Raw genomic sequence first — 72,089 nt, 5'->3', positions numbered from 1 at the left:
TCTTAGTAATTAATTTAAAATTAGCTCGATCTTAGTAGCTTATCATTTCATTCTAAACAAATCCTGTAATACCAGGAATGACCTATGTATGAATTGGTTTAGAATAAGTTTTTTTAATATAGAACATATTTATATGAAATTTTAATTTAATATGACTATTATAGCCAATTGTACAATTATACATATTGAGAATTTATGTATTTGTTATCATTTCTGTTTTCATTTTATTAATTTAAACATGAGAAATTTTTTGCAAACAAAAAAAAAGGAAGAGTTTGATTATATAAGTTAAAAAATGTGTTGCTACTGAAATTTGATTATATGAGTAAAAAAAAATAGTTTAATTTCAGTTTAATTAGTGTTCATCTTATTTAATTTTCATGTAGTTAAAAATTAATGGGTTGCTACTGAATTTGATTATATGAGTCAAAAAAGAGTTTAATGTCAATTTAATTAGCGTTCATAGAAAGATTATTGACCTGGGATTGACAGTGAAAAGCATTTGTTATAAGGCTGAAATGTGTTGTTTTGTTTTTGTTTTTTCAGCAATGGAGCAAGGGTATGGAAATTATGATGAGCAAACTATAGATTCTCAAGACATTGTTCAGAATCAAGATTCTTCTCAACAGCAAGTCACTACCACTAGTGGTAGTAAGCGTGGACGAACATGGTAGTAAGCGTGGACGAACATCAGATGTTTGGAGGCATTACACCTTTTTTGATAAGTTGGTTGGTCTTGCTCTGATAAGATATGCGCGATGTAATGTTTGCGGTAATAAATATAAAGCACCAGGTACGGCTGGTACCTCCACTTGTAAAGCTCATACTAACTCATGCATGAAAAAAAATCCACATCATCCTGCAAATAAAGAAAGTGGTGTTCAGCCTTTGTTTAATCAAACTCGTCATTTACAATTGCTTGCTAAAGCTATAATTTTGCATTCCTATCCTTTAAGTTTTGTGGAGCATCATGGCCTTAGGGAATTTTTTACGAATCTGAATCATAATGTGAAGCATGTGTGTAGAAACACTATTTTGAAATATTGTATTGCTGAGCATGATAAGTTTAAGTCCTTGTTGTTGCAAACTTTTTCTGGAATTGAAGGTAGAGTTAGCTTCACTTGTGACTTGTGGACAGCATGCACTAATCGAGGTTATCTCACTTTAACTACACATTATGTTTATAAAAACTGGTGTCTAAGGTCTAAAATTCTGAATTTTAGATATTGTGGTCCTCCTCATACTAGTGTTGAGATAGAAAAATTTGTGTTTAAACTTATTGGGGAGTGCAAGCTTCAGGGTAAAGCTTTTGCAATTACTGTTGATAATGCTCGATCCATGGATGTTATGGTTAAACTTTTGAAGAGAGATTTAATGTTCACTTCTCCTCTTCCTTGTAATGGTAAACTTTTTCATATTCGATGTTCAGCTCATGTCTTGAACATTATTGTTCAAAGAGGTTTGAAAGAAGTTGATAGTAGTGTTCAAAAATTACGTGAAGTTTGTAAATATATTGATTCTTCGGACTCTAGGCTTACTCAATTTGAGCATACTCTTTCTAAGGCTAACTGTGTGTTAAATGGTAAGTTACTTCTTGATGATGTGACTCGTTGGAATGCCACCTATACGATGCTCCGAAAAGCTTTAGAAGCAAAGAAAGCCTTGAAAGTGGTTATCGATAAGTTTATGGGTTATGAATTCAAATTTTCGGATGATGAATGGGATACCCTTGCAAAAATATGTAATTTCCTAAAGCCATTTTATAAAATCACTGTGTTATTTTCTGGTTCAGAATATCCTACTGCAAATTTGTATTTTGCTAGTGTCTTGAAAATTGAGCACAAAATAACTAAAGCCCATATAGACCCTAAACTTGCACCCATGGCAAAAGTTATGCTTGAAAAGTTTGAGGGCTATTGGGATGACTATAGTTTGATCCTTTCAATTGCTATTGTTCTTGATCCTTGCTATAAGCTTACTAAAGTGACAAAGATGTTGAAAGTGTTTTATGTTGAGGAGGCATGTGTTGAAAAGGCAAAGGTGATTAAAGATGCTCTTTTGGAGTTATACAACTTTTATTCTTCTATGTCTTCCGGTTTTAACTCAAGTACAATTATTCCCCCCTCCATCCCAATTGTGATCGATAAATCAAATGGTGACGATGATGACATATTCAAGGTAATTAATTTCTGTTTACTGTGGTTTAAAAAAATAATAATTGTATGTTTTAATTTTATAATTTAATAATAGCATTTTGTTTGAACTTTTCTAGAATATTGATGATGATGATGATGATGGCCCATTAAACCGACCATCGATGGAGATTGATAATTATTTGTCTACTCCTCGTCAACCATCTTATGAAGGGCATAATTATGATGTTCTCAAGTATTGGGAATCTCAAGTTAGTGTGTACCCTATATTAGCTGTTATAGCTAGCTAGGGATGTTTTGGCCATTCCTATAACATCGGTAGCCTCTGAGTCTTCTTTTAGCATGGGTGGTCGTATTTTAAACAAGTATAGGAGTGCGCTTTTGCCTAAGAATCTAGAGGCGTTGGTTACCTCACAAAATTGGTTACGTGATTATGATTGCGATATTAAAGAAGACGTCCTTGAAATTGATAAAGAGGTGATAGATGAAAGTTTTGCATCTAATTCGGAAGGTATTGACGTCCTTTAATCTTTTTGTTGTAATTATGTTGTTAAGTATAATCTGCTCACATATGGCATATGAGTGTTGTAGATTTTTTTCCTCCTGCCTCCTGAATTCAGCTCACATATTGATTTTCTTTTTCCTCAAGCCTAGGCGATGCTACATTGCGGTGAATGTCTGCTGACTGCTGATTGCTGTTCTGATGTCCGCTGCTGCTGCTCTTCCATTCTACTGACTGTTGATTGTTGTTCTGATGTTTTTTGACTGCTGCTCTTCTATTCTGCTGCTGATTGCTTCTGATTGTTGTTCAGATGCTTCTACTGACTGCTGTTCTTCTGTCTGCTGACTGCTATTTTGCTGAGTGCTGACTGCTCTTCTTCCATTCTGCTACTGTTCTGCTGAGTGTTGTGTCTGCTGTGTCTGCTAACTACTGTGTCTACTATGTCTGTTGAGTGTTATTGTTCTGCCATTCTGCTGCAGACTGTAGTGCTGCTGTTAATCCTGTTATAATTGCAGCTTAAAGAGTTCATGTTTACTTGTAGTTATTGATACTTTTATAAAGTGTAGTGGCATCATTTAAGAATACATATCCAAGTGTTTGAAAAACTATGGCTCGGGATTTAAGGTCTGGGGATTATACTTTAAAGAGTGGATAACATTATCTGATGTCTGTTTATGAGCATAATTAGTGTATATCCAATATGCGGCTGAATTCATGGCTAGCTGAAGTTTTTAAAGTGTGCAGCATGTTGGGATGTATTTTCTACCTATAGCAAAGTGTCAAGTATCTAGCTCAAGTACTTCAGAGATTGTGATGATGTACAGGGTTGGAGCAACTTAATTTCTGTTAAGCTGCTTGTTTCAATTTTCAGACTTGCACACTATGCTCCTGTGGGTATTGTCCAATACTCATTTTGAATTTTTATGAATATGATGTTAGGCTAATCATTTAAATTTCACACTTGCTTCCAATGCATTTGTGGAAATTTGGCCTGCTAGTAAAACATATGAGCATAACATGTGTCATATACAAAGTCTAGCCATCATATGTGTCATTAGCTATTCAAGTTCTAGTTTCTTTTGCTTGTAGCTCTTGATTATGTGGCTCTCAAGAAAAATTGATAAGTATGAAATACTTCCTCCGTTTCTATTTAGTTGACGCGTTTGATTTAGGCACACTTACTAAGAGGAGGAGAGAGTGTGAGAGAGAATGAAAAGGCAAGTAGGGTAGCTTGTAAATGCAAGGTAAAAAAGTTACCCCAAAAGGAAACGTGTCAACTTAAAAAAAAACTTCTTAAAAAGGCATACATGTCAACTAAAAAGATTCGGAGGAAGTATATGCTAAATATATTCTAAGATTTCTAATACTTAATCCATTTAATTATATAAAAAAGTACACCAAAAAAAATTTATTATTACATACAAAAAAAGTTTGTAAACGGTTCGATTTATAAGCAGTTTGGTTCATAAACGGTTCGGTTTATAACCAGTTCGGTTTACAATCAGTTCGGTTTTTAAATGCTTCGGTGCAAACGCGTAGCAGTTTGCTAATGGTTCGGTGCAAACGGATAGCAGTTTGCTAACAGTTCGGTGTAAGCGGTTTTTATGCCAGTTTAAACGGTTTTGGGTTAGATACGGTTTGGTTCTTTTTCGGTTTGGTTTTCTTTCAGTTCGGTTTATATTTGGTTCGGTTCGTTAACATGTTCGGTTCTTACACGGTTTAACATTACTCGGATTGGTTTGGTTTCGGGTTTACTAAAATGCATTTCGGGTCGGTTTTCGGTTTCAAAACAAATGGTTTTTAATCGGTTCGGTTTTCATTTGGGTCGGTTGGATTCGGACAGTTAAACGGTTTCGGTTTGAAATTTGACAGCACTAATAATTAATAATTTATTTCATGTAAATATTTTATAAAATAGTATAAAAGTATAATTTTGCTTTTAAAGATATATAGACATGGGTATGAGGTGGGGATGGGGCAGGTACAACTTAAAATCCACCCCCGCCCCATCACCCATCGCGGGTATGGTTTTTATCCCCATCCTCGCCCCACCACCCTTCAAACCAAGGCCCATCCCCGCCCCACTGGGGCGAGGATGGGGCGGGTCTCCTACTTGACCTGCCCCACTGACATCCCTAGTCCCACTCCCTCTCACACTTCTTTACTTTTTAATAAAATAATAACCTTATCTACCCCACTAACATCTTATTTTATTAAACCACCTAAAACGCCACATAATCTCATCTCTAGCCTATAAAAAACGGTGGGAGTACACTATTCCACCAATCTCTATTTCTACTTGTCAAGAATAGAGAGAATAGAGTTGTGTGTCTTATATTAGAGTATGCACAAGTATATATATACAACCTAATTAAACAGATTAGGGCTCATACCATCGGCCCATGAGCTATACACTATAGGCTTAACACCCCCTCAAGTTGGAGCATGCAAATCACGAATGCCCAACTTGCCAAGTAAATACAAAAATTGGTTTTTGCTTAAGCCTTAGTGAATATATAAGCTAGTTGATTAGTAGTCTTCACATATGACAGACTAATAATGCCGTCCTGAATCGCATCCTTGACATAATGACAATCAACCATAATACGCTTAGTACGTTCGTGGAACACCGGATTCCGCGCAATGTATAACGCCGATTGACTATTACATATCAAACTCATCGCAAGTGGATGTGAAACTCCCAAACTAAGAAGTAATGCCTTCAACCATTTTAACTCGTCAGTGATTTTAGACATCGAACGGTACTCTACCTCTACCGAAGACTTAGCAGCACTATGTTACTTTTTAGTCTTCCAAGAAATAGAAGAAATACCAACCAACCAGAAATGGACCGTCTCATCAAAGGGAAACTAGCCTAATCCGAGTCACACCAACCTGTCAAATGTAAATCACAATTTGAACTCAATAGAATACCTTGACTCGGACAACCTTTCAAGTAACGGACCTTACGTAGTGCGGCTTCCCAATGATCTATCTTGACGAGGTTGTTGCATAAATTGAGATAGAATATGGACTGTATATGTCAAATCAGGCCTAGTGAAAAACAAATAGATGAGACGACCTACAAGACGCCCATACATTTCAGGATCAGAAAGAAGAAGTGTCTTTGATTTTGCCAGAGTATTATTCTGCTCAATGGGAGTACTTGTCGGGCGTGCCCCAAGTAAACCAGACTCTGAAATAAAATCAAGGGTATATATCCGTTGACATAAAAATATGCCCTCTGGACTCCGTGCAACCTCAATACCAAGAAAATACTTCAAAACACCCAAATCTTTTATATGAAAGCAGTCACTCTAATATGACTTGAATGATGAAAATATAGAGGAATCATTACTAGAAATTATTGAGCATCAACATATACCAGAACACTTAGATGAATAGCCTCATGCCTCAGAGTAAATAGAGAGTAATCAGAATACGACTGTTTAAAACTGTACCTTTTCAGAGATGTAGCCAATTTTGAAAACCAACAACGAGGTGCTTGCCGTGGTCCATACGAAGATTTATGAAGTTGACACACCAAGCCCGATTGCGTACCATGAAAGCCAGGTGGGGATGTCATGTAGACCTCCTCTTCAAGGTCACCGTGTAGGAAAGCATTATGTACATCCATTTGGTGCAATTCCAATTTTTTGCAGCAGAGACAACAAGAAAAGAACTAACAGTGACAAGTTTAGCAATGGGAGCGAATGTCTCGTTATAATAGATACCCTCAACTTGATGATTACCAAATATAACTAGACGAGCCTTCAGCCTTTCAATTGTGCCATCTCAATTGAGCCTAACCTTGTAAACCCATCTGCACCCAAGGGCTTTCTTACCCGGATTTGATTTTTCCATCACCCATGTTTGATTAATTTCCAACCCGAGATTTCTTTTTGCGTGGCCTCTCTCCACCCTTCATCTTTCATAGCCTCCTACAAATTTTGTGGCTCTACCACAGTATCCACAGCTGTAATAAAGAAACGATGTCATTACAGAAAATTTATCACAATTCACAAAATGTGTTAAAGGATAGGGAGTACCTGTGAAGCATGGAGTAGATGATGAATGTGAGGAGATAGATGGGCTAGAGATAGTATGTGCAACATAATCTTTGTGCCAATTCGGAGGATGTCTAGGACGTTGTCCATGCCCCAAATCAAGTAAAAGAGTCCATAGTAGTCAGTGTACTACCAACCGGACTGCCAGCAGTGGGAGTGGCACGAGAGGCCGCGGGTGAGCTGCGGTCAGCACTGGAAGCCACGAATGAACTGCGGTCCATGCTACCAGCAGCAGCCTCACCCGAGGAAGTAGAAGAATCGGAGGGAGCAGCGATAGCGGCAAGTGTGGGGGCTGGCCTGGGGGATGCTTTCACGTGAACCGTGCCCAGTAGAAGTTTCACCAATTGCAAGCACATGTTCAAGATCGTTTAAAAATCAACATCGATCCCACTATCAACACTTGACACCCTTTTGGTACCAACATGAGATTCATCTGTATTTCACTATGCATATATGGGAATTCATTGTCATGAAACTTAACATCACGTGTGACAAAAATATCATTTGTCTCTAAGTCATACACCTTCATTCCAACCTTTCTTCCCATGAGAATATCCCAAAAACACACATTTTCTACTCTTAGGAGCAAATTTGTCACCCTTAGCTTTTTTATTGTGAGCAAAACAAAGACAACCAAACATCCGTAAATCATCAAAATTAGATGCTTTGCCAAAAAGAAGTTCATATGGGGTTTTATTGTCTAATAGACGAGATGGAGTGTGGTTAATTAAATAAACCGCCCCAAGAACATATTCTCCCCAAAACATCAATAGGCAAATTTCCTTGAAACATCAAGGCACGACTAACATTTAAAATATGTTGGTGTTTATGCTCAACCCTCTGATTTTGTTGTGGTGTTCCAACACAAGAAGTTTGAAAAAGAATGCCATGTTTATCAAAAAAGGGAGCGTGGATTTGAATTTTGTACCATTATCAGTCCGCACACATTTCATAGAGACATCAAATTGATTTTTAATCATAGCAAAGAAAGAGCAAAAAGAAGAATAAACTTCAGATTTGTCATTCAATAAATAAACCCAAACACCTCTCAAATAGTCCTCAACAATATTTAGAAAATAATGTGCACCACAATTAGAAGGTGTCTTATATGACCCCCATAAATCACAATGTATCATTTCAAAATTACAACTAGCTCTACTATCGCAAATAGGAAAACTATCCCGTGATTGTTTAGTGTGCGGGCTGATAACTTGTTATTTGATATGATTTTAGGGTACTTTTGAACCTTGTTTTCGTTATTATTCGGCATTAAAGTTCATTAATTATCCTATTTTTATGCAAATTTTGTACCATTCATGCTTCATGGGTTGTTTGTGTTTTTTATGTAATGTAGCTATTCTTATCACTATGGATATGATCAAGCATGAGTGAGCAAGGAGAAGGGAAATATTGGTTGATAGAGCAATAAAGGAAGAAGGATGAGTGCCTTAAAGAGAAATGAAAAGCTTTTGGAAAGCCTTGAAGGGTTGTTTGCACAAGGGTACGTAAACTTCAAATGACCATAACTTTTGATCTACTTAACTTTTAAAAGTGATTCAAATTGGAGATTAAAGTTCATCTCAAGATCTTTCCAACCCTTAGTCACAAGTCCAGTTCTGGCAAGAAACAAAGAAGTTACAGCCTCCCGAAGTTAAGCTTTCTAGGCAGGGTATTCTGCATGGGCGTGAAAAAAAATGGCACGTCCGTGCAAGGCTGCATGTCCATGCAGACCTACTCGATCTATGAAGTTGCTACTACCTAGGTTTGTACTGTCGTGCATCGTCCAGCACATCCGTGTTGAAGTAGGCACGTCCGTGCCAGAAACCTACATGTCTGTGCAGGGTGCCAGGTCCCAAAATAGTAGCTACTAGTCTAGTTTCTCAGGTTCTGCATGGCCATGCATATGGTGGCATGTCCGTGCAAACCTGCAGTCGAGCCCGCCTCTAATTTTCTCTGTCCTTTTTATTTGAGGGTCTTATAAATACCCCCTTAAGCTCATTTGTACAGGGATCCAAGTTTTTAGAGCTTTCCTTTTAGTTTGTAATCTTAGAAACATCAAAACTCTCAAATTATTAGTTAGATCTTAATTATTAGCTTGGAAATTTCAATTCAATCATTGTAGAAGACAAGTTCCACCATTGTTGTTCAAAGTTTGAAGCTTCTAGTAAATATTTCTTACTCTTCTCTTCCATTTCATTTGCTTTGATTCTTAATTACTTGCTTAATTCTTGTATGCTTAGATTGTTATTTAGCTTAATCCTTAGTTTAAAGATATTCATGTATTGCTTGAAATCTTTGATTGCTTTGTCTTTCATGGATTGTGAGTAGTCTAATTTTCTAGGGTTTGGGTAAAACACTACCACAAAAAAGGTCTAAGGAATCATTTATAAAGAACCACATAACTCACTTATCCGGTTTCTTAGATAAAGAAACCAAAAATATGAGAAGTGTGGTTTCTTAGATTAAATATAAGAAACCACTCACTAACTATGTATGGTTTCTTATTTTAAATGACTATTCCTAACTAAAAGATGAAAATAAAAGATACCATGATTGTATGTGTTAAAAAAAATAAAGAAAACAAATTGCACATGCTCCCCACGTTTAATCTAGGCCACAACTTCTACCCATTTGTTTTCCATCTAAAATATTGCAAACTCCCAAAAAAAAAAAAAAAAAATCTTATTTTTACAGTAGTACTCGCACTCCATTGAAAACCCATTAGTGTTGCCGCCATTAACATCGCGCGCTTTCCCACCACCACGAATTCCGATCATCAGCCAATCTCAACCGGCCAGTGCTATTTATTCATCTCCATTTTCTAATTTGTTCAATTTCTGTGGGTTTTATTGGAGAATTTCTGTGTATTAACCCTAACAATCGTCCATCGAACCGCTCAGAAACACCACTTAGCCACTTCACTGCCGCTCTTCCACCCAGCCCGCATCTACTCGTCAAGTGTACGGAGTCAAATTGTGTTAGGCAATGTGTCGTCTTCTTTATTTATTTTTTTAGTTTTAATTATACAAATCAATTATGAATTTCGTACAAAATTGAATTTCGTATACAAAATTGAATTTCGTATATAATTGTGTTGTTAATTTTCTTGTAAAATTATATAATTATATATGATTAATGTTTGTATGTGTGCTAGATTATGAAGTTTAACTAGTATGCATCAATTACCTAAGTTGTCAAGTTATACTGAAGTTTTTCCTCTAATCAAGGTTTAGATAATAATCTCATAAATGATAATATACCCATTTAAAAAAATTCACTTAAAATAACACATTAAAGTAAATAAAATAAACAAGTTGTGAGTATAAGAAGAATGAAGCAGAAAAAAATAGTTCGACTTTGTTTATTGATGTTGCTCTGCTTATAACTCATAAATAGGAAGATTGCAATTACTTTTAAAAAAATAATTTGTATATTGAAACTAATGGATTGATGCACTTAGTTTTCTAGAGTAGTTAATAAGAGTGCCCTGTAAAGTGTTAATAAATGGCTATTCCTCTAAGTTACTTCTAATTGCTTGCATATTTTCAAATATATTTATATGTATTGTTATTTTATTTTACTTTATCTTGATTACATTAATTCGTAGAAATGGATCAAAGTTGGATATCAAATTCAAAACCGGGTGACCCACGTTATGAAGCTGGAATAAGGGATTTCATTAATTTTGTTGTTCAGAATGCTGGAAATCATTCTAAGTTACCATGCCCTTGTTTCAAATGCCATAATTTTTTGTATAGATCAATAGATGATATTCTTGGTCATTTGTCTAAGAATTCTTTTGATAGAACATATACTCGTTGGACGTGGCATGGAGAGAGTTTGGAGGAAAATCCTACTAGTGATTTTAGAAATAATATTAATGAAGGGTTAAATTTTGATGAGGGTGATAGGTTAGGGGACATGATACGTGCAGCTCAAAATAAGTTTGATGACAATCCTGCCACATTTGAAGGGTTGTTAAAAGATTCTGAATTGCCCTTATACCCAGGTTGCAATAAGTACACAAAATTATCAGCTTTACTTAGATTATATAATTTGAAGGCTGGCCATGGATTAACTGATAAGAGTTTTACTGCAGTACTTGAATTAGTGAAAGACATGCTTCTGGATGAGAATGTCTTGCCAAGTGGTACCTGTCAAGCTAAAAAAATATTGACTACGATGGGCTTGCCTTACGAGAAAATCCATGCTTGCCCTAATGAATGCATACTATATCGAAAAGAGCAGGAATCCTTAAAGAATTGTCCGGTATGTAATGCCTCACGATATAAGAAGAAAGAAGGCATCCCAGCCAAGATATTGTGGTATTTTCCTATAATTCCACAATCCAGACGTCTTTTTTCGAATGCAGAAGATGCTAAAAGATTAACATGGCATTGCAATGGTCGAAAGAAAGATGGGTTACTTAGACACCCAGCTGACTCCCCACAGTGGAAGTTTATAGATGGAAAATTTCCAGAATTTCGTAAAGAAAATCGAAACTTACGCCTTGCATTGTCTACCGATGGTATGAATCCTTTTGGCTCCCTTAGTAGCATGCACAGTACATGGCCAGTAATTTTGGTTACTTATAACCTACCTCCTTCATCAATTATGAAAAGGAAGTACATGATGCTTTCTTTGCTAATTTCGGGGCCAAAGCAACCGGGAAATGATATTGATGTCTACTTGGCTCCCCTCATTGATGATTTGAAATTGTTATGGGATAAAGGTGTAGAAGTATTTGATGCATATCGAAATGAAACGTTTAAACTAAAAGCTATGTTGTTTTGCACCATACAAGATTATCCTGCATACGGTAATCTTTCAGGGTATACAGTAAAGGGGGAAACACCTTGTCCCATATGTGAGGATAATTTGAAGGGAACATGGCTATCAGCATCTAAAAAGATGGTCTACCCAAAAAATCAAAAATGGTTACCTACTGATCATCCATACCGCAAAAAGAGAAAAGCTTTTGATGGTGAACAAGAATTGGAAAGAAGGCCGATAGTATTAAGTGGCATGGAGGTATTTGAAAAGGTTAAAGACATTCAGATTACTTTTGGGAAGAAGCATAAATCTACACTTGTTAAGAAGGGATATAAGAAATGTTCTGAATTTTGGCGCTTGTCTTATTGGAAATTCTTATTTGTGAGGCATTGCTTAGATGTGATGCATATTGAGAAAAATGTATGTGATAGCTTGATTGGAACTCTTTTGGATGTCCGTAAGAAGACCAAAGATGGTGTTAATGCCAGAAATGACTTGAAAGAAATGGGGATTAGAAGTGAACTTCATGTTGTCGACCGAAATTCTAAAACTTATCTTCCTCCCGCAGTTTATACACTTTCACGGAACGAGAAAAAATTGTTTGTGAGTGTTTAGCTTCAGTGAAAGTGACAGAGGGTTTTTCTTCTAATTTCAGCAACCTTGTTTCGATGGAGAATCTGAAACTTATAGGGTTGAAGTCTCATGATTGCCATGTTCTGATGCAATATTTGTTACCCATTGTTATTCGATCAATTTTACCAAAAAATGTTCGAAATGCCATTATTCGATTGTGTTCTTTCTTCAATGCCATGTATGATAAAGTCATCAACCCTAAGGACTTAGATGATTGGGAAAATGAAATTGCAATCATTATTTGTCAATTAGAGATGTTCTTCCCCCCTTCGTTTTTTGATATTATGAAATTGCAATCATTATTTGTCAAGACTAAGAAAAAAATGGATGTACCATAAACAATCTGGAAGGTTAAGGAGAGGGGCACCTAGTTGGAAATATCCTTGGATAACACAAACAATTTGGGACAGATTTGTTACATGGAGTACTTCTGATGACTTCAAGGTATTTCTTTGTTGCCTTTTTTTTATTATTTTTATATAATCTATTTGCATACAAGAAAAAGTTGTGAGCATATTCCTTTTTTTTTTATTATTTTTATACAATCTATTTACATACAAGAAAAAGATGCGTGCATATGCCTTTTTTTTATTATTTTTATACAATCTATTTACATACAAGAAAAAGATGTGTGCATATGCCTTTTTTTATTATTTTTATACAATCTATTTACATACAAGAAAAAGATGTGTGCATATTTTAACCATGAGCCATTATCATCCAAAGGTTCTGAGTGAAAATGGTCGAAAACGGTCAAAGCATAAGACATCAAGCTATCGAGGTGGCCGACTTGGGTATCAATATTACAGAGACGAGATAGTAAGTTTCAATATACACTTTTATTTTTTTTCAATTGGTAAAGGTTGTGTGAGACTTAGTTAGGCAAAATAATTTTTGAATGTCATAACATTATTTATTAAACTGTTAGGCTAAAGAATTTTTGAGAAAAGGGATCCATGTCGATGAGGTGCCTCGACATGAAACCTGGTTGAGAGCTCATGCACATGTGAAAGATGGAATATACACTTTTAGTAATCCAATAGATGAAGTTACATCAAATGCAATTGTAAGTGTTGTGTTGATTACTTGATAATTAGTTGGCTCTAAACTAGTCAGTTCATAACTGGTTGGCTTTGTTGAAGTCAGAATGAATTGAAAGGTCAGGCTGAAAGAGGTGAAGTGGTTTTTCACAGTCGTCGTGATGATATTTTGGCAAGAGCACTAAAAAAGCCGGAGCGTGGTGGACATGTCAGAGGTGTTGGGTCTGGAATCACAAACAAGCAATACTTTGGGTACAGCAAACCTACACCACCTAGCCATATGCATGCACAACTCACATCTATGCAGTCGCATATAGCGATGATTCAAAACCAACAAAATGTCTTTATGTCTTGTATGATGTCAATCCTAAACCCCGAGCAATTAAAGCAAATGAATCAATTTCAAACTACTATAGGTGGAGGTGGGTTTCTTGGCATTCCTAATGGACAACATGGACAATTCAATGATCACGTGAATGGTAACTTCGGTGGTATCAACTACCAATCACAGATAATGAGAGTTGGTAGTCAGAGTACTGCCCAAGGTACTAGTTTGGCTATGGCTAATTTGGAGCATAAAAATGGTTTCTTTACCCAATTACTATCAGGTGATATTAATGGTCAGGTTAGACAAGTTATTTCAAGTCCTGAATTACCTTCATTTGAACATGAAGAGCAAGAAAAGGAGCCAGAACAAGCTGACCCTTATCATGTGTCTTGGCCCACTAAAGACAATGTCCCCGTACAATGAACAACTAGATCAATCTCCACAACACAAGAACTCTGCTATTTCTTGGTCTGAAATAGACAATAATTTGCATATTAGTGACCTTCCCGGGGTATTATTGTTACTATTATTTCCACTTCTTTTCGTCAAATTGCAATTACATAAATCTGTTTTTGTAAATGAATATAACTTTTATATGCCCGCTTTTTTATTCTTTGACTAAGTGTATGCCTTATTGCCTAAATGACAAGGGTATGCATGATTGTTGCTTGGCCATTGAAGATAACAAAGAAATCAAGATTGTGGCCACTGGACAAGTGTATATACCAGGGAAAAACCTAGCAGTCAAGAATCATTTTTTTGATGTGTCCACTGAAAATCGGCGAGTCTCCATAATTAATGACATTGAACCGACTGCACTACTTCCATGTCCTATTCAAGATTTCCTTTACATTTATGAAGCAAAGGAAACATTTGTTCCATTGCCGGCTCACTTGATTTTTCCAAAAAAAAAGGTATGAATATTTATGTGACTAATTATTTTAATTTGTCTTAATATCATTATATTTAACGTCATTACATGTATTGTGTATATAAATAGCTAGAACAAGAAAAAGAGGATACCTCTATCTTGCAATCTTCACCAAAACAAGCATCATCCGAAAAAGAGTATATCATTGATGATGCGGATCGAGCAAAGGTGAACTCAGGTTTGTTAGAATTGTTTATGGGTAAAGCTATGGAATTGAGAAAGAAAGATGAAAAGATCATAGTAACAATTCCAAATAGTGTGTTCAATAATGAGATGGATGTTAGACTTGATTTTTCTAAAATGCTTGATTGGTGCTTCCAAAAAGAAGTTGGAGCATCTCACATGTTGATTTTCATGAAGTAAGTGTATATAATTTTCAAATGTTTTTTTTTCTTTCTATTTTTTATGTCTTAAGTAAATTACCTTTATTATTCAAGAAAAAAAATGATAACTTTTATTACTGTCATGTATAAAATAATTTTTTATATACTTATGTGTAGGTACTTAAGTGAAGTCTGTCAAAAGGAGAGTGTGGCAGGGATGTATGGATTTTGCGATGTTAATTTTGTTTCTCCGTTATCCCCAACAGTAGAAGAGGAGGTTCGCTCTGACTACTTGTGTAACATTTTTGGGTGCAATGGAGGCAAGAATATCAATCAACTATTTTTTGCACCGTTTTATGAAAAGTAGGTGATTTACCTATGTTTTTATCATTCAAGAGAAAGTTTTTTAAATTAATTGCTAATATTTCCTACTGTTGTTTGTATGGAATCATATGAAAATGAATGAATATGCAGTTTTCATTGGACATTAGCTGCGATAAGTCCGTGGAAAGGTACAGTGTTTTGGCTTGATTTAGCAGGACAAGATGACATTAGTGAATTTGCACAAAAGACCATAGCAGCGTATGTACATTTTATTATCTATTTTAGTTGTATTTTTATTTTATAACATTATCATTCTACGTATGCCTAATATATATTTATGATTTAATAGGGGACTTACAAAATTTAGCATAATTCATCGGAAGGATATCAAGAAACTAAAGAAGAATCCTGGAATTGCTTGGATTACCCCACAGGTATGTAATTAACCACTTGTTGCTAATTGTGAATACCTTAAACTATGTGTTCAAAAGTGAATCTTAATTAATCACTAGAGAAACGCGGATATAAGTTAGAACCTAGATTTTTATCTTCTTGTTGTAGTGATACATTACATATCCTATGTAAAATATATTAGCTTTTTTAATTTTCCTAGCACTCAAACCATGAGTAAAATGAAACGTAGTACACACCCAAACAATGAAAAATGTGTAAACTTAGGACCTTGTTGTATGATTACAATCGTTTACGTAACAATGAACAATTACATTTAACTTATTTGTATATTTATTTTTTTTCTGTATTGTAGTGTCCTCGTCAACCTATAGGATCCAAAGTATGTGGATATTATGTATGTCGTTACATACTAGAGACTATTGAAAGTAGAGGACAAGTAGTTCCACCGAAGGTAAATCCTTTCATACATTTAAAGGCAACACTCTTAATTTACGCTTTGCTGATATAAATTCTAATCCTTGTTTTTTTGTAGTATTTTCCTCGAGTTCCTACCACTTACTATGAAGAAATGATTGATGAGATACGAGACACTTGGGTTACTTATGTTTTGAAGCAAAAACAAGTCAACAATTACAAGTCTGGAGAAAATGGATCTTGATCACTATTATCTTTGTTTTTAATTTGTGATTGAGAAAACATGATTATTTTGTTGCTTGATATAACAGTTAGTACATACAATGCGTTTTTTAGTGGATAGTTTTGGTGGTTTGAATTTTTGAAGTTAGGTACTTATTAGATAAATGCTGTTAGTTTGGATGAATTGTAAAGCCACTGCATTGTTTTTATATTAAATGATTATATAATGCTTATTATTATGCCTACAGTACACTTTTGATGTATATACATTTTTTAGAAAATAAAGCATGCGTGGCAGGTTCATTTTATAATGAAGATATTTAATATTATTAATATATATATATATATATATATATAATATTATTTGAAAAAATATTAATTAAAAAAAAGAACAAAGAAACCGTACATCTAATATTAAAGGTTTCCAACAACGACCTGAATCACCAGATAATAAGAAATAAGAAACCAAATTAGTGAGAAATATGGTATCTTATCTCTTAATGTTAGACACCATAAATCTCAAAAATATGGTTTCTTATCATTTAATATTCACGAATCAAGAGCTCATTTAAGAAACCATATCTCTTAAAAGTATGGTTTCTTACCTCAATCTAACTAACCACACAAAAATTATGGTTTCTTATGCTAAGAGACCACTGAGATATAAACCATACATTTATTGGTCTCTTAGGCATATTTAGAATGGTTTCTTTGCCCTTTTTTGTAGTAGTGAAACCCTCAATGTAGTCACAAATTACTTGTTACATGTACAAATTTGGCAATTGTTGAGTGTTAATTAGTTGAGCTTAAGTGGTTTTATTGCTTAGTTCTTGTATATGACCATTGCTAGAATTATTTATCCAAACTTTCTCAACTAAGGATCGAGAGATGAACTTAAGTTAGCTCCCTTATGCTTAATTATTGATTTGAAATGCCATAAGAATAGGAATTTCTAGTCAAGGGAATGTTTATGTCATCGTGATTATGCTTTAACACTTGCTTTTTTCTTTGTAACCACGAGAGTAGGTTGTATTCATGATTCAAGTAATCCCTCTAACTTGAGAGAGTAGTTGGGGTGCTTTAGATGACTTCCCCTATTTTATCCCCTTAATTTACCTTGATTGTTACATGCTAATGGTGATTTGTGATGAAGTTGAGTGGTATAACCCAAGCCCTAGAATCCTCTAATTATTGTTAATCTCCCCTTAGCTTTAGTTGATTTGAACTAGTGCATGTTATTTAAAACCAACCCAATTTCGAGTTCATTTAGCTTATTCAAACGGTAGTATCTCGCTGGTTGATTCAACGCCTCGCTTAGGTTAGACCCTTTCTTACCCTTTCTATTCGTTAGTGAGACCAATATAGGATATATATTATCTTTGGAAGGCTCGACGACAGCCTATCATGGGCAAACAGTACAAGCTTTATTCAAAGTTTTACTACTAGAACTACCACTAATAGTAGGCACTAACTTGGCAATGTTTTTCGACTGATGTTCCATACGACGATGCCACAAATCAAATGTAGAAACTTTTGGATTTGTCACCATTCATACTTTAGGAAGTTGCCGGAAGTAGCATAGTCCATTATCCGTTCACCGGCTCTAATCAGGCCTCCCTGAGTGTTGGTCTAGTATATGTAGCACATAAAGAGTCAGGAATCAGACAAAACAATGTGAATCATCAATCATTTTAGGCACCGATATTAAATTTCAATTTAATTTGGGGACAAATAAAACATTCTCAAGTATAATTCTATCCGCCAAATACACTTGCCCCTCCTTATAGCCATAGCGTGGGCACCATCTGGGAGACCCACGAGACAGGGAGAAATAGTTTGCACATCCATTAAACAAGATTTGTCACTGGTAACATGATGTGAAGCTCCGATATCCACTATCCAAGACAAAGAGAGAGGGCTCACCGGTCATCTTATCTTGTTGTTGAGTATTAACCATATTCATCAGGTTGTAATTATGATAAAGCCACAAGAGTGTCATGGGAAGGCAAAGGAGAACCATCGATAGGGCTGCCCACGACATTAGCTCATGCCGTAGGCCTATTAGAATCCGCGGCAATAGCAGTAGTTATGGACGAGGCAGAGGCTGCAGCAATAGAGGACCTGCTGCTAGGAGTGGAAGCTTGCGGACCCGAGGCATTTCCCTTCTTACCATATTTCTTTAACCACAAAAGGGGGTAGCCTGTAGTATATAACAGTCGAAGTTGTCACTGAAAGGAATGATGTCCTTCGAACAAGTGTACTATTTCGTTAGCGGGTTCAGAATTATTAGAAAGCTAATATATTCAGTAAGGTCAAGTGATCGGAATGCCTGGGTGGAGGCCGCTTCCGATCAGTAATATTAATGGATAATTAATGTTACAGCTTAATCTTGACTGAACCCTTCGGGTCACACCCAAGCATTCAACAAACCGAAACGACGAATTAATTCGGAAGGAATTAATGAGTCGACCGAGTAATATTTATTTAGACGTCGAAAATTCGAGCTTAGAGCGTCGAAACCGAGCGTCGGAAGTCGAGTCGAAAAATAGTGAAAGACGAGACGAGAAATAGTAATAAATCAACAAAATACCAAAATACCCCTAGCATCGGAATGCCCAAGCAAACAGAGTGCTAAGGGCGTATAGCCTAGCATGGTGGCTAGCATGCGCACCAAGCCGAGCCTAGGCTGGCTGGTGCGTGCTAGCACACTCATGCTAGCATCGCAAGGCTAGGCGCTGCCTAGTGCGTGCTAGCATGCTAGGCGCAGCCTTGTGCGCGCAATGGCTAGCAAGCCATGCCGCAACAAGCTGCTGGAGCTAGCACGCTAGGCGCGCCAGCTTGCCACAGCTAGCAGCAGCATGGCTAGGCCATTGCTTGCTGCCTAGCAGCGCTGGCCAAAGCACAAGGCCAGCAGCAGCAGCCCGCACAAGCATGCTGGGCGTGCTGGCCAGCAGCGGCTGGCAGCCCGCATGCGAGTGCTAGGCTTGCTGGGCTTGCTGGGCGTGGCTGCCACGGACAGCAGCACATGGCAGCCCACCTTGGCTGCCTTGGTGCCCAAGGGTGGGTGCCATGTGGCTTGTGGTCCTTGAGTGTGTGGGGAGTGAGGTGGCCGGTTATGGGAGAGGGAGTGGGGAGCAAATTTGGTCCCCCCCTTCTCCAAGTGGTCCTCACCTAACCACTCACATGAGCTTGCCACTTGTTGATTTATTACTAGCTTGATTATTGATTTTATTTTAGCTTTAAAATAAATTGGAACAATCATACTATCCCACATTGATGGGAGAGTAAATGATACTCCCATCATTTCCTATAAATACCCAAGTATGGGCATTGGGAAAGATGCTTGAGTAAGAGTTGGAAAAGGCATCACAATTAGTGAAAACCTTTGAACTCAATATAATTACTCGGGTTTTGTTGGTCGGGTCTTGCTAACCCCAAGACATTGGACTTAGTCGGTTTTGTTGGTGCGGGTGGACTTCGTTGGAGGTCTCCGTGCGAGCGGGACTTGAAGCTTTCAAGTAAGAGCTCATTTGGAGCGAAGCACGCATCAAAGGTAATTAGCTTATCTTAGTCTTGTGATTAATTTAATTATGTTTATGGTTTTATTTATTGCGAGTGCGGTCTTGGTTTTGGGTTTGTTTCCGCGGTGAGTCGGACTCACCAAACCCCAACAGCGGTATCGGAGCCTCGCTCGTTTATTTTAAAATCATAATTTTTTTTCAAGGTGTCTTTATTGCTTATTTTTTCTGGTTTTAAGTTGCTAATTAGATTAGTAACTCGTTTTTCAAATTTTACCTCGTATTAGAGCTATCTTCAGCTCCCGAACCCAGATTTCGACCCAAAAATAGTGAATTTTGGGTGGAAAAGGTGTTCTGGAAATGGTTTTCCCCTTGTAGGACTCGGTTTTTAGCCAGAAAACGACCAGAAATGCATTTTTCGAGGGATTTTTCGTTTTGACGAAAAATTTTAAGTCTTTCTAACCTTGAAAATTAATTGCATATTTATGGTGGTTATGTAAATGGTTCTTTCCTTATTTTATATGCAATTTTAGACCACTTTAAGCATGATTACTTGGTAGTAATTGGTGCTTGAAAGTTTGGTTTTATTTTTCACATAATTGCAAATTAATTGCATTAAGTGTGAAATAGTTGTTCTTTGTTGCTTCCAAGTATTAAAGATTCAATCTTTACTTATGATAAGTGATTGAAACTTTGAGTTACTAAATTCCATGACTTTTGGTTAAACTTTGTTGATTTAATCATTTTTAGTTGATTGGAATCATAAAGTTTAAAACTTGTGATAGAAATTGGTTTATCTTCATATTGGAAGATATAATTTTTCATGGAGTCACAAGTATTAAAGTTGGAGTCTTTATTGAACTTATGTTCATTTTTCCAACTCCCTTTTATTTTGTCAAAATCTCAAGATTAATTTAAAGTGATTAAATTAATAGTGAGAATTGCCCTAATTTATTTTGTTACACCAAGTTAAACCAATTTTATTAAAGAATGATTCTTGGTAATAAATTTGGTTAATTGCTTTGGATGAATTATTTAAGTTGGACTTGTTATTTTTCATTTTTCCTCAAAATTGATTCTAAAATTAATTTAGAATTGATTTATAATATCACACACACAAAATTCGATAATTTTCGAAGCATTAGCACGCAACACGAGGCCTAAGAACCCCGAGCTAGCTCTCGGCCAGCTGGGCTGCTCACGCAACCCATATGTGGCTGCCGAGGCTGCTGGGTGCTTCGTTCTTAGGTGCGTGGTGCTGTGCGTCTGTGTGTGCGAGGAAGGGCGTGGGCTGCTGCTCGCTGCCAGCAACATAGCGCACCAGCCAGCAGCAAGCAGCAGCATGGCGCAGCAGCAGCATAGTGCTGTGCGTGCTGCTACGCTTGGCTCGGCTGGGCGTGGCGTGTGCGAGCACAAGCAGCCCATGGGCATGCTTGGTGTTGCGGGGGTGCGAATGGGTATGTTACGAGCTTGTTGTTCGGTACGTACGATCCCATAATTGGCACAATAACCCCGTGTTATTAAGGCGATGCTATTTTAAAGTTAATTTTAGCGTTGCTTAATATGTAAATAAGGGTAATTTTGGGTTCCAAGTCTTAGTGCTAGGCACTTAGACATTATGGAATACGTAATTTTGCTTAGATTGTCGTTTTAATTATTTTAATTATTTTGTTTATTTAATTAAAATTTTGGAGGCTAGGCCTCGGGTTTTTGAGCGACATTTGCAAAATTAATTTTGACAAATATTTGGGTTCACCGACTTAATTAATTGGATTAGTTAAGATTGGATGCGGAATTTAGTGGGAGCGTCTCTTAGTTATTACCATAACCGGTTAAAACAACTTTGACTAGTTTAATTAGGCGTGTTAATTGGATTAACCACCTAGATTAATTACTAGTTCTCGCGCGGTTTTATGCATTGTTACTTGTTTGATCGTTGTAAAATGCATGGGCCATTCACAGATAGTGAATGGATGAATGGAATGTAAAATTCTCTCACAGGTTTTATGAAATGGCAACTAGTGGGGCCCAATTAGGATAGAAAATACGGACTGTGATCCGTGATGTATTTTTGTAAATCTAAATACGGTCTGCGAACCGTTGAGTATTTTTGTACCTTAATATTTAGATTAGTCCTAATCGTAGATACTAGCAATTATATTATTTGGTCAAGTCTTGAAGACGGGGTTCTTAGAAGACGAAGCCATGAAGTTGCAAATGAAGACCTTTTGAAGACTTGAAGATCTCAAGGGGTCATGCTAGTTTCCAAATGCATCTCTATTTATGTTTTCGATATATATTTATGTTTATATATTAGAATTATATGTTAGATGCATGGTTAGGATTTCGAATGTTGAGATGATTAATTAAGTTCACTTAAATCAACCAACATAGAAACCCTAGGTCCCTTAAAATTGAGTAAAACTTGCCATTCCAAAACACACTTACCAACCGAACGAGGGTAGTGGTGGGCTACGCCAAAGCGAGGCATCACTACTTCTCCAAGGAACGTAAGGCATACTGGGTATGCAAGTGGTTTTGGTTATACTCAACGATATGAGTGATGGAGTCCTAACATGTCGTGGCAAAGTGAATAAATTGTTTAGAGAGCATTGGATGCGACGATTTATTCAACCAAGAATGGCTTGGAGCCATTAGCAAAGCGTTGCTTACCTTAGGAGATTGAGTGTTAAGACAAGCCAAAGCATGCTTAACCACTCTTTGTTTCTTTGGATCTTGGAATCGACTTATTCTCACCAAAATTGGGGACAATCTTTAATGTGTGAATAAGACGTTTTAAATAAGTTTGATTAAAATGCATGATTTCAATCTTATTTAAGTATAATGAATGGTTTTTCATTGCAAATTCTTTCAATTGTAGAATCATGTCTTCAAATAACTCAAACAACCAATTCTCGTTACGCTCAATTCTCGACAAGGAGAAACTGAGTGGGCCAAATTTTCTTGATTGGCAAAGGAATTTGCGAATTGTTCTCATGCAAGAGCAAAAGGAATATGTCCTTGATGAGGAAATGCCCGAGACACCTAATGAGGAGGTAACTCAAGCTGCCCTAAATCGATGGCAAAGTGCCAATCGAGATGTCAAATGTATCATGTTGTCCACAATGTCTCCTGAGCTTCAAAAGACTTTCTTTGAAAAGGAGACGGCTTTTGAGATCATTTCTGAATTTGCAGAATATGTTCCAAGAGCAGGCCCGAACTGAAAGGTTTGAAACCCACAGGCAGATCCTTGAGAGCAAGCTCAAGAAAGGAGAGCCAGTCAGCCCACATGTACTCAAAATGATTGGATTGTTTGAAAACATGGGAAGGCTTGATGCGGGGTATTCAACCGAGATGGAAATTGACATCATTCTCCACTCGCTGCACAAAGGCTATGATCAGTTCAAGATGAACTATAATATGCATAGCATGGAGAAAACCCTAACCGAGCTTCATGGTATGTTGAAGCAAGCTGAGCAAACGCTCAAGGATGAGGGAAAGCATGATATGCTCATGATTAAAAAGGGCAAGCCGTTCAAATTTTCGGGCAAGAAGAAGAAAGGCTTTAAGGGGAAAGGTAAGAAGAAAACTTTTCCGCCTAAGTCTAAAGCTACCAAGGATAAGAGGGTAGCGTCTTCTAAATCTGATTCCGAATGTTTCTACTGTAAGAAGAAGGGACATTGGAAGAGAGATTGCCTCAAGTTCAAGGAAGATAAGAAGAACGGAACCGTTGCTTCTGAATCAGGTATATTCGTTATAGACTTTCACTTGACTAGCTTAACATCATGGGTATTAGATACCGGATGTGGCTCACACCTTTGTTCCAATTCTCAGGGACTAAGGAACGCTAGAAGGCTAGAGAAGGGAGAGATTGAACTCCGGGTCGGCAATGGAGCCAGAATTGGTGCCGTATCCGTAGGAACTCTCAGTTTGTCTTTGCCCACCGGGCTAGTTTTGGAACTCGATAATGTTTATTATGTTCCTAACATTACCAAAAACATTATTTCAATTTCGGCGTTGGACGCCAAAGGTTTTGAATTTCGAGTAAAGAACAAAGAATGTTCATTTTATCTCGATAATGTTTTATATGGTATTGCACATTCTGAAAATGGTCTTTATGTGCTTTCATTAGACAAACAAGTTTATAATGTGAATAATGATACCAAAAGAGCTAAGACCATGGAGTCAAATCAGACTTACTTGTGGCATTGTCGTCTTGGCCACATTAACATCAAACGCATCAAGAAAACTTCTACAAGAAGGTGTTCTTGACTCTTTCGATTTAGAATCGTTTGAGAATTGCGAAGGATGTCTATTAGGCAAGATGATTAAACAGCCATTCTCCAAGTTGGGAGAAAGGGCAAGTGACTTATTGGGTCTTATACATACCGATGTATGTGGACCAATGAGCTCAACCACAAGAAATGGACATCGATATTTCATCACTTTCACAGACGACTATAGTAGATATGGCTATGTCTACCTCATGTCGCACAAATCTGAATCATTTGAAAAGTTCAAAGAATTTCAGAGTGAAGTTGAAAATCAGCTTGGCAAGAAAATCAAAGCCCTTCGATCGGATCGAGGTGGTGAATACTTGAGCCAAGAATTCGATGACCATCTGAAAGAAAAGGGTATACTTTCAGAATTGACACCTCCAGGAACTCCACAATGGAACAGAGTATCCGAAAGGAGAAATCGGACCTTGTTAGACATGGTACGATCAACAATGGGTCTTAGTGATCTTCCTATCTCTTTCTGGGGACACGCACTTCTAACTGCGGCACTAACACTGAACCGTGCTCCATCAAAAGCTGTAGAAAAGACTCCATATGAATTATGGACGAAGAAACCTCCTAGGTTATCTTTTCTAAAGATATGGGGATGCGAAGCATATGTCAAGAAATTGATCTCTGACAAACTTCATCCCAAATCTGACAAGGTTTACTTTGTGGGCTACCCAAAAGAAACCAAAGGGTATTACTTCTACAACAAATCGGAGAACAAAGTGTTTGTTGCTCGCGATGGTGTCTTTTTGGAGAAGGAGCACCTTTCCAAAATGACAAGTGGGAGGAAAATCGAACTCAACGAAGTTCGTAAGGATGAGCAACAAAATCATAATGACAGTCAAAGTGCTCAAACAGCATCTGTTGACGCAGGTCAAAATGATCAAAATGTGCAAAGTCGAACCGACAATGCAAATGCTCAATCCATTACCCTACGTAGGTCTCTGAGGCCGAGATCTCAACCTGATAGATATCTTGGTTTAGTATTAACCGAGAATCAGGACATCCTGATTATGGATGGAGATGAACCAGCAACCTACAAGCAAGCGATGGCAAGCACCGACTCTGCTAAATGGCAAGAGGCCATGAGATCTGAAATGGATTCCATGTTTGAAAATCAAGTCTGGGACTTGGTTGACTTACCCGAAGGTTATACACCGATCGGATGTAAGTGGATTTTCAAGTTGAAAACCGACAAAGATGGAAATGTATTCATTTACAAAGCTAGATTGGTGGCAAAAGGTTACAGACAAGTTCATGGTATTGATTACGATGAAACCTTTTCACCAGTCGCAATGCTTAAATCCGTTCGGATCCTCCTAGCGATTGCTGCATATTACGACTATGAAATATGGCAGATGGACGTCAAAACCGCCTTCCTTAATGGTTATTTGGAAGAAACTGTGTATATGACACAGCCTGAAGGTTTTGTCGACCAAAACAATGCTAGGAAAGTTTGTAAGCTTAAGAAGTCCATTTATGGATTAAAGCAAGCAAGCAGAAGTTGGAATCTGCGTTTCGATGAAGCCATCAGTAAGTTTGGTTTTATCAAGAATCCAGATGAATCTTGTGTTTACAAGAAGGTCAGTGGGAGTGACATCGCCTTCCTAGTCTTATATGTCGATGACATATTGCTCATTGGAAACAGCATTCCGTTGTTAGAGTCTGTAAAGGCCTGGCTTGGAAAGTGCTTCTCAATGAAAGACTTGGGAGAGGCTCAGTACATACTAGGCATCAAGATCTATAGGGATAGATCGAAAAGGATGAGTGGATTGAGTCAAAGTACTTATATTGATAAGGTACTAGCTCGATTTGGCATGGAGGAGGCCAAAAGAGGTCACCTGCCAATGTCACATGGCATAACCCTAAGCAAGAAGCAGTGTCCACAGACACCTGATGAGCGGGTAAGAATGAATTTGATTCCATATGCTTCGCTTATTGGATCTATCATGTATGCCACGATATGTACTAGGCCAGATGTGTCGTATGCCTTGAGTGCTACGAGCCGTTACCAATCAGACCCAGGAGAGGCGCATTGGACTGCGGCCAAAAATATCCTAAAGTACCTGAAAAGGAACAAGGATAAATTCCTGGTGTATGGTGGTACAAAGGATTTAGTTGTGGAAGGTTATACCGACGCAAGCTTCCAGACAGACAGAGACGATTTCAAATCGCAATCTGGATATGTGTTCTGTCTGAATGGAGGGGCGTTTAGTTGGAAGAGCGCAAAGCAGAGTACAACTGCAGATTCTACAACTGAAGCCGAATACTTGGCAGCTGCTGAAGCAGCTAAGGAGGCTGTTTGGATTCGTAAGTTCGTTGGCGAACTTGATGTTGTACCCTCTATAAAGGGTCCAATAGCCCTCTATTGTGACAACAATGGAGCTATTGCTCAGGCCAGAGAGCCTAGGGAACATCAGAAGGTCAAACATGTCAAGCGGCGATTTCACATGATTCGAGAATGGAAATCAGAGGGTGAAATCAGAATTTGCAAAGTTGGAACGGATGACAATGTAGCCGATCCACTTACTAAACCTTTGCCTCAAGTGAAGCACAACAAGTACGTTGAGGCAATGGGAATCAAGCATGTAGGAGACTGGCTTTGATTTCCTTGTTTAGTGTTTTAGTTAATTTTGAGAAAAGTTAATGTAAGACACTAAGGAAAACCATTCATGTTTTGGAGTAATATAAAATTTCATGCAAAATTTTATTACTCCGTTATGCTATTTAATTGTGGTTTAGGATTAAATAATGAGTCCATTCGATTCTGAGAATATTCAAAATAGGGTATCAAGACCAGTCTTGGTAAGGAAACACCTATTAAGTGAACATTGAATATTATAATCGAAAATTATCCCTAATCAAGGTCATTTAAACGATAGACGATTAATGACCAATTGAGATTAGTGTGTAGTCTGATTTATAGCACCGTTTCATGTGCTACGAGGACATGATTGTCATAAATCATTTGCACAGGTATTGGTTTAGAACCATACTGGATCGACCTATGAGAATACTTTAAGAAATTAAAAATTTGTCATAAGTATACTTCTCATTATGGCTATCGGAACCTATTTCCTCGACCATGAGTAGTGTGAGTTCTCTTGTTTGAGTACTAGTTCGCTTTGATGTTGTCAAACGTCTGCCGTAATAGGGGATTATAACGGCAACACTCGGGCGGCTAGGTCCTCTCAGTAAGAGGAGCTACATTACAAGACTGGGAATGTCCCCCTAGTAAAATAGGGAAGATGTCTTTGTTGTATACAAGGCCTCTCGTAGAGCGAGACTGTAAAATGCATGGCCGTGCTCGGATGGATTTTAGAAATCATCTGTTTATTGACAGTCGGACTCGGAATCGGGAAACACTTCTGGACGTAATAAGGATGACAAAAAAACAAATCTTACCTTATAGTTCATGAAGAGACATTAAGCGACATAGGAAAAGGCTGTACACAAAATGAGCACTTGTCCGGAAGGACAAGTGGGAGATTGAAAGGAATGGTGTCCTTCGAACAAGTGTACTATTCCGTTAGCGGGTTCAGAATTATTAGAAAGCTAATATATTCAGTAAGGTCAAGTGATCGGAATGCCTGGGTGGAGGCCGCTTCCGATCAGTAATATTAATGGATAATTAATGTTACAGCTTAATCTTGACTAAACCCTTCGGGTCACACCCAAGCATTCAACAAACCGAAACGACGAATTAATTCGGAAGGAATTAATGAGTCGACCGAGTAATATTTATTTAGACGTCGGAAATTCGAGCTTAGAGCGTCGAAACCGAGCGTCGGAAGTCGAGTCGAAAAATAGTGAAAGACGAGACGAGAAATAGTAATAAATCAACAAAAGACCAAAATACCCCTAGCATCGGAATGCCTAAGCAAACCGAGTGCTAAGGGCGTATAGCCTAGCATGGTGGCTAGCATGCGCACCAAGCCGAGCCTAGGCTGGCTGGTGCGTGCTAGCGCACTCATGCTAGCATCGCAAGGCTAGGCGCTGCCTAGTGCGTGCTAGCATGCTAGGCGCAGCCTTGTGCGCGCAATGGCTAGCAAGCCATGCCGCAACAAGCTGCTGGAGCTAGCACGCTAGGCGCGCCAGCTCGCCACAACTAGCAGCAGCATGGCTAGGCCATTGCTTGCTGCCTAGCAGCGCTGGCCAAAGCACAAGGCCAGCAGCAGCAGCCCGCACAAGCATGCTGGGCGTGCTGGCCAGCAGCGGCTGGCAGCCCGCATGCGAGTGCTGGGCTTGCTGGGCTTGCTGCCACGGACAGCAGCACATGGCAGCCCACCTTGGCTGCCTTGGTGCCCAAGGGTGGGTGCCATGTGGCTTGTGGTCCTTGAGTGTGTGGGGAGTGAGGTGGCCGGTTATGGGAGAGGGAGTGGGGAGCAAGTTTGGTCCCCCCCTTCTCCAAGTGGTCCTCACCTAACCACTCACATGAGCTTGCCACTTGTTGATTTATTACTAGCTTGATTATTGATTTTATTTTAGCTTTAAAATAAAATGGAAAAATCATACTATCCCACATTGATGGGAGAGATGATACTCCCATCATTTCCTATAAATACCCAAGTATGGGCATTGGGAAAGATGCTTGAGTAAGAGTTGGAAAAGGCATCACAATTAGTGAAAACCTTTGAACTCAATATAATTACTCGGGTTTTGTTGGTCGGGTCTTGCTAACCCCAAGACATTGGACCTAGTCGGTTTTGTTGGTGCGGGTGGACTTCGTTGGAGGTCTCCGTGCGAGCGGGACTTGAAGCTTTCAAGTAAGAGCTCATTTGGAGCGAAGCACGCATCAAAGGTAATTAGCTTATCTTAGTCTTGTGATTAATTTAATTATGTTTATGGTTTTATTTATTGCGAGTGCGGTCTTGGTTTTGGGTTTGTTTCCGCGGTGAGTCGGACTCACCAAACCCCAACAGTCACGCCCCGAGCGTTTACAGCGAGAGAAAAAGAGTTTTGATTTATCAATACGAGGGGTAGATTGAAAGGACCTTTGATCAGATGAAAGGGCAAACACATGTGCCTCAGCCTTCTCCGTTTGGGCCTTGGAGAAAGGCTTGGTAGGCACGATCAAGGGTGGCCGGAGGTTGTTGGGAGAGGAGGTTTGTGCGCACAACCGCAAACTTGTCATCATCAATTTCAATTAAAAATTAGTGTAATTTCTCCTCTTGTCTGTCTAACTCATACTTCTCAGCAACCTTGCAAGAACAATTTCCACATTCACACCCATGAGGAGGTTTAAGACGGGCTAGATCACCAAAAAATCCCATTAAAGTAGTAAAATATTCCTCCACTGTCATCGTCTACGATTGTTTGCAATTGGTAATCGCAGCTCGCAATTGTTGGAGATGAGGACCACTAGCCTAGCAAAAACGTTGCTCCAAATAATCCCAAAGCTTCTTAGCATCCTTAAAGTAGGGTATGGACGTTGCGACCTTTGAAATAATAGCACGCAAAATCCATGAAACTAACATGTAATTCACCATATCCCAATCAAGCAACTTCATCTTCTCAGAGGGTTGAGAGATAGTTCCATCAATGAAACCATATTTTCTTCTAGATTTCAAGGACAACGTGATTTCCCTAGACCAAGCGAGATAATTATATCCCTTCAATACTACGTGATTTATCAAATTACTTAATTGGTTGATCTCCAGCGCCAAGGTAAAAAGGAGATGAGGATCGAATTTCCCATCGTCACCCATCTCAATCGATCAAGTAATGGAAAAAAATTGGTATCATGTCAAGAATAGAGAGAACTAGCTTAAGGCCCGTGCCATGCATGATAAGTCTAATGTTTTTAAGAAAATTAATTATATCCATCAAATAAAATTTGATAAAACATACAAATCAAATATATAGAAATTATAATGTCATAATCTATATTAATAGGCAAAGCAACAAATTATCTTAAAAATGGATTTTTTTTAGTCTGCCCGAACTCGAGAATTTTTCAGGCAGGGCTTGATCAGGTCTAGTGGCTATATCAATGAATACTTATATATAAATGCATTTTATATAAACATCAAAAATCAAACGAACAACAAACTAAAATCTCCACTAAAATTATTAGCAAAAGTGCAAACATACACCAACTTACAAATAATATATCACCTTTATATCTAAAAAATCATTTGTTAAACACAACATTTATTTTATAACAATATTATACTCTATAAATCAATTTGTGATAATATGTACGTATAGCAGTAAAATTTCATAAACAAAATTGTAATTAACTCGAATATATAGTTGTATTGAATTGAAATTGAAATAAAATATTAGCTAGAGGTATTTTAAAAAAAAAAAATTAAGTGACGTTAAAGTAATTTCTTTAACATCTATTATATGCATCAATATATTATAACTTTTTCGGCAAAATCTAATAATACTCCATTTAAAAGGTAGTTAACAAGGATTTGAAATAATTTTTTTTTTTTTTTTTTTTTTTTTTTTTTTTTTTTTTTTTGTTTTTGAAAGAAGTTAAAATAATTATTTAGGTAAATTTATATAAAACAATTATGAACACCAAATAAAAAGGAATATATATTTGTCATAAAGATAATATAAAGATTTGAAATGATATAATTATAGAATCAAATACTCAGAAGTAGTCAACCTATCTCTCGCCTCTTCTCTCCTTTTCTCTCCTCCTCTTTTCTAGGGTTTCTCCAAGATGTTGGCCGTTTAGGCCAGAAATAGTCTAATTTTTTCGGAGATTAGACTATTTTCGACCCTTTTCCCTTAATTTTATTTGATTTTGTAATTTTGGTTTCAATAAATCTATAACAAGTAGTGTAGATATTCGTACGTTTCCCTATGGTGGAGATGTGGAGTGTCTCCCTATGGTGGAGTAGTTAGTTTTTGTTAGTTTAGTTGTTTGTTTATGTTCAGGGTTTGTTTGTGAGTTAGGGCTCATAAAAAATGTTATCATCTTTTGCCCTATTGTCAGTTCTTTGGTAAAGATTTGTTCGGCATCGCAACGGTTGTCAAGTTCTCAAATGCGTTCAGGCGAATCAGATGAGAATCATCCTTACGGCTACAATAAATCGTTAGACCGTCTCTCCGAAAAGGTTGTAAATTCTAGCGATGTGTGCGAGAGATGTACCATAGTGCAAGATCTTTTCAAAGATCGTAGCTTTGATGAAGGAAACCCTAATTTGATTCAATTTTATGTATTTGTTAATTTAGATTTCATTTGTAGATGCCGAACTGTTTTTTTATTAATTAATTGATTTGTTTCAAAAAAAAAAGAATCAAATACTCCCTCCGTCTCCTTTTGTTTGTCACTTTTGAAGGAAAATCACGGGAATTAAGGTGGAGAATGTGAAGTAATGAAAGTATATGGTAAGTGAAATTCTCAACTAATAAAATAATCAAAGTACATAGGAAAGAGACATTTTCAATTAAAAAAAATAATTAAAGTGCATGGAAAAGAGAAATTGAGAGATTCAAGAGTGTAAAATATTAAATTAGTCAAAAGTTGGCACAATTTTTATGGCAAATGTTAGGGTAAAATAGGAAGAGAACTTAATAAGGACAAAAAAATGAGGGTATAAACATCTTTTTATATATCTTAATAATTATGTAAATATGAAATGTGATAAACATTTTAGGCTACTTAAATTGACATAAGTGACAATCAAATGGGGACGGAGGGAGTATTAACAAAAAAAAAAAAAAAAAAAAACACAAAAAGGAAAAATTGATTTTAATAATCTCACCTTTAGTTTCGCTAGTAATAATCCCACCTTTGGATTATTATCTAATAATCCCACCTTTATAGGGCATCTTCTTCTACTGGTCCCCAACCTGTTGGTAACCGGTTTTATAGGTTAAGATGCTACGTGTCACTTTGTGATTGGTAGAATTTTTTAAAAAAAAATTAATAAATTTTTTTTTTTTTTTAAAAAAAAAAACCAGCCTACGTCATCCAATAAGACACCAATCCACACCATCCCCAACCCTCATGGCAGTTCTCCTACTTCTCCATCCCCACCTGCTCCATCCTTTCAGCAACCTGTTCTACCCACCCAAACCGCCGAACCGCTATCTCCATCCCCACCCAGCGAAAATCGCCCCACCTTTCCCTAAAAAAATTGAATTTATACTAAAATTTGATTCGAAAACTATAAAATTCCATTTTAGTTTTGAGGTCCATTAATGGTGGTTTCAACGATTGACCGATTGTGATGTATGCGAGTCAACCAAGTAGCGTGTATTCTACACCGCATCCATATTAAGTGAATTCTCATTCATACGGGCTGTTCGACGCCGGAAAAGGGGAGGGGATGGTTTCGTGGAATCGTATTAAGTCAACCATATTAAGTCAACCATCCCCTCCCCTTTTCCAGCGTCGAACAGCCCTAAATTTAAAAAAAAAAAAAAACCTACTGTTTAGGTTACCGGTCATAAGGGACCAGTAGATGAAGACGCTCTATAAAGGTGAGATTATTAAATAATAATCCAAATGTGGGATTATTAATAGCAAACCGATTAAAGGTAGGATTATTAAAATTAATTTTTCCAAAAAAAAAAGGTAAAAGGGGAAGGGGAGTTTTGAAGGGAAAAAACAACACTAGGATATGACACGTGTCACTTTCGGTGTCTGTTTTAGTATTAAGGTTATTGATTAATTGATTGATTATTAATTGATAGAGTTGTGTGTCTGGTATTAGAGTATGCACAAGTATATATATACAACCTAAAGAGATTATGGCTCAAACATCGGCTCATGAATTATACACTAAATAGGCTTAACACCAGTGGCGGAGCCACATTAGAGCATGGGGGACATCATTTTCTAATTTTTTTTATTTTTTTTTTGGGGCTTTAAAACAATTCTGTAACAAGGTATAAATACATTACCCATGCAATTACACAAAGAAAAAAATGGTTTGATGGTTGAGTTGTGAATAAGGTTTACTCTTGGATCTAGGTTCGAATCCTATATTTGACACTTGCATAGGTTTATTTTTTTTTTCTTTTATTGTTTTCTGATTACTCTAATGTTCAACAGCCTTTTTAATTTTTTTTTCCTCCTACTTTTTATTGTTTTCTGATTACTTTAATGTTCAACAACCTCTTTTTTTTTTTTTTTCTTAACTATTTTCATTTAACTATTCAATCAAGTACTAGTATACTACTTGGTCAATTGTGATTATTAATGAGTTACTTCATAGTTCATACAGTATGATTAAATTCTATCTGCTATCGGTTATTTATTTTTTTTTTAATGTTTTTAATTAATAGATTACCATTTATTAATTATGTATAAATAACTTTAATATTTTATTTATATATACGTAGTACATTTGTAATAATAAGATTGATTATAGAAATTTGTGTTTATTTATTTTTTTTAATGTAATCCAAGTTTATTTTTTTCGAATGTAATCCAAATCCCTCCATATATATTTATCATCAAATTGTTTAAAGTCTAATTATTTAACATTATGATAAGGTAATAGATTTTTATTTATCAATTATTGGATTACATAACTTGGAATTGGTGTTTACAAACAAATATTTATTCATTTGTCGGATAATTTTCTTAAAATACGATGAACATTTTTACTCCTCTTTTGCCATATAGGAATACTTGTTGTATACGATTTCAAATAAATATTAAACAAATTATGTGAATTTCTTTTTCCTTGAGATTTTTGTCGAACATTGAACCTTCGAAATTTGTCCCCCCGGATTAGAAATCCTGGCTCCGCCACTGCATAGCACTACCTCTTTATTTACAGGTTTATTTATTTCAATCGGTAAAGTTTTTCACATAAAAAAAATAAATAAAAAATACAAAATTCACCTGAAAATAAATAAAAAATATTTTTTAAAAAACAGACTTACCTCAAAAAAAAAAAAAAAAAAAAAAAAGGACTTTTTTTTTTGAGAGAAAAAAAAAGGACTTTATAAACCCAAAGTTGACTCATTGACGCCAAACCAGTGTAGTTCTGAAATCTGTTCCTTTCTTCTCTGAACAGATTTCTTTTTTTTTTTTCGAAACAACTGAACAGATTTCTTTTTAGCTCATTAAATTATAAAAATTAATATAATAGATAAATACAAATACAAACCAAAAAAACAGCTTTTTAATTTTTTTTTTTTTTATATTTATTTTTGATATATACTTGAACAAGCCTAAAATTCTCCCACCTTCACTCTCTCTACTTTCTCTCTCTTGGGGTTTTGGCTTTCACAGCAAGCTCTTCTTTTCAGTCGATCGCCGTCGTAAAAACCCTTAATTCTCTTTAAATTTCCTAAATTATTTCAGAATTTGATGACAATTTCAAATTCTGGAGTTTAATTCTGTTAATTTGCAGAGTTTTTGTTGATTTTTTTCGTTCAATTTGGCGGTAATTTAAATGGAGGATTATGCTGATAGTGATAATGAGTTTTATTATGATGATGCTGATGAAGAAGATGATGATCGAGATTCTTTGAATTTAATTGAAGATGCTAATAATGATGTTTCCCTCACTAATCGCACTGCTTCATCAATCAAGGTTTCTTTTTAATTTTATTTTAATTTTTTTTGCTATTCTCAATTTAAATTTTTTTGTCTAATTTCTTGAATTAGGGTTTGTTTTTTAATTTGGAGAAATCTTTTCTTTCTTTTGTTTAATTTAAATTTTAGGTGAATTTTTTGCTGATAAATTTTAATATGGTTGATGAGTGTTGCCTGTATAATTATGGAAGTAAATTTTGATTTTGTTTAGCTTTGAATTCGAATTGGTATTGATCTTAATTTTTGAGTTTGTTTTGTTTTTTTGTTTTTGTTTGTTTTTTTTTTAAAAAATTACTTCTATTTTTTGCACCACCTAATTGTGAATGCTGCTCCTGTAATGTATCCTTTAATTTTACTTTAAATTTTTGCTCTAAATTCTCATCGATGGTGTTCTATTAATTTATTTATGTTTGGTCTTGTTTTTCGAAGTGTCAACTTTTGTTTAGTTCGTCTCAATTTAAATAATTGTTGTGTCTGGAATTTAATTTCTGGTTTTGGGTTTATAGAGTGTTGGATATCGGTGGTTGTTATTAAGTCATTTTATGGAGAAAATTATACTGTTTTTTAGCTTCGAATTTGAGTTGATCTTAATTTTTGCTACATTACTCTTTTACGTAGTATACCTATGATTTTGTCATAAAACTGTTTTTGAATCTATTTTATAATTTTTTGAATGTGAATGTTGCGATTTATAGCGTTTTTTGTGTTGAAGTGTTCTTTGGTTTCTACTTTCTAGTTTATGTATAAGCTTCTGCTTACCTCCATTTAAGTTACTTTTGTTAACCTTTGAGGAAAGATACCTATCAAAACATTACATGTAAAACAAGTAAAAATCTGATCTCTTTTTGTTGCTTTGACATTATGTAGGTGATCAGAAGGGATTCACTTCGAGTAGCGCAGGTTAGAATTTATCCCTTTAGCTCTTTCTGTATGTAGTGTTATATGTTGAAATGTTTTTATGGTTTACATTTGTTGTAGCTTGAAAATTGAAGAATTTGAATCTGGTACTGTTTGTTGCAGACTGAAGACTTGCATAGAATAATGGATCTGTTGTCATTGAAGGAGCATCATGCAAGAACCCTTCTTATACATTATCGTTGGGATGTGGAAAAAATATTGGCAGTGCTCGTGGAAAAAGGAAACGAACAATTGTATGTGGAAGCTGGTGTCAGAGTAACAGAACATGCTAATATTCCTTCTTCTTCTTCATGTTCTTTTCTTGATTGTGACATTTGTATGGAAGAACATCCTGCCAATAAGTTTACAACAATGGATTGTGGCCACTACTTCTGCAATGATTGTAAGTCTCTTTGCTAATGCAAGTATGTAGAGCTTATATTGATTTTTTTTTCTTCAGGTCCTAATAGCAACAAAATGTGACTTTTACGTGTTAAAACATTTCATACTACGTATTATGATAAAATAAATATCACTCTATTCAATGTAAATGATAACCGATTTCATATTGTAAAAATGCAAGAGGTGAAAAGAGTCATAGACATTTTTTTTGTATGTTCCTAATTAAAAGTTAGCTCCCTTTGTCTTTTAGGATTCTAGTTTCGTTATCACCAATTTTCTTTTCACTTCAATTTATTAGCTATGGACTGTGGTTATATATTTGTCTCAACTTCCATCTTTTATTTTCTTATTTGGTTTCAAAGTTGCCTCCAGTAAATTTCTCTAGATGTGCTCTTGCATAACTTTAAACTTCAGCTTCTTGTAATTCTCTGAGTGGTAAAATATACAAATGTTATGGCCATTAAACAACATAGTGGTAGAACCGTAGAATACTTTGAAGTACAGCAAGGAAAATCCATTTTTTGCTGTTTGAGATAGCTGTTGATAGTGATAAATATGTTTGTATTGCCTTTTTTTGCAAATCTATTTGTTGGATGTTGTTCTAAGTCTGGTCATTGTTAGACATAGTCATATGGTAATAATGATAGGACTCTTGATGATTTTGTGTTTCTTTTTTTTTTTTTAGGTTGTAATACTTTATCCCCATGGATGACCAGCCTGTCTCACACATTTGGAAACCGTGTGTTAATTATAAGTTTTTACTTAAATTATTAGGAATTCTTAAAATTAATTAATTTCGGAATGAATAAATTTGTCCAAAGCATAGTTAGTATGAGATTTGGTACAGGTTCACAATTCACTACCTAATTTGTTAAATTGAACCAAAAATTACTACTTTTATATTATAATTTTCGGTTTGCTTTTGAGGGTTGATTGGTGAATCTGGTATCACTGCTTCAAAGTACTAATATTTACTTTATATCATTGATGATCACCTTTATAGGATTCTTTGAAACCTAATAATATATTAACAATGTGTTTGGATTGAAAATGTGGAGGAAAAGGAAGGGAAATGGAGAGATATCTTCCATTTGGATAACAAATGAGGAAGGAAGGGAGGTGGATGGGAGAGAAATGGAGGGATTAAATTGTAAGAAATTGATCTCTCCAACTACTAGTGTTTGAAAAGGCGCACCTAAGGCGCTGAGGCATAAGGTGTTAGAGGTCATGCGCTTTATATGGTCTAGGTGAGGCTACTTTGATGAGGCACAGCCTAAGGCGCACCCCTGAGGCGCACAAAAAGTTTTTTTTCAGAATTTTTTTTATTGCTTATTATATGCACCTCACTTCAATGAGTCACACCGAGGCACTCCTTAGGCGCAAGGTACTCCGAAACGCCTTGGTGTGGCTTGAGCCTTTTTATACAGAGCCAACAATGGAGAGGTTTGGAAGGATAACTCATCAATTTTCCCTCTCTTCCCTTTTCCTTCCCTCCCCTCCCCCCTCCCTCTTCTTCTTTTCCTTCCCCTTTCTTTATCTAAATATTTATATACAGTTTTCTTCAGCAACTTAGTTGCAATGGAAATGGTAAATTAGACTGAAACAACTGTGCCTAACTACTTCAAACAGAAAAATCCCCATTGCAACCTCAGCCCATTGCACCACTCACCTCAGATGCACACTCATTCACGCTGTGACCACTCACAAGGCACACTGCCTGCTAGAATTTGATTTAATGACAAACAGGAGATCGGGAGCTAACAACTTAAGATTTAGTATATAGAAATGCTTAGACTTGGTGGGATTTGTAAGGGAGGAGAAATTTAGCTGTTTTATATTGGTTTGGGGATATTATTGTGGTAACAATGAGTTAACATTAAATATATATATACTTTAGTGCTGAAGGTAGAAATTTCTTTTGCCAAACAGTTGTAATATAAATTAAGGGAAAGACTGTACATGTATGTTAAAGATTGAAGATCAAGATGAGTACTTGTTTTATGCTCATTGGTGATTAGTAATTACTGACAAGCTGTGTAAACATTAGGATGTTGTTGTTTGTTGGGAGGAGAGAGAGAGAGAAGATAATTAATTGGAACTGGGAGTTGGGATGAGCCAAAGAGATGAATTGTCGAAGGCAAAGGATTGGAATTAGGCTTTTCTACATTGATTTCTTGAATATCACAAAGTTCATCTGATTACCCCAAAAAAACTTTAGTGAACAAAATGTGCTCTTTACAAGTTTGGGGCCCTAAATAACTGCTGGTTGCATCTGGCTAATGGCCAGCAATGTAGATGACCACCTTGGGTGTTGGGTCTAGTCAGGTACTTGTTAAGGCACCCACCAAAATTATTTTGTAGTGGGAGTTATTATGCAGTGATGTGTTTACTTTTTAGATGGGTTAATACTTAATAGTGGCTTGTGTACATTAAACTTTTCCAATGATGCCCGAACTGAAATTCGAGTTAACTTCTGTATGGTTCCCTTTTGTGTGTAGAAATTAGGAAGTGTTTGCTGCAGTGTTTTTGGGGGAGGTGAAGGTAATTAAGAAGCTTTTATACCCCTTTCGTCCCCAAATCAAATTCCTTTTTGTACTAAGATTGTGGGGTTTGTTTGGTTAAAGGTGAATATAAAGAAGATATTGGGCTTTGGTTCATTAATAGTGGATAAACAAGATTAAAAGATACAGGGGTTGGTTGATTATAACCAAATAAAGAAATAGATAAAAGTAAAATGAAATTTGTATTTATTGACAAAGTTTTTGGGTGGAATGGAGCTTTTATTGACAAGATTAAAATGATGTCTGAAACTATTTTTCATTTCCCCTTCCCATTGACTAAGAACATCCCAAATTATTCTATCATGATTAAACCAAACTCTTCTTATACCGTGACCACCTAACCAATTCCTTAATTATTACCTCCCTACTACGAGTTCATTCCATCACCTCCATCAACACAATACCTTTTGACTTCCCCTCTTATAAGTCTTATAACACATACAATAGAGTTGCGCATGTGTTGGGTACCTGAATAGATGATGTTATCAATCAAATATTTGATAACCATGAAACTGAAATTCAATACTTATACATGTACTAGAATATTTGAATCTGGTGTCAGAAACCTGATACCTAAATTATGTAATTATTAACAAATTAGGGGTTTAGGCTTTTGAGAAAAAAAAGGAAAAAGGTTTTTGGGCACCCAAAACTTTTAAAATGATAACTAGTTTGCTTAAATTTTGATGCGGGTACCCATCCAATATATATTTCTGACCGCTCTTTCAGATTTTCAGATGGTTTGGGTACACAACCAAGTCCCCTTCCGCAGCAGCGCTCAACAAAATAACTCCAATCAACCCTCTTCACTAACCACTAGTATATAACAGCCCTTGAAGCCTTCCACTACCCAGCTCCTTTAAACCTACCAAGCATGAAGCAAATTGTGCTATTTAACCACCACCAGCTATAAAGGTGATGGAGTAGTAAAGGTAGAAGAGAGAAAAGAGCTCATCTATTATAGTCAATAATTTATTATAATTTTAATACGACAATCATTAGTACTCCTTCAAACTAGCAAAACCTGAAGTAAATTAACCACTACCGTGAGTGAGATAAAGGGAGATAGCGAGTAGAATGGAGAGAGAAATAGCTCATTTATTATAGTTAATAATTCAAAATAATTTTAACAGGACAATTATTGCGAAATAAAGAAGATATACAAGAAAGTTGAACACATACTTTGTGTGATGGTTGTGGGTGGGGTAGGTGGTCAACTTTAAGTCTATTACTCTACTTGCTCTCTATGATCATCACCTCACGTTTTAGTGGAATGTAAAAATGCTACTATAACATTGCATTTGTTGTGCTGTAAATGTGATTTCCTATTTAACCAAACATATCAGAGCTTATCCAGATTTGAACTATATAGAGTACTCAGATACAGCAACATGTCAATATGTGGCTATTTTATGTGCTAGTCAGTGCTTTATTAGGATGAGTTAATGGCCTTTGTCATCTCTTGCTCCATTTTCACCCAAGGCTTTTGGAGTTTCGGATAAATTAAAAGAAAATTTTGCTTGTTTTAGAGTTCCTAACTTGTGAATATAGTTTACTGAACTTATGCCTTGTTTACTTCACCTTATTCAAATAATATTCAGATTTTCAGTAAAATTGTTTTCATGTAAGCTAAAGTAAGTTTAGTATAAATAAGTTCTAATCAGTAAAAATTAGTAAATCGAAAGAACAAATAGAATAAAGATTTAGTAAAATTAAGTTTTAATCAACTAAAATAATTAAGTTTCAGTAAAAATTATATAATTATAGTTAAAACTATGTTAGTTCAGTAAAATTGGTTTCAGTTCATCAATAGTAAGGTGAAGAGAACATGGCCTAGGGGGGGGGGGGGGGGGGGGGGGGGGGGGTTGGGGAGGAGGTTGCCCGTGCCCCTTAGTTTATAGTGATAATTGGCCTTCTATGCGCTGCATTTTTGCTAAGTTGATGCTTACCCTCCCCCCACCCCCCCCAGGTTGCCCGTGGCCCTTAGTTTATAGTGATAATTGGCCTTCTATGCGCTGCATTTTTGCTAAGTTGATGCTCCTCCCCCCCCCCCCCCCCCCCTGTTTTGATGAACGAATAGTGAGTTGGTGCAATGTGATTGTTCGCTTGTAATTTAACTCTTGAATTATAGAAGATTGGTGATTTGGCTAAGTTTCCGGCTGCATATCTTCTTGATCCTTCAAAGGCTGTGGCTTTTCTATAATTTTTTTTTTAAAATTTGCACATTGAAGCTTGTTCTTTCTTATGTCTTCTTTCACCAACTAACAAAATTTGTACCTTTCTGCTATTTTCTGATAACTAGGCTGGACAGAACATTTTATAGTGAGGATAAATGAAGGCGAGAGTAGACGAGTTAGATGCATGGCACATAAATGCAATGCGATTTGTGATGACGGGAAAATAAGAAATTTGGTTTGTAAGAGAGATTCTGCGGCGGCTGAAAAATTTGATCGCTTTCTTCTGGAGTCCTACATAGAGGATAATAAAAGGGTTAAGTGGTGCCCAAGTGTTCCCCATTGTGGAAACGCTATACGTGTTGAGGAGGATGATTATTTTGAGGTTGAATGTGCATGTGGTCATCAATTCTGCTTTGGCTGTTCATCTGAAGCACACTCTCCTTGCTCCTGTCTGATGTGGGAGCTTTGGATGAAGAAGTGTCAAGATGAATCAGAGACAGTTAATTGGATCACAAGCCACACAAAGCCTTGTCCTAAATGTCACAAACCTGTGGAAAAAAATGGAGGATGCAACCTTGTTGTTTGTGTTTGTGGCCAAGCATTCTGGTAAGCACTTCTGTCAGGCTCTTTCAGCCATTGCAGTGATTGTTTATGATTATGATATCTAGTTGTTTTGCTTCTTTCATAAAGAAAGATCAATAAGCATCATCTTTATCAGTAGCTTTAAATTCTGTCATTGCTGTCATTTAAGTGTCGATTCATTACTGTATTTACCTATATATCCATTTGACCAAGATTCAACTAGATTTGATGGTTTATGGAGAGACCATGGGGTGATTGTAAGTCGTAACTAAAAATTGTGTCCAGCTGTGTATTTGTATTCTTTTTGTCTTTTTCTTTTCATACCGCTCAGTCAACTTGGCCTGTGTGAGCGTGCTAGACAATATGGGAAAGTGTGGATAGGTAAGGAAATCCACTCCTCAAATTTTCCCTCGTGGGAAATGAACCTCCCACCTCATGGTTGGAAGATGCTCTCCTTTCCAGTTTCCACTAGGTCAACCTTAGCTTGGTGTGTATTAATTTGTATGCATGCATCATTTATGTGTTTCAGTGTGTATGCATGCATCATATATGTGTTTTGGTGTGTATACATACACATTATGAGCACATTCAAACATACAAGGTTTGTACCTTTTCTGTTTCAATATTTTCGTGTGATTCAAGTCTTCTTAATTTCTAATCCTAGCTATATGACTATATCTTGTGTCTGGTTAGTAGCAATCACATGCTTTTTTTAACTTTCAATTTGTGAGTTTTAGATATTTTTGGTGTTGAGAATTGCTTTCTTGCGTGACAGAGTTGACACATTGGTTACTCCATATTCAATAGAAACTTAAAAGGCTGAATTGATATCATATTTTGTGGTTTTGAAGCTACTTGTTTAACCTCATTTACTTTTCATTTTCTGTTAACCTTTTCACATAATTGTATTACAAGCTCCTTCATCTTTTAAAGTTCTTGGAGTCATACAAAAAGTTGACGTAAATTGGAACTCCGCTGAATATGCTGGTTTTGACTGTAACTGGAATTTGGATTTCTCCTAGAGTACTTGTTTGTGAATTAATCTTTTATTGGTCTTTGGATGCAGCTGGCTTTGTGGTGGAGCTACAGGTAGAGAGCATACGTGGTCTACTATTGCTGGTCACAGTTGTGGGAGATTCAAAGAAGATGATCTAAAGAAAGCCGAGCATGCAAAGTTGGAATGGTGGCGTTATATTCACTATCATAATCGTTATAAAGCTCACACAGATTCATATAAGCTCGAAGCTAAACTGGAGGAAACTATTAAGGAGAAGATATCAAGTTTGGAAGACAGGGATACAACCTCCAAGGACTTCAGTTGGGTGACAAATGGACTTTACAGATTGTTTAGGTCCAGACGTATCTTGTCATATTCATACCCATTTGCTTATTACATGTTTGGTAATGAGCTGTTTAGGAATGAAATGACCAAGGAGGATAGAGAAATAAAAAAGAACTTGTTTGAAGACCAGCAACAGCAATTGGAGGCCAATATTGAGAAACTTTCAATGTGTCTGGAGGAGCCATTTCATACGCTTGACGATGACAAAGTTTTAAAAACAAGAATGCGGATAATAACGATGATGACCATTGTTGACAATCTATGCAGGAAAATGTGGGTTCAACAACTAATTCTTCCATCTTGTATAGTGCTGGCAGATGCATATCATATTTTGTTGCCCATTCTTTTCCTAGTGTATAAAAATTTGTTTATGGTATTAGTTTGGTTGAAATATCTCTTGGACACTTTATTTACTTGCTTAATGTGTACTTTGTGCAGGTATGAATGCATTGAAGGTGATCTGTTAGGATCTCTTCAGCACACGATACACATAATTGCTCCGTATAGGTCAAAGGGGTTGGAGAAAGCATCAGAAATAAATGATTGGCGGAACCATAGTTATACTGGGGAGAGAAATTCCAGCTCAAATGGTAAGGACTTATAACTTTTAGATTTAAGGTAGTTGGTTTTGTTATAGAATTAGACTTAAATGATGCCTCTTCTTGGCCGTTTTTGATGATTAGGCCGGTTAATAGTGTGCCATCCCCTTATCCCTGACCTGAAGACTTGGGTCATCAACAAAGAATAAACCAGTAACTCGAGTTAGTTGAAGTAAAAAAAAAACTTTTGGTGCTTAAGTTTTTCTATCTAGTAACCTAAAAAAAGAAAAAGTGCATTTAGTGAGTGATTTTAGTTGAAAAAACAGTTTTATGTGATGAAATATAGTTTAACATCAACATTTCATTGGATTTGATTTTTTATTTTTTATTTTTTGGGTGATACCCACTTTGATTTATCTTTGTTGGGTTAACGTATCTCTTTCTTTCTTGTCATCTTCATATAATTTTTTTGTAGCAGATCTCCTGTGATTATGATTGGTAAACCGTTGTTACAGAATACGTAGAAATTCATCTGTATATAACATCTATCCTTTGAAAGGACACAGTAAAAGACATTTAAACGGCTGTGTTGATTTTTTTTACTTTAATTATTCTGAATATATAAGTTTTGTTTAGGAGTTAAGAGAAATTTACTTGAAGCCAAAACACGTCTGCTGAACCTCTTTCTTGATATTAATTTAGTTAACCTCTACTTTTGCTTAATTCATCTTGTTAGTAGATCAAGTTATAACCTCTTTTGGCTTTCAGTTAATTTAGTGAAGAAAGTTTGAAGGTAGAATAACGCCAATTGGTCTTTCGAAAGCTACTGATACATACGGGCTTGGTTCTTATACATATAGGAGTGAAGGGGTCGGATGAGTCATCTACAGACTTGGTTCTGAATCAAACTGAGAGTGGATGCTCTTCAAGAAAACGTGCTAGGGCAGAATCTTCTAGTTTCAGTTTGAATCAAGTTGAGAGTGGATGCTCCTCCAGCAAACATGCTACTGCAGATTTTGAAGACAGATTTTTTGATTTGAACTTGCCTGCTGATGTATGATGATCAACAGCCGATTTATTCGTGTCAAACGTAAAAGGATTTTGATACATATAACCCACAACCTGGAGAGTGCAAATGCTGATTCTGATACCCTTTACGTTTGGAACTACAATGATATTAACCCCTTTTTGGTACTAGCCAAGGCCTAATATGTACAGGGCCTCTGAGTTTAGAATGCAGGAATTATGTAAAGTTTAGCAGTACTACGGTATTACCTAATGCAAAGTATGTCTACTATATTTAGCTAAGCTTGAATCGTCTAACTTTGCATATTTACGTGATTTGTCTAAACTCAAGTGGCAAATTATTATTAATTGTAGTAATATGACAACACTGGGCTATCAATACATATTGGAGTGTTGCCCCTCTGGGACACTCTTTAGTTGGTCTGGATTGGTATTTGGCACTAAATGTGCAAATAACAAAGTGTTGGCTCATTTGATAAGGTCGTAGAGATTTGGGGTTTGAATCTTATCAAGTGAGGGTGCTTGGGGAGTTGGGAGTAGTGATGTCTTTATCCTCCCCTTTCCTCTCTGCCTACCCTGTCAAGAAAATCATGAGGGATGAAGTTTGTTTAGGGTTCTTATCATTAGAGTTTCGGCTTCATATCATTTAATAATAATAATAAAAAAAAAAGAGCACTTAGATCATGTAAGATCGACCTTTGAGGTTGATGAGGTAAGGCAGTGTTATTGCTCCTCATTTCATATCCTTAAGGATTAGGGATCATAACTTGTGGGTTTATATTGTAATTTTGTCTAAGAAATCAATGAATTTAAGCAAAAATAGAAGAAGTTCAATGGGGAAACGAAGAACTTCAGACATGGCAAGGGATTTTAATAGAGGATGATGATACCCACCCTACCTTTTCAGGGCATACCATGCCCTATGTATTTTCAATTTTTCTTAGGATTTTCGTTTAATTTGGCCACAAAGGCGTTGGAGATATGGTGGTGGAAATGGTTATTCATGAGAGGAAAGCTCGATAAGGTTCAATGGAGTATTAGAAGTTGAATTGAAAGTGGTGGGAAGAGGAAGAAGAATAAGAAGGGAGAAGATAGAGTGGGTCGTTGGTTGGAATTGGAAGAAGTAGATGAAGGTGGATCATGGGTTGGGATCAAAGGAAGAGGATAGAGGTGGTTGTTGGTTGGGATCAAAGGACGTAGATAAATGAGGAGAATAAGGAAATGAGAAAAAATTACAACAAAAAAGTATATTCCTTCGTCCCCTAATTACAGGACTGTATAACATTTGTATTCCATTTTAGGTGCTCCAAAATGTTATACTTATTAGATAATTTTTTTTATATTAGGATTATGATTTTGGACAACCTTTTAATGATTTATGATTCAATCATCCTCTCTCTTCTCTACCTTTTTATTTTATTTTATTTATTTATTTATATATTCATTTTTTTTTTGAGTTGGCGTTGATATAAAGGGACAACTCCCTTGATTTTGGACAACCTTTTAATGATTTATGATTCAATCATCCTCTCTCTTCTCTACCTAATTACAGGACTGTGTTTTTAATTTCAAAATTTGATTTTCTTGGTTTAATTTATCCCTATTATAGATCTTTTCCTTAATGTGTAGCTCGCATGAAGAACATCTTCTATATTATTCGATCTATCAATTTCCTAAAATAGTACCAGAAATATATCCTAACATATATGCGCAATACTTTATCTCCTAATAGAAATAAACTTTTAAGAAAAGTAAAAGTATACTTTCTCTCTCTCTAGCAGAGAGCCTCTCTCTCTAGGAAATTACTAGAGCCCTTAACACAACCATCGTTAATCACCGACAACCGTTTATTTCCACCGCTCAATTATTCAATTCAATCACCAAATTTACATAACTTTTATACTCTTTTGGTCAGAAACCCCAATTTTATTAAATAAATTGGAGGTGTTTGAGTCGCTGTTCCGTGTTCTTACCTTTAGTTCAATTTGCTGCTGCTTGTTGTTAATCTCCGGCGGCTCTTCATGTTCACCGGTGACGATTCCATATCAGCGGCGACGGTTTGTCCTTAATCAGTTTTACTACTCCGTAAGGTTGAGATTAAAGTTTAGTGTTACTTTCAATTAAATGGTTTTGTTCTCTGCGTCAACATAGGCTTTGTTTTTTGTGGTTGTTATTTTCATAGCTCTGCTTGTTATTCCTAGTTTTTTTGATTGCGAGTTCCTTGATTGTCTCTATCCCTCGTTTAATTATTATGACTTCGGCTCAATTTAATAACTATCCAAGAGGGAATCAGTCCTGTTACAAACCTCAATACTCCAATTTCCATCGGCATCTAGTTCTCGGGAAATTTGTAGACTATCGGCACTTCTCCGAACGTCGAATTCAGGATTGGGTGTCATATCAGTGGGTAAGATTTGGAGAAATTAAAGTTCAGAAGTTCAACAATACCTTTCTGTTTCTATGTGAAGATGCTAGTGATAGAGATGCTATGTTGGAGCAGGGAACTTTGGCGTACCAGGCGGCTCTTCTAGTGTTCAAACCTTGGACTTCGGGTGCCTCAATCCGGGATGTCAATTTCAGTAAGGCTGCTATATGGGTTAAACTTGATGAGGTGCCTCTAAATCTATGCAAGATAGATGTTGTTAGACCGATGCTCTCTTTGGCTGGGAACATTCTGTGTGTTGATGATCCCCTGCCAGGTTCAATTACATGCTTGCTTAGAGTAAAGCTCCAAATTAATGTCTTTGAACCATTATTACCAGGTTTCTTCTTGGACATTGGCAATTCCTATTTTAAATGGATTAATATCAGATATGAAAATCTGTTTATTATGTGCTCTAGATGTAATCGAGTTGGACATAAGAAGAATTCTTGTCTTTTGACCTCTCTCAGGCCTACTTCTTTGGTGGATGATAGATTTGGATTGTGTACGTCAACATTTGATCAGGATCATAATTTCTCCAATGCAAATATTGGTCTAAAAAGGACTGAAAAATATAGAACATCTAGAGTGACTCTTAGGAGTATTTTCAAAGCCAGTGTCCCACCCAAACCCCAGAGTACCCACTTAAGAAAAAGGCCCTTTGTGTTGGATAATTCACCCTTCTCCTCCCCAAAAAAGAGGAAAATGTACTTTGAATCCACAGAACATATTAATCTTCCAACTCGAAATCCTACCCGCACTCCAACCCCATCCCATTTCTCACCCTCTAAAACCCCCCCACCCAATTCTAAGCCCAAAATGATTAATCCGTTATTCTCCTCACACAGATTACATTCTCTACGACACCTGAATCCTCTTTTTAAGAGATTAGCACGACGTCCATTGCCGGTAAAGAGGGTTGGGTCGGATATACTCAAACATCATGGGAAACAGTGGGGATGGGTGAAGTCAGTTGGTCCTATGAAGAGATCGTCTTCGAGTTCTGCTAAAATTATATTGTGTTGTTTTGAGGATAAAGGTTCGGATTTTGTCTGTCTTCCCTTTAAGAACCGTAAAGGGATCGGTACTTCTTCTCCAATTCAGATGTCTCGGTCTGGTTCTTCTTCTGAGGGCTTGGTGGCTGCCCGTTTAAGGCCACCAGGAGGTAGATGAAGATTGTGGCTTGGAACTGTAGGGGTTTGGGTCAGGCGGACTCCCCTAAAGTTCCTTACATTGCATCCTTAGTCCGCTCTCAGGGTGTCAATATTGTGTTTTTAGCTGAAACTATGGTGTGTGTAAATTCTGCAATGCAAAAGTTATCTTCCCTGTCATATTCAGGTTTTGTGGGTGTAGATTCGGTAGGTCTTAGTGGTGGCCTTTGTGTATTTTGGTTTTCCCCAGTTGTGATTGATCCTATTTTGATTTCTCCGCATGTAATATTGTGTCGGATTGTGGAGAATTTGGTAATAAAATATGTCCTTTTTCTGTATGGAGCGCCTCATGTTTCTGACCGTATGACGGTATGGTCAGATATCTCTGATATTTTAGCTACTTATCCGAATGTTGTGTTAGTCGGCGATTTTAACCAGGTTGAATATTTATCGGATAAAGTAAGGGGAAATTTGGATATTCCTGGCCGTCATGATTTCATACAATGGAAATTAGACATGGGTCTAATAGATATTCCCTTTACAGGACCTTTTTTTACTTGGACTAATGGGAGAATAGTGTCAGATCCTGCTTTTGAGAGATTGGACAAAGCATATGCTACATCTCTTTGGTTACAGGATAGGCCTGCTACTTTTGTTCAGCACCAACCTATTTTGTTTTCTGATCATGCAGCTATTATTTTGAGTGATTCTTTTTCTACAGGTACTTGTAAAAGGCCATACAGAATTGAAAACTGGTGTCTTAGATCTGCAGATGTGGCAGACATGGTGAGGTCTATCTTTGCAATACATGTTCCGGGTTCTCGAATGTTTTCTTTATCTCGAAGGCTTTGTATTCTTCGTCATCGTTTGTTAGCCTGGTGTGTTACTCACAAGAAGATGTGGGGTATTGATTGGAAATCTTTGGTTGCTGATGTTTCTCAAGCGTCTGCTGTTCTTAACTCTCGTTACGACCGTTGCCTTTTCCATACAGTGCGAATGGAGAAGATTGCTGCGGCTCAGGCGGCCTTTTTATTTTGGAAACAGCGAGCCAAATTGAAATGGGATGCGTTTGGTGATGAGCATACCCATTTACTTTTTTCAACTGTTCAGGCTCGCAGGAGGAAAAACTGTATTCTGGGTTTGCGGGATAATGACAGTTCTTGGGTTTCGGATGCGAGGGGTATTCGTTCGATTGTCTTGGATTTCTACAAGGCTCTCTATAGTGGAGACTCGCAATGCCCATCCTCGGTTCAATCCTCTGTTTCTCGGTTTTCTTGGGAATCTCTTCATTTGCCGTCTTTATCTGATACGCATCGCCAGTCCTTACTAGCTCCTTTCTCTACCGATGATATTAAGCGGGCTATGTTCAGCATTGCAGACGACAAATCCCCAGGTCCGGACGGTTTTTCTTCGGCGTTTTTTAAAGCTATTGGCATGAGGTAGGAAACCATGTGATCACCGCTGTTCAATTTTTTTTTTGCACATGGGTATTTACTTAAGGATTGGAATCGTACGTTCTTGGTTTTAATTCCGAAGGTGGATCACCCTGAGTCTGTTTCTCAATTCCGTCCTATTGGCCTTTGTAATGTCGTCTATAAATGCATTACTAAATGTCTTTCTCATCGATTGCGTGGTGTACTTCCAGATTTAGTCTCGGACTACCAAAATGCCTTTATTCTTGGTAGGCTAATGTCAGATAATGTTTGATGGTACATGAGTTGATTTCTTTCATGAATGCTTCCAGAGCCAAAAAACGATTTTATGCGGCACTGAAACTGGATATGAACAAAGCCTATGACAGGGTTAGTTGGGAGTTCTTATCCCGGGTGCTTCAGGTCTTTGGGTTTCCTCCCTATTGGATTCATTTAATCATGCAGTGTGTTTCTACAGTGTCGTATCAAGTGCTAGTTAATGGTGCTCCTTCCGAGTCTTTCCATCCTCAGTGGGGTTTACGTCAAGGGGATCCTCTTTCTCCCTACCTATTTGTTCTTTGTATGGAAGTGCTCTCTGCGATGTTGAGGAAAGCTGAGATGGAAGAGCTATTTCATGGTATCAAAATTTCGAGGGGAGCTCCATCTATATCACATCTGTTCTTCGCGGATGACTCTCTTTTGTTCTTCCAGGTTTCGCCGGCTGCTTGTGAACAAGTGATGAATATTCTTTCTGAGTTCTGTGCTATCTCGGGACAAATGCTTAATATGCAGAAATCTTTTGTAAAGTTTAGCCCAAATACTCCGGAGGATTATCGAGCATATTTGTCTAAGTGTTTACAGCTTCGGTCTGAATCACGATTTGGTATTTATCTGGGGCTTCCTGTCGATTTGGGTCGTAGTAAGTGTTCCGAGTTTGGTTTTCTTGTAGATAAGGTGGTTAAACGCCTTGAGGTGTTTGCTGCAATGCACCTCTCCCCTGCGGCGAAGCTGATCATCATTAACTCGGTGCTCCTTGCCTCGTTTAATCATATTTTGTCTGTTTTCCAAATTCCAGAATCTATTTGCTCTCGGGAAGACAATTTGTTAGCCAGGTTTTGGTGGAAATCTTCTCATTCGAGTCGTGGGATGGCTCTTCGTTCTTCTAAGTTGCTGCAACTTCCGAAAGGACTGGGGGGTTTGGGTATTCGTAGTCTTGCACCGTTTAATTCTGCTTTATTAGCAAAACAGAGTTGGCGTCTCATTCAATCCCCGCAGTTGTTGGTTTCCCGTCTTCTATTTGCTAAATACCCTTCGTTAGCAGGAGGTGCTGCGTCCTCGGTTTCTCGCCCTTCTTGGGGTTGTCGTGGTCTTCTCTCAGGAATGTCTGTTTTGTCTAAGGGGTTGGTTTGGAAGGTTGGTTCGGGTTCTCGGGTTCGTATTTTAGAGGATTCTTGGGCTCCTGGTGGACAGGTTCAGTTCAAGGATCTTCCGCCAGAGACGGTTAGACCGACTCTTGTATCTTCTTTACTTGATCCGCGTTCTTACGCGTGGGATACTTCGATTGTTCATAGGTTGTTTGATTCTCTGTCGGCTGCTAGGATTCTTTCTTTGGATCGGCCGAGGAGGCTAATGGATGATTTTGTATACTGGAAGTTCACCAGAGATGGGGTTTTCTCCACCAAATCGGCTTATGCCTTTCTTTGCCAGTCTCCTGTGGCCCCTGGTTTTGGTAGCCGGTTGACACCAACCTGGTGGCGGAGGTTTTGGCGGCTTCCTATTCTTCCTCGGTGGAAAGTGTTTGGCTGGAAATTGTTACATGATGCTCTTCCGATGGCATCCCTTCTGCATTCCCGAGGTTGTCCAGTTGACCCAGTTTGTGCCTTTTGCCATCGGGAGTGGGAAGCGGTGTCGCACACCTTCAGAGACTGCCCTGCTGTGAGATCTTTATGGCGGTCGGGAGTGTTGGGGTTTTTTTGGGATCTTTGGCAGTTCCCTCAGTTCGGGGATTGGCTGGCTGACACCGTTTCTCGGTTTTATTCTCATAAATTTTGGAAGGGCATTATGTCTTTATTTGCTATCATTTGGGCTATTTGGCTTTCCCGAAACCAGTTAAGATTCAAACATGCGGTTTGGTCGCCCAGGACAATTGAAGGTTTGGCTGAGGATTGGTTCCACCGTTGTGTCCAGTCTCAAGATTGGAAGAAATCTGTATTGGGATCTTGTTCGCCTGGTTCGCATGTGCTTTCAGGTGATCCATGGTTGTGTTTGAGGGGTTTACCTAGTATAAGTCCCACGGTTTGTTTGATAATTGATGGAGCTTGGGATTGCTCCACTGGTAGGGCTGGGGCAGGTTGGGTTATCCGTGACCTTTGTTCTTCGGAGGTTCTGGGAGGAGGTAGTAGGGCCTTTTTGTCTGGGTCGGCATTACAGTCTGAGCTACAAGCTTGTTTATGGGGTCTTCAGGCGGCGGTTCACAAAGGTTTCTTGAAGATTCGAATTCATTCTGATTGTGCAACCCTCCTTTCTTTGCTTCTAAGTTCAGGTCCAATGGACATTTCGGTTTGGTGGCTCATTCTAGAATTGCGGGTGGTTGTTGAGTCGTTTTTGGTGTGCGACCTTCGTAAGGTTCCTCGGTCCTGGGTTTCTCTGGCTCATTGGTTAGCTGGTTGTGCTCGACGACGGCAGTTGTTGTTTTTTCATTTCTAATTTTGTCTCTTTCTGTTGTAGTTTGTATTTTTCTTAGATAGTTCTTTCGTAAAAAAAAAAAAAAAAAAAAAAAAATAGAAATAAACACGATTTTACTTGGTTGACAAATATTTTCTTTACTAAAATATGTTATGGACGGAATTTAGCCTCAACCTTTGGAAATAACAAACATTTACCAACTAACTGGTACTATCCTAGGTAAGTACCAATGAACTGTGCTTGATACCTACAACACTTTTACTCTTTAATCAAGAAACCTTTCACCAATTAACTGAATTATTCGTACACACTTAATTACAACAAGAAGACTAACTACAATGCAAGTCATATTCTAGAAATCTTCACGTTCTTTAGGTCTTGAATTAGTTTGCTTGGATCAATGTATTTGATTACATCTTTTCCTAGAACATTATTCAAGAAAGCTATCGATATTCAAGTACTAGGAATAGTTGTTACTGCACAAGGAAAATAGTTGATAATACCAAAACAGTTGCACGATTACTATGTCCAACCATTTTTCGGGAAATTGGCTCAATTGTGCCAATTGTGACGTTTATGTCATTTTTCTTCCATCTTTGTGACCTATTAATAACCTTTTTAGTCAAAAAATGAAATTTATGGCGTCACTTATTAGAAGAAAAATGTAATTCATGTCATTTTTATCCCATTTCAATTAATTATCAATAGTTTCCCTAACTAGCTTAAATGCTAATTATATTTAACTTGATAAGTGACGTCATAATTGAGCTAATCCGACAGAAAATTGATAGAGGTAGTAATTATACAAATTAATCACTTTTTAGGGTAGTAATTACTCCCTCCGTGTTTTTTTAAGTGTTACAGTTTGACCGGTACATAGTTTTAGGCAATTTAATTGATTAAATAAATAAGATGTAAGTGGGGTAGTTCGAATATTAAAAAATTGTAAAAGAAAGATAGTGGGGTTCATAGATTATTGAAAAATAATGAATGTGAGAGGAAATATATAATAATAAAAAAAAAATAATAGTGGGTTTAGGCGGGACCATGAGAGGAGAGAGATATAATATTTTAATGTAGTTTTTTGCCAAAAAAGGAGTGTAACACTTATCAAAACACGGCCGGATTTGGTAAGTGTAACACTTACTCCCTCTGTCCCCTTTTTTATAGTCCCTTATGGGCAAATTTTAGCCCCAAAATATTCACCCCATTTGCTTTTTCCAACAATCATTAATATTAATTTTTTAACAAAATTCCCTCCAATTTGCAACAATACTTGTGCAAATTTAAATTTCCAATGTAAATTTTGTTTTCCAATGTACTTTTATTACTTTCTCTCTCTACTTTTTTGCATACCTAATGTCAATTTATTTTTTCAATGTACTTTAACTATTCTTATTTGTGTTTATTAATTCCCGTAAAAAATGCCCATAAGGGACTATTAAAAGGGGATGGAGGGAATAACAACTTTTTTACGAGTTATAAATGACAGTTTCTTTTTTAGGTAGTAAATGTCAAATTTCCCTAACAAAAGAGGAGAAATATAAGGACGGTTGATTGCAATTTGGGTGTGTAAACCCCTTACTAAGATGAAAGTACTAAACAAAAGAGAAGAGTATCATGTCTGCCTCTCAAGCTAAAAAGGCTATCCATAAAACATTACATTCACATTACAATTGAAACTGAAATATTACTCTTCGGCCAAAGCTTCAATCGGTGAAGTCATTGATTCGTATGCATCAAAATAGTATGTCTCATCAAATCCTTTCCTGCACATTTTCAAAACATATGGTATTAGCAACAATTTGAGTTTACCAAATGACTATCGTGCTAATTAAATTGCTTGTCGTGAAATTCAAACGCGCAACCACTTTGGCTATCACAAGACCGGTCAGACGGTCACAGTTTCAAAAATATAATGCATTTTTCTGATATACGTATGGACTGATCATCTTTCGTGGTGGATCGATTGATCGAAACAACACAATGAAGGTGGTAACTAACCCGTTAGCTCCGGAGTAGTAAGTGTCGTATTTGTAGATGAGATTGTCAAGGATTTGTTCAGCAGCTGGCTCATTGCGAGACTTCCTAGCCTCACTGATAAAAGATGCAAAAATAAACTTAGAAAATAAAGTAGCATGTATATATAAGTTCTTGAGAAAGTACAATTGTTCATTTTAAAATATGTACCTAACAAGGTAGCTTGCGGCATATTGGGTTACTTGAATGGCATACAAAGAGTGTGGAATTTCGGGCAACCCCCATTCAAATGCATTGTTCTGCATCCAAGGACAAATTAATTAGCTAATCTTGGATTCTCAAAAAATCATATAATTAGTGAGTACTATACTGAGTAGTAAAAGGGCTTTTACAAATACAGATATGTAACATTTACCAATAAAATGTTGGTCTGATGATAAGGAAAGAACTTTCCACCATTATGATTGGAGGTTCAATCTTTACTATATTAAAGATACTTTGTAGATAAGAAGATTTATCCTCAAAGTGTCTAGCTTAGCTCGCTAAGACGGCTAAGTTGGAAAGAAAGGGAAAAAAAAACAATTGAAGGAGTAACCATGAACCTGAGGATTCCACTGGAAGCCTACAATAGGGTAGTCATAAGCTTGTATTGTGGTGACAAAATCCTATAGGAAAAAAAAAAAACACAAAAATTTAAGAAACTTTCACATAATAGGCTTTTAGCCAAGTAAGAGAAAAAATGAATTAAAGGGTTTTTCAATTCATACAACGTACCTTGTTATTCTTGTCTTTTGAAGTGGTAATGGCTTTGAAGAAACCAGATAGTTGTTTATCATTAAGGAATCTTTCCCTTGATATACCATACTGTTGAAATAGCGTTGTTCAATTAGAACTAAATCATTATCCTAACTATTTAAGCAATAATGAATGATTATGCTATAATAGTTGTTGAAATATTCGACGTTATAATTCAGAAGTAAATTGGGCAGCAAATTAGATAGCTAATATCAGTGTTAAATATGTTTGTCCTCTTCTAATATTAAGCTACCATATTGGGTAGGAAATAGTAGTTCACATCCTTAGTCTAGTAGTCCAATCTTAACCATAAGTTCATGATCTTTGTGATTTATATAATTTGTCTTGAACTTACTTTGTTGTTGAGTGAAACAAGGCAATCCGACTTCAGCTTATTCCTTAGATATAAAGGAAAACTGCCAAAATTTGCAAATATTAGAAAAATAAATACAAAGTATAAAAACATTTAAAAATATATGAAGAGTTAGTAAAATGCTTAGTTTAGTAGGCTAGAATTTAATTTGCAATATTAAGAAAGATAAAAATGTGTACAAATTACCTTCCCAAAACAGTTCCTCTCACGGGCACATCCTCAAATTGAAGTTTGGTTGTCAACTTTTGTGCATCAACACTTTCCAAAACATCATTGTTCTATATATAGTGCATACAATTAAAAAAAAAAAAAAAAAGAATAAGATATATGGTGCATATAAGAAGCTAAAAATGAAAAGAATTGACAATAAATAAACATGTATTACACCGATTTACTCGTGAATTGTCGATAAATTTCCAACTTAATACTAAAAAAGGAAGTATGTTAAAGGCTTATATGCAGCTCTTATTCATATAGCATTACTCTAAATAAATAAAAGTAAATAACTTCATTTATATTTTCAATTCACAAATTTTATTGATTGGTAAAGAAAATATGTAGTCATTTCAAGATTGTTTAAAAGCCTAAATCAATTACAAAAATGCAAACAAAATTACATACCTCACTAATGAGTTCTATTAACAGTTCAAACCCTAGGTTGATAGCATAGAGAGGAAAGTGTTCTCCACCATCATTTTTCTCCTTTACTTTCTGCAGAAGACATAGAAACTAATCAACATGAGGGACATGCCAATTTTAGAGGTTAAAAATCCACAAATTATAGGATGTCTTATTCTTGTGTTTTGAATATAAAATGACACATCCCTTACCTAATAGTTAGATTATCCAAAATTGATTGGGTAAAAAAAATTGCAAGTAACATTAAGTTAAAATCAAATTCTTTTGTACTATGTAGGTTCAAATATAATTAGGTTTTGGGTAGCAAACAACTCATTAAAAATATTTCGTTTTTGAATCAGGTTAATGTGTTTGTGTCTAACATTTAATTTCAACTAGTGTGTGGCCCAGGCGATGCCTCGGGTTGCTAGTTTGTAAATGTTGGTTTCGAGTTTAAGTCTTGCTATAAACATTTTTTAGTTATCAAACTCAATCATTACATAATGGAAACAAATAATATAATAAAATACCAATTAACTTATCTAAGTTAACTATAATTTTGTTGGATAAAAAAACACAATTAATAATGGCTAAGATGGTAAGGTTTTGAGTTCAAGTCTTGTTATATAAGCATTTTTTAGATGCAAACCATGTTGTGAAGGTGACATGTCATGTTTATAGTGACATGTGACACATATTGTTGACATGTCGAACTTAAAAAAAGTGACACGTAGTGGAACATATTCTGTTTTAGGAACGCTTTTTAATATAGAGTATAGATTTTACATAATTTTACTTGCACCTTTCTTTCCATAATATAAAATACCTCAAAATTTTCTCAAATTTTCATGATATTGTTTCATGTTTTAACTTTTCGTCTCATTGTTTCCTATTTTACCTTGGAAAAAGTGAATAATCCAACCATTTCCCGCTTTTGCTCAAAACAATATCACATTTGATTACTCTCGAAACAAGGCCTATTTTGCCCTTCATAAGTTCAAAACAGGTTCGTTTACTTACAACGTGTGTAAAAAGTTTTTTTTTTCTCCTCCCACCTCCGATCTCCACCATCATCCATGGTAGCCCACCATGACCACCACCCTTCCTAACCCCCCAACTCGTCACAGCCACCATACCACAACCTGACCCCACCCAAAACCACAACTATAACTAACCGCCAGGCCACCCTCAAACACCCAACCAAACCTTGGCCCCCCTGACCGACCGACCCCACATCTAACCCTTGCCCCAAGAGGCCAAGAACCCCACCCTACCTAATCGCACTCTGAACACCAACCCACCCCTTCTCACCTGAATCCCACCCAACAGCACCGGTGGACCTTAAACCCATAGCCCCACCTTGAGCCCATTGGGGGGGGGGGGGTGGGCTTGTTTCAAGATTACTCAATGATGGGATTGTTTTGAGTAAAAGTAGCAAATGTGGAAGAAGTAGCAAATGTGGAATTATTCCTTTCAATATTTCCTTTTCCTTTTTTTTATTTATTATTTTTTTTTAATGACAAAGAAGAATATTATCATTAATAAATAGTCATACTTTACTTTTACTTATAAAAAACACCCTTACATATAGAAGTGATTAATTGTCATTTTTTAATTTTGTTTGTCTCATATATAATTCTTTGTATAATTTATCATTATGGTAGTGTCTGTCATATTGTGTAATTTATGATGGTGGTTAATTAAGTCGGGAAAGAGGAGAGGGCCGGGGGAAATAATAGGAGATTAGGAGGGATTAATATGTACGAGTAAAGTTTATCTTTGACATGTGAAAATATATATGCACGTAAAAATGTAAAATGTCCACCTGAAGAATTCCTGTGATAACCGAAAGATAAGAGCTATATTTTCGAACTCCTCCAGTCAAGATCACTCCATTTACCAAATCGAGTTTCTGCATCACATTATAGAAATAGGAGTAAGTTAAAAAGGAAAAACATTATTATTATGATGTACTAATTATCAAAGCATTAGTCATCAAGGATTGCTGAAAAATGACTTCTCTCTCTAGCTCTCAATTTCTCTCTCAAGGGTCATCAAGGATTTCACTTCTTGCTTAGGCAAGGAGTCCCTTGGGAGCCTTTGTTAGGGAATTTGTTTGCTTTCTTTCTCAAATTATTTTTCTTTTTACAGGTATTCGGTCGTCGAGTTCTTCTTTGCCCTGTCCTGTTCCCGTTCTTTTCTTTTCTTTTCTTAGTTTCTTTTAGTCCTTCTGCATGTGCCATGGATGACAATAGTTCATTTGAGACCACTGGTTTACAGGAGGTGCATGTTGCACTTCTTGGTTCTAGTGACTTATGTTCTGAAAGTGTTGAATTGAAAATCAATGATCATATGATCGAAGGTGACACTAATATGTTACTTAGTCAGGAAACAATTGCTCAAGATGCTAGTATTCCAACGGTCACTACTCATCAAGATGTTGTCATGCTTGATGATCAGCAGGTAAGTAACACACCAGAAGGGAATTCCACTATAATTCCTTTAATTCCAAAAAATATGGGTAACAACCCTTTGATTAAACAGTCTTTTCGTGAGGCTGTTCAAGCTTCTACACAATGGTTTTCAGAAGCTCAAAAAATTGTGATTTCTTCTACTGAATGGGAAGATAATGATCTTCCTTATCCTGATCCTGCAAAGGCGGTTTCTTTTCATAAAGATACCTTAGTCAAATTAAGAAAACCATGGAAATTAACTCTAATGGGGAAGTGTTTGGGGATATCTGTTAGACCTTCCTTTATTACTCAAAGAGTTAGGGCCATGTGGAGACCTAAAGGCTCTCTTGAAGTTATTGATCTCGGAAAGGATGTTTATCTATTTAGGTTTTCAATCCAAGATGATTATGAAAGAGCAATGCTAGGTGGTCCTTGGTTCATTTTAGATCACTATCTAATGATAACAAAATGGAAGCCAAATTTCCGTCCTTCCATGAATCCGTTTGATAAAATGACCGTTTGGATCAGGTTCCCTGAATTACCGGTGGAATATTACGATAAGGAAGCTCTTTTCGACATAGCCAAACTTGCAGGTAACCCTCTCCGTGTCGATTATGCTACTGATCATCTTACTCGTACTAGATATGCAAGAGTATATTTAGAAATTGATTTTACTAATCCTTTAATTTCTAAGGTTTGGGTTGGGAATGGTTGGCAAGCCATTGAGTATGAAAACATCCAATGTCTTTGTTTCTCTTGTGGTAAAATTGGTCATTCAAAAGAAAAATGTCCTCTAACCGTAAGTTTAGTTAATAATGCCAAAAGCCTTCTTCCAAATTCTATAGTGCATGAAAAGTCTTCAACCTCCACTACCAATATTCCTCCCACTATCTTAGAAAAGTCTAATTCTCCCACTCACATTGACATACCATCTTCCTCCACTAACCATGATTTAGGGGTCAATGTCCCCCATATTTCAAGTGATTATGGCCCTTAGACAATTGTTAGTAATAAAAAAAGAAATTTTCAATCTAAGTCCTTACCAAAGAAAAATAGCAGCTCTCCTAATTCTATTTCTAGAACCAACAACAGCCCAAATAATAGCTCACCCCTGAAGCCCACTTCTCTAAAGCCCAATTCTACAAAGCCCACTACAGCCAATCCTAGTCCAACTATGAAAAATAATAAACAACCTCAACTTCCAAAGACTCATAACATGGAAACAATGTCTAGCAACTCTTTTGCTTTGCTAGAATCCTCTACTCTTTCTCCACCCAATTAGAATTTAGAGAATAAAATATTACAAGACAATGATGAGCAATTTCTCGAAATAAACCAACAAAATCCCGGAAATATTTCCCCAATTTTACTCACCCACACGCTTCCCCTTCACCTTCTATTACTCCATTCAAAGCTCTTGAATGCCATTTGGCAGTGAGCAACTCGGCCTCTTCAATGGAGTTGCATGCAGACTCTTCAAATTCTTCTATAATACTTCCCATCTCACAGAATATGATCATTCAAGATAACCTAAACACTAAAACACAACTCAACGAAACACTCAACAATGGAAAAGAACAAGGCGAAATTTCCACCAGTCCGACCACCACGACGGCCAGCAAGGATCTCCCGGAGGGATCCTGTTGTGCCGCCGCGCAATCCACCATCACCATCAACCAACCTTTCGCTATCCACACCCCACAATCTCCACGATCTACCGATAACCCCTGCGCAACCCCTATCAATGAGAATGCCGGCACCGACATTCCATTACCCTCCACCTTCACCCACAATTCCGATTCAACCCTAATTCCCCTTCAAACCGACCATGTCACTGGCAGAAATTGCCAGAATAGTATCAACTCCTCCGTCTCAACCTTCTCCCAACCCATCGTCTCCATTGCTATGGTCATCGATCGAGTCTCCGCCGACCCCGGCGAAGATAGAATTGATGTACAACACATTGATTCAGATAACCAAAATTATGAGCTCACAACTGCAGCACCCCGGTCCTTCGTCTTCGAATCAGACACCAATTCAAACCCCTGCTCCTCAACAGCCGTAGAACCCGTGGTACCAACAACAGGTTCCATGGCCAAGTTACCCCCCTCACGCTCTGGTTCCTCCACCCTCCAACCCTCAAATAGTCAATCTCACTTTGGGAAATAGCGAGCAAGATCTAGAAAGCCCCGATCACCATATGAAAATCTTCATGATCCGAAAAGGGATAGTGAGGTTGCAATTAGAGGTGAATTTTTGGGAAACAAAGAACACAATAAGGGAGTTGGATTCAATGGTGCTACCATTGAAAATGCACGACATTGTTCAGATGGATCGAACAATAGAATGGAGCGAATGGGATAAATTTGATATCCTATTTTGCGAAGGTAATCCTGTTCCAGAATTTCCTGATTTAAACATGAAGATCGTACTTTGGAATGTAAGGGGAGCTACAAGGAACGATTTTATTCCTCATGCATGGGAGGTAATTGCTACTCACAAGCCTAGTATTTTCATTATTTTAGAAACAAAAAGTAATGGCTTACGTGCTGAAAAAATAGTGAAATTGCTGGGCTTTGATGCTTTCCAATTCATTAATCCTAATGGTTTGAGAGGTGGAATTTGGTTAATGTATAATAGAAATGTTGATTTGATCGATTATGTGGAGGGGGAAACGAAAAATTATTTTCATGCTTTATTTAAATTCACTCCGGATAGTAAGGAGGTTCTATTGTCTGTTGTTCATGCTCCCTCTACTCCTGCTAAAATACATAAACTATGGAATGAATTACAAGCTACTCTTCCCCCGGATGACACCCCGTGGTTATTTTTGGGTGACCTAAACGAGGTCACTAAACCTTCAGAGAAGTCGGGTGGGCTTCGGTTTAGACAATCTCAATGCTCTGATCTGAACAAACTCGCGGAAGCTGCTTGTTTGGTGGATCTTGGTTTCTCCGGGAACCCATTTACATGGCATAATGCAAGAGAAGGGCTTGATCTTATTCAAGAACGTTTGGACAGGGCTTTAGGGAACCCGAGCTGGCTGAACACCTACCCTAACACTCAGGTATCTCATCTTGCACGTACTTATTCTGATCATTGCCCTATTCTTGTTTCTGTTTTTAATAATCGTAAAGGAGGCCCTTATCCGTTTAGGTGTAAAGCTTCTTGGTTAGAGCATTGCGATTTCTGTGCTTTTTTTTGTTAAAAATTGGTATTTGCATGCTTTTGATTTCCTAAAAGGAAGATCCGAATTTTTAGCAAATATAAAAGGTTGGAATCATGACATTTTTGGTAACATTACTAATAAAAAAAGAGATTGGTGGCTAGAATTAATGGAATCCAAATTGCTCTAGCTAAAAAACAATCTGCCTTTCTTGTTAAGTTAGAAAAAGAACTTCTTTTTGAATTAAATCATATTTATCATAGAGAACGTGTTATTTATGCTCAAAAATCTGGTCTTGATTGGAGGAAAAATGCTGATTGCAACACAAAATATTTTCACTTAATTGCTAATGTTAAAAAATCTAGAGGAAAAATTCTTTCTTTACAAAATAATGAGGGTGTTTGGATAACTGATTTAATGATTTTAAAAGATATGGCTAGATGTTATTTTCAAGATATTTTTAAGAGTTTGGATGTTAATCTTGATCTGATGGAATTCTATCATTACCCTAAGACTAATTCAACTGTTTCTAATCCTAGTTTTCATCTTCCCCCAACCAATCTGGAAATAAAATCTATCCTTTTCTAAATGGACCCTATAAAATCCTCGGGACCTGATGGCTTGCAGCCTATATTTCTCCAACATCACTGGTCTACCCTTGGTGCTTCCATTACTAATTTCATCTCTGACTGTTTCATTAAGGGGTCTTTTCCTAATGCTATCAATGACTCTTATATCTCTCTTATTCCTAAATGTGACTGCCCTATTACTATGAAGGATTTTAGACCCATAGGTTTATGTAATTCCATTTACAAACTTATTACTAAATGTATTTCTAATCGGTTAAAACCTATTATGGATGATCTTATAAGTCCTTTTCAGTCTAGCTTCATTCCTAATAGATCCATTGAGGAAAACATCATTATAATTAAAGAGGTAGCTCACCATTTTAATAAGGCTTCTAATAAAGCTAACCTAATGGCTCTGAAGATTGATCTTTCTAAGGCTTTTGATTGCCTTGAATGGAGTTTTATTAAAGACACTCTTCTTAGTATTAATCTTCCTTCTAATATTGTTAATTTAATCATCAGTTGCATTTGTACCCCTAAGATTTCTCTTCTGTGGAATGGGGAAATCACTGAGTCTTTTTCTCCAACTAGAGGGATAAGACAAGGTGACCCTCTTTCTCCTTACATTTTTGTCTTATGCCTTGATCGGCTTTCCTGTATGATTCAAAATAAGGTTGATAATGGTTCTTGGAAACCAATGAAAATTGCCAAAAATATTAATATATCACACCTTTTTTATGCCGATGATGTCTTTTTTTTTTGTAAGGCTACTTGTAGACACCTAAAAATGTCTCCCCAAAACCAAACCCGATGATGAACACCTTTCACCGCCGTTATTAGTCGGGTTGAGTATTTAATCTTTGGAGTTCTTAAATCCATGTTTCTACCCAATACATTTCATAAACCAATCCATTTCCTAGCTCATTTCCCTAAACCATAACTTACTTTCCACTTTCCATATCCACATTACGAAACCGAGCTGAACTGATTTCATGGCTATATAATTTTGATCTAATTATTATTTGGTTGTATAGGCCTTTCAATAAGCTTTCCAACCATATATCATAAACCCAATTCCGAGCTATAACGAAAAAGATATGAGCAAAATACTAAACTCGGCCCAAAACCGACACCCTTATACTAAAACGGTCATATCTTAAAATATATAAATTATTTTGAACTGATTCTAATTGGGTTGGAAAGTAGACTTGATAAGCTTTTCAATGATATATTATATGCCTTATTCCGAGTTACGGATCAAAAGTTATGATGATTTTAAAAATGGGTAAAAAACTGGAATCACCGCGCACAGTGCAAAAGCACCGTGTCACGGGAACTTTCCCCGTCTGACGGTGCTTTCTCCCGTCTGACGGTGCCTGGTACCGTGACACGGTACTGTGCATCGTGTCGTGGTGCCATTTTTGAAGCTTTTTCGCGTCAAATTCCACCGTGGTACGGTACCTGTTGCCGTGACACGGTATTTCCCACCGTGTCACGGTGCTGTTTCCGTGTAAATTCCGCGTCTCCCATACCGTGACACGGTGTACTGTACCGTGACACAGTAGATACTGCCGTGTCACGGTACCTGTGCCGTGTAACAGAATCTTCTCGTGTCTTTTCCGCGTAAACCCTTCAAGCGTTTTTACTCCCGTAGGTCAAATATTTCCCGCGTCACTCTAAATTTCCCCGCGTCACACTAATTTTCCCCATGACACGGTATAACCTGCCGTGTCGCGGTAGCCTTTTTTAGGGTTTTTATCTTTTTAGGGTTCCATGTGTTCCCTCTGCTCATTTTCCCAATAAATAGAACCCCCCTTTCTGCAGTTCGGGGCATCAAATCCTTCTCTCTTCCTCTCTTTTCCACCAAATATCATTCTCTCTCACCTTACACCTAAAATCATTCTCTTCTCCCTCTTTAACCTAATTTCTAGCTTTCTTATTCTTCCATAATAATTCCCCTAAGCACTCCAAGGAGTCCATATAATACCCGAAGTTCTATACTAAAACCAAGGCGTGAAAGGTATAATTAACTGAGGGTTTGGACCAAATCAACTCTACTTTTATTTAATTTAATTATTTCAATTTGATTTATTTTTATTGAAGTTACTAACAATTTATTCATGATGTAGCAATTTTAAGGAACGCGCGAAATGTGAGTAATTAATTAATTTAATTACTTATATTATTTTATATTGCTAATATCATGATTATTATTATTATTATTTGATTTGACTAACGCTATTATTGTTGAATTGCTTCCAATATTAATGTTTATTGTTCTATATTTATTGATCACCATATTGCATATTAAAGGGAATATGTAATTGAATATCACGCCTAATAAGATAATTTGGACAACCGGTTTAGGTTCCTTTAATCTTGTTGTTTAATAAAGTGATCACTAATATATTAGAATTATATGTTGCATTAATATTTAACCAATTCAGCATAATAATAGTTTGGAGCAAATTGAATCTTTGTTTGCATGCCTTTGAGATCGCAGGAATACTTTTCATAATAAGAATCGAGTAGAGGCCAATACGGGTGAATGTGACTCCATGACTCACTTCATACCATCATCCCCGATCCTCCTTTCGTGGTTCTGAACCATATGGAGTTAGTAATCTCATGGATTATGAATGGGGTGTAACCTTCACGGGTCAATCGTTGTTGCCTTTCGTTGTCCCTTAATCGTGGTTGCCTTAAATGATCCGTGAACGGTTTACAAGTTCCGTAAAAACTTGTTGGCGGCTCCCTACTTTGCTTTGTCCCTAATCGTTGTCCCTAATCGTATATGTCAATTCCCACTTCCTATGAGTACCAAGCATATTCACCACATGCTTTTACGTAGGTGCACTTCAAACGACGCCTACACTACTACTAATAACATTGAAACTATGATGGGAGTTCTTGATCATTTCAAAGCTATTTCAAGTCTTTCCATAAATATTCATAAGTCTTCAGCTATTTTTCCTAAGAAAATGAACCACAATGTTAGGAAGTCTATTTGTGATGTCTGTAATATTACTAACACTACCAATTTTGGTAAATACCTAGGAATTATTATTTCTCATAAACGTTTAAGCACCCTAGACTACTTCCCTCTTTTAGATAAGACTTGTGCTAAAATAAAAGGGTGGCAAGCCAAACTTTTAAATATGGCCGGAAGATGTACTCTTATTAAATCGGTTTTAAATTCTTACCCGGTTTATGCTATGCAAACTAACATCTTACCTATGAGTGTCATTCATGATTTGGAAAAAAAATGCAAACAATTTCTTTGGAATCGTGTTAACAGAACCAAGTATATCCCTAGAACTAATTGGAAAGTAGTTTGTGATCCTATGGGGAAAGGTGGATTAGGTATAAGGGATTTAAAATGTTGGAATATTTCCTTAATGGCTAAACTTGGTTGGAAAATTTTAACTCAAAATAATAAGTTATGGATCAACATCTTTAAAAATAAGTATTTAAAATATTCCAACTTTTTGGATTATATTCCAAAATCTACTGACTCTGTTATATGGAAAGATATTTTAGCAGGGAGGGATGTTCTAAAAAAGGGGGTCATTGTTAATATAGGTGATGGCAAAGATACCTCTCTTTGGTTTCACCATTGGATAGGTGAGTGTCCTTTGTATCTTATCCCCAATATTCATATTACTAACTCTAAAGGTCATTGGCGTGTCTCTGATATAATTAGGAATAATGAATGGTGTTTGGATAGAGTAGTTCATATCATTCCTTCTTTCATAATTCCTTTAATCCTAGCTTATCCTTTACCTAAACTAGTTCAAGTTTCTAATAGGTTAAAATGGACTCACCACCACTCAGGTTGTTTCACTATCAAATCAGCTTATAATTCCACTTTGCCCCCTTATAATCTTAACACTTCTTTCCTCTCCTCCTTTGCTTGGAAGAATTTGTGGAAAATTAGAGTTCCTTATAAATACAAAATGCTTCTTTGGAATCTTGTTAGAGATATTCTGCCAGTTGGTAGTATCCTTAAGAGAAAGCTTAATTTCCTTGACCCTATTTGCATGCGTTGTGAAGCCCCTATAGAAGATACCATCCATCTTTTCAGGGATTTTCCAAACTCTTCTGCTTTTTGGTCTTTGATTTTCTTAAAATTTAAGTCTTTAAATGTAGATTTACAAAGGTTTTACAACACTACTCTAACTGACTGGTTGGATTTTAATCTCTCAAATACTACTTCTTGGAAAAAAGTTTTCACCGTGGCTATTTGGCATATTTGGTTAACTAGGAACTCAGCCATCTTTGAACAAAAAATGAGTTTTATTCAATCTACATTTAACAAATTCTATGTGGATTACATCTTTTGTTTGAGATTAAATCAGGCTGCTACTTCGGATTCTCCATCATCTTCCACCTCTCAAAATCCAAGGCTTTGGGCTCCTCCTCAAAATGGACACTTCAAACTGAATACTGATGGGTCTTGGATTAATGTGGATAATGCTGGTGGTGGGGGAGTGATTAGGAATGACAAGGGGATCTGGGTTGCTAGCTTTGCTGCGAAGTTCAATGCTATTATTGCTGCTGCTGCTGAACTGATGGCCATAAGGGAGGGTTTGCTGCTTGCTTGGGATAAGAAGATCATGAACCTGGAACTCGAAATTGATGCTGACAGTTTGAGTAAGATGTTGAAAGACCCGAAGTCATTTGAGGATGGAGATTTGGGCAACATCATTAGGGATGTTGCAGCCCTTTTGGAAAGAAACTGGAATGTTACCATTTTTCATGCTCATAGGTGTGTTAACTACGTGGCTGACAGATTAGCCATGATGGGAAGGACTAAGTACAAGACAGGTGAGAAGGTCCCTTTCAACTACCCTCCACCTGATGTTTTCCAAACCTATGCTATGAAAATTGCTGAAGGACATGACACTTTGTCCTTTGCAGAAGCATTGCTCTCCTACTGCTGCTATCAATATCATATCTAGCTCTGATGCAGCTAGTTCTATTTACTATAATCTTATTTTCTTGTATTTAGTTTATGTATTCTGTTTGGGGATGAACTTAGATAACTCAGAGTGGTATGTTGAACCTTCTGATTATCATATTTTGGGTCTGCTGCTTGCTTCCAGATCTGTTGTTTGCTCGCAGCAGCTACCCTCCTTTTGTACTGATGATTTACATCATCTTCTTTATCTCTACTTAATATAAGCTGATGCCCCCTTTTGCGTTAAAAAAAATTTATCAAAGCATTAAATTAAATAGAATTAAAAGAATGAACGTAGCAAATTCACACTGCTTCATGTAGTGTACAATCAAATTAATAATGAAAATTTTATAATAGTCGTTTGAAATATGACTAATTTAATTTTTTATTTTTTTTTTATTATTTTTTTTTATGATTATGACGTTCATGTTAGATTAAAGATAATTAAAAAAAAGAAAGAAAGTTCATAAATTTAGTTGCATTAGTAACATTTTAATATTCTAATAATTATAATTAATTTACTAACTAGAACAATATAGCTAGTTAATAGTTACTACTACTTACCGAAGATAAAACACTCCAAGGCTCATCATAGATGAGCGGAATAACCCTAGCACCACCAGCCTCGGCAAAACTTGACATACGAGGCAGGGATGTACGAGCCATTATATTTGCGAGGATGGCTCAAGATGCCAATGACAGGTTTGTTATTGAGGTCTTTCAATGGTGGACACGACGGGGTTGTTTCACCATTGGAGATACAAATAATGGAAGAGAGGGAAAACAAGATGATAATGGAAGATACTGCAATATTTGGTTTCCACATATTGGCTAGCTACTGTTAAGACTAGTGAACTATGAAGATAAGAAGAAGACTCATTGAATTGTACCATTTTATAGGCAGAAGTTGCCTATTGATGGTTCATGGTTCATGCTAGTGGTGTCCAACATTGGTACTAGGTTCTCCATCCGTGTTTTTTTCAATTATTATTATTTTAATTTTGTGATACATAACATATGGTTTTCAAATAATACCTCTAATTTTTAATACTTAGGTCTCATTCACTTCACCTTATTTTTACTAAATTAAAATTATATTTGTTAAACTGAATTATTTTTGCTAAATTTCAATTAATTTTACTGCACTGAAATTATTTTTGCTAAATCGAAATTATTTTTTATTGATTTTCTATTATATTTTTACTCTAAAGTTACTGAATTTTTTAAAAGAACTTATTTATAATGTATTGAAATTATTTTTACTGAACTGAAGTTATTTCGATTGAACATAAATTATTTTTATCGACTTTAAATTATTTTTACATAATATTATTTTTTAAAGGTGAATAGATTAGGGTCTTACAATACTTTTTTTAAATGACCCAATTTGATCTGTCACTTGATACCCGTTTAAGCATTGACTAGATTAGGGGTGTCCATTCGGTTTTCGGTTTGGATTTAGGCCAAATCCAATCCGATCCGAATTATAATTCGGTTTTTATTTTTTAATCCGATCCGATCCGAATTACTCTTCCAATCCAATTCGAATTAAAATTCGGTTATTTTGGATCCGATCCGAAATCCGAATTAAACTAAGTTGATTTATAACGTCTAATAAACTAGTACGATAACATAAAACAGTAGTCATGATAACATAAATTGTTTAACATCAAGTCAAATTAAATTGTTTAAAATAAATAGTACAACAAAATGTGAACACTAAGAGTTCATTACAACAATTAAGTAGCAACATTTTTGTTCAAAATAAGTAGCAGCAACTTTTTGTTCAAGACTTCACCAACTTCCAACAGAAGGCAGTAGCAGGCACAACAACTTAAGAATGTTGATATCTAAATTTCGGTGTTCGGTTTTAATTGGATCCGAATAGGGTCAATCCGATCCGATCCAAAAATCCGAATTTTCAAAAAATCTCAATCCGATCCGATCCGATTTAAAGTTTGGATCCGATCCGAATTGGTAATTCGGTTTGGATTGGATTGGATTTCGGTTTTTAATCCGAATTATGACTAGATTATAAATTAAATTTGCATAAACCAAAGTAAGCTCATTCACAACCCAATCTGTTTCAAATCAACACAATTATGATCCAAAATGTTTTGAACAAAACTAACTGGTACGGAGTATGACCCGACTTGATGTGAAACCATGCTAATCTATAAATAAATATAACTAAAGTAGCAACCACTGACGTCATATTGTCCACATGGCAGCTTTACAAGAAAAATTTTCCTGCCTAAATAAAAAATGATGTCATTATATTTTTCTTTGGTTTCAAATTTAATTTCTCCTCCTCTCAATTTCTTTTTCATCAACTATTTGTATCCAATGCACACTATATGTTTCTTATATGAGGTAATTAAGTAATATGAATACATACAATATATACTCTATGTTTCAAAGAAATTTCTAATATCGTGCATCGCACGAAACTTATCTAGTATATTTTGTAACCGAACCAACTTGATAATAATCAGATTCAAACCAACCTGACTCGCTAACCAAATAAAACAATTTCAAGTCGACCCATTTCATCCCGGAACCAAATTCAAACCATCAACCCGAATTGACAGTGATAAATCTTGAAAAATCAGCGAGACTACTAACTAGAGACCACATGCATAGAGTGGATAGAACAATAATATTAAATTATTGATGGCATGAAAGAAATACACACGTGATGAAATATGCCTATGTATAAACCCTATCATTCTCAGATTCTCTGCCGATGAATAATTGTACATTTGTACACATCTTACTTACCCAGCATGTTTTATACCACAGATTTTCTTATCTTCACGGATATCTAGTAATAGTAGCCTAGTAGAAATTAATGGTGATTGCGAATTGTCACTGATATTTTGACGTACTTCCAATTAAGAATGATGTAGAAGAAATAGACTATGCAAATGTGTAACAACTTTTTATATTTATACAAATCCCTATCTTTTAAAAAGTACGAGACTACACTTATAAATAATATAAGGACAATTATATCTCAAAATGTTTGTTTATCAATAAGACCCTATTAATATATTCCTCTATTCTCTAGATGTAGGGTTTAGTGTTCCCTAAGAAAACCCTAACTATTGTATATGTGTATATATATATCTTAATGAAATAATGGACTGATCTTATCTCTCCCTATTATAAAATAAGGGGAAAAGGGAGAAGATTAGAGAGAGATGTAGATGGTAATTGTATTGTCTATATTCATCCATTTCATGACCATCTATATATATACGAGATGTGAACATTGTAACTTATATGGACAATGAAGAGTCCATTCATGAGAGGATTAATGTGGACCAATGACAAAGGAGGGTTACAAGGATGCTATTACTATCATACTTATGGTAGTCATAAAAGAGATATTTACAAGCTATAATGACCATCCATAATAACAAATTTTATAACACTCCCCCTTGGATGGTTATTATCTAAAATAGATGTAATGCGCATATATGCTGCCTCATTAAAAACCTTTCCAGGAAAAACCCTGTGGGAAAAAAACCATGGATAAGGGAAAAGAGTGCATCGCGCAATTACTCCCCCCTCATTATTATATCACTGGAGATCTTTGAGACGACACAATCCAATACGATAAACTAACTTTTTAAATGTTGTTGTCGGAAGAGCCTTAGTGAATAAGTCTGCTAAATTCTCACTTGAACAAATCTACAATACATTTATATCTCCATTCTTCTGAAGATCATGAGTGAAGAAAAATTTCGGTAAGATGTGCTTTGTTCTGTTGCCTTTGATGTATCCTTCCTTAAGTTGAGCAATACAAGCTGCGTTATCCTCATATAAAGTTGTCGGTGCCTCTTTCCTAGATGATAAACCACAAACTTCTTTTATATGTTGAATTACCGACCTTAACCATACACATTCACGACTAGCCTCGTGAATTGCTAAAATCTCAGAATGATTGGAAGAAGTAGTTGCAATGGTTTGTTTCACGGAATGCCAAGAAATGGCAGTACCACCATATGTGAACACATATCCAGTTTGTGATCGACCACTATGAGGATCAGATAAATAACCTGCATCTGCAAAACCAATCAAATTTTCTTTGGACAACTTTGGGAAAAATAAACCCATATCCTTTGTACCTTGAAGGCCAGGTAACGAAGTAAATGTTTAATCCCATTCCAATGCCTTCGGGTTGGACATGAACTAAACCTTGCTAATAAATAAACTGAAAATGATATGTCAGGTTGTGTATGACTTGCATGGTACATTAGTGCTCCAATTGCACTAAGTTATGGTACTTCAAGACCAAGAATTTCTTCATCATTTTCCCAAGGTTGGAATGGATTTTTCTCTACTTCAAGTGATCTTACAACCATAGGGCTGCTCAATGGATGTGTTGTATCTATAGAAAATCTCTTAAGAACCTTTTCTATGTATGTTGATTAATGCACAAGGATTCCATTCTCTAGGTGCTCTATTTGTTACCCCAAGCACAATTTTGTCTTTCCAAGATCTTTCATTTCGAACTCTTTCTTTAAATAATTGACAGTCACTGAAATCGATCTCTTCAAGAGTTCCAATGATATTCAATCATCAATATACACCGCAATTATAACAAATCCTGATCCAAATTTCTTTATAAAAATACATGGGTTGATAAGATCATTCTTATAACCTTCTTTTAACAAATACTCACTTAGACGGTTATACCACATACGCCTAGATTGTTTCAATCCATAAAGAGATTTGTTCAATTATACACAAAAAAGTTCTCGAGAACTAAATTTTGCTGCTTCTGGCAGCTTGAATCCTGTTGGGGTTTGACTCACCGCGGAAACAACCCCGACCCAAGACCACTGATAATTACAAAACCATAAAGCATAACAAAAACCATAAAAGGGTAAAACCGGAATTTACCTTTGAAGCGTCCTTCGCCCTCACACACGGGCTCGTACTTGAAAGCTCTAGCTCCGTAAATACCGAACCTCCAACGGTATCCACCCACAAAGGACGAACACCGACTTTTTAGGTCCGCTACCTTGGAGTTAGCAAGGTCCGACCAAAACCCAAGTGTTAATGGAGTTTAAGAGTTTTTGCCAAAATGCAATGCTCTTTCTAACTCCCACTCAAACACTTTTCTCAAAATCTCAAGATGGGTATTTATAGAGAAAATTGGGAGTGAGAATATCAATCCCATCAATGTGGGATCATGAAATTTCTCAATTTAATTTAAAGCTAAAATAAATTAAATAGGCAAGCAAGTAATAAATCAACAAGTGTCCTTATCATATGTAAAGAGAAGTGAGGACCACTTGGAGAGGAGGGGACCATACTTGCTCTCCACTCCTTCCTCTCCTTGTGCCACTTGTCCTCACACAAACACACTCCCTTCACATGCTCTCCCCAATGACTCGGCCCTAGCATCCGGCCCAACCTAGCCCCGCACACGCGAGCTGCTAGCTGCTGCCTTCTCGGCCCAGTACGCCCACGCACACAAGTGCGGGCTGCTGCTGCCGATAGGCGCTACTAGCAAGCCGT

The 72,089-nt window shown here is 36.5% G+C and overlaps 5 protein-coding genes and 2 long non-coding RNA genes across 9 annotated transcripts; 6 read left to right on the top strand and 1 right to left on the bottom strand.

The window, feature by feature from the left end:
• Nucleotides 1–10,331: 10,331 nt before the first annotated feature.
• On the top strand, nt 10,332–12,110 carry LOC145613830 (uncharacterized). Its single transcript, XM_081668876.1, has one exon. It carries the CDS (start codon nt 10,332–10,334, stop codon nt 12,108–12,110), a length of 1,779 nt encoding a protein of 592 aa, XP_081525002.1.
• A 53-nt stretch (nt 12,111–12,163) lies between these two features.
• Nucleotides 12,164–13,919, top strand: LOC145613829 (uncharacterized). The gene is made up of 5 exons (XM_081668875.1): nt 12,164–12,306; nt 12,440–12,572; nt 12,855–12,947; nt 13,057–13,194; nt 13,275–13,919. Exons 1-5 carry the CDS (start codon nt 12,164–12,166, stop codon nt 13,917–13,919), a joined length of 1,152 nt encoding a protein of 383 aa, XP_081525001.1.
• A 1,343-nt stretch (nt 13,920–15,262) lies between these two features.
• LOC145615614 (uncharacterized) lies at nt 15,263–15,935 on the top strand. The gene is made up of 3 exons (XR_014107301.1): nt 15,263–15,332; nt 15,424–15,508; nt 15,841–15,935. It is a non-coding gene; the product is annotated as an uncharacterized LOC145615614 (long non-coding RNA).
• Nucleotides 15,936–34,068: 18,133 nt separating this feature from the next.
• Nucleotides 34,069–44,270, top strand: LOC145614668 (putative E3 ubiquitin-protein ligase ARI2). Of its 3 annotated transcripts, none has more exons than XM_081669738.1 (7): nt 34,069–34,445; nt 35,315–35,347; nt 35,468–35,747; nt 40,610–41,090; nt 42,133–42,681; nt 42,847–42,998; nt 43,716–43,951. In XM_081669738.1, exons 1-7 carry the CDS (start codon nt 34,305–34,307, stop codon nt 43,736–43,738), a joined length of 1,659 nt encoding a protein of 552 aa, XP_081525864.1. In that variant the 5' UTR covers nt 34,069–34,304; the 3' UTR covers nt 43,739–43,951. The 3 variants fall into 3 exon arrangements, with proteins under 3 accessions (XP_081525864.1, XP_081525865.1, XP_081525863.1); XM_081669739.1 differs by lacking the exon at nt 43,716–43,951 and adding an exon at nt 43,426–43,697; XM_081669737.1 differs by having other exon boundaries at nt 34,078–34,445; nt 43,808–44,270.
• Nucleotides 44,271–47,564: 3,294 nt separating this feature from the next.
• LOC145613827 (uncharacterized) lies at nt 47,565–51,664 on the top strand. Its single transcript, XM_081668874.1, has 2 exons — nt 47,565–48,985; nt 49,291–51,664. Exons 1-2 carry the CDS (start codon nt 47,565–47,567, stop codon nt 51,662–51,664), a joined length of 3,795 nt encoding a protein of 1,264 aa, XP_081525000.1.
• Nucleotides 51,665–53,127: 1,463 nt separating this feature from the next.
• Nucleotides 53,128–54,646, bottom strand: LOC145615555 (uncharacterized). The gene is made up of 5 exons (XR_014107294.1): nt 54,398–54,646; nt 54,226–54,288; nt 53,834–53,922; nt 53,648–53,740; nt 53,128–53,412 (listed from the first exon to the last, which is right to left on the bottom strand). It is a non-coding gene; the product is annotated as an uncharacterized LOC145615555 (long non-coding RNA).
• Nucleotides 54,647–60,155: 5,509 nt separating this feature from the next.
• On the top strand, nt 60,156–61,070 carry LOC145613826 (uncharacterized). The gene has a single exon (XM_081668873.1). It carries the CDS (start codon nt 60,156–60,158, stop codon nt 61,068–61,070), a length of 915 nt encoding a protein of 304 aa, XP_081524999.1.
• The last annotated feature ends 11,019 nt before the right edge of the window (nt 61,071–72,089 follow it).

Source organism: Chenopodium album, chromosome 25 (assembly GCF_948465745.1).
Source record: "Chenopodium album chromosome 25, dcCheAlbu1.1, whole genome shotgun sequence".
In the NCBI taxonomy this organism is placed as follows: Eukaryota; Viridiplantae; Streptophyta; class Magnoliopsida; order Caryophyllales; family Amaranthaceae; genus Chenopodium; species Chenopodium album.
This window is presented reverse-complemented; position numbering and strand designations above follow the sequence as displayed.

Excerpts from the sequence above, each read along its gene's own strand:
- LOC145613830 (XM_081668876.1), top strand. The coding sequence starts at position 10,332 with ATGGATCAAAGTTGGATATCAAATTCAAAACCGGGTGACCCACGTTAT.
- LOC145613829 (XM_081668875.1), top strand. The coding sequence starts at position 12,164 with ATGGAGAATCTGAAACTTATAGGGTTGAAGTCTCATGATTGCCATGTT. Across the intron at positions 12,307-12,439 it reads TGTTCTTTCTTCAATGCCAT|ACTAAGAAAAAAATGGATGT; the intron begins GTATGATAAAGT and ends TTATTTGTCAAG. Across the intron at positions 12,948-13,056 it reads AATATTACAGAGACGAGATA|GCTAAAGAATTTTTGAGAAA; the intron begins GTAAGTTTCAAT and ends TTAAACTGTTAG.
- LOC145614668 (XM_081669737.1), top strand. The coding sequence starts at position 34,305 with ATGGAGGATTATGCTGATAGTGATAATGAGTTTTATTATGATGATGCT. Across the intron at positions 41,091-42,132 it reads GTTTGTGGCCAAGCATTCTG|CTGGCTTTGTGGTGGAGCTA; the intron begins GTAAGCACTTCT and ends CTTTGGATGCAG. Across the intron at positions 42,682-42,846 it reads GACAATCTATGCAGGAAAAT|GTATGAATGCATTGAAGGTG; the intron begins GTGGGTTCAACA and ends TACTTTGTGCAG.
- LOC145613827 (XM_081668874.1), top strand. The coding sequence starts at position 47,565 with ATGAAGATTGTGGCTTGGAACTGTAGGGGTTTGGGTCAGGCGGACTCC. Across the intron at positions 48,986-49,290 it reads TTTAAAGCTATTGGCATGAG|AGCCAAAAAACGATTTTATG; the intron begins GTAGGAAACCAT and ends GAATGCTTCCAG.
- LOC145613826 (XM_081668873.1), top strand. The coding sequence starts at position 60,156 with ATGGTGCTACCATTGAAAATGCACGACATTGTTCAGATGGATCGAACA.